We start from the raw sequence: 72,089 nt of genomic DNA on the forward strand, positions 1-72,089 counted from the left end.
CAGCATCCTCATGGTCACGTGATCAAAATTTTGATGTTCAGCAACAGTTACAATTTATATTTGTAAATTGTAGTTATGTTGAAATAAAAAAAAACATTTCAATACTCTTTTTGCGTTGTCTGAAAAATTTTGTTGCTCCGTATAAAATTTTTAATCAAGCCCCCACCCCCACCCAAAGGTGTCCCTCTTTACCAATCTGAAAATCTGGTCACCTTAGGTAAGGGAGGCTAGGCCTCCAAGAGATTCCCCCAGCCCTGAGATAGTTACTGTTCTGTTAACGATGTGAAGATTTATTTAACGGCTTCATTAGGGAGAACGGGGTGAGAGTAGTTAAGCAAGGTAATCTCGCTTAACAACCATTACAACATGCAACTTTAATTCGCAGGCCCCATTCCCTCTCTAAGCAGTTTACAGAGTCAGCGTTTTGACCCCAACAGTTTGGGTCCTCATTTTACCCACCTCGGAAGGATGCAAGGCTGAGTCAACCTTGAGCCTGGTGAGATTCAAACTGCCAAATTGCAAGCAGCTGGCAGTCACCAGAAGTAGTTTGCAGTCCTGCACTCTAACCACTGCACCACCATGGCACATTACAGTTGTATCTCGAGCACTACTTCCATTACCCAGAAAATCATTTGGAGGAAATCCACAACTTCTGCACAGAAAATATACAGAAACGTCTGCTAATCAACAGAAACGGGTACTTAGACTTTATTGAACTAACATATTTTTCTATCTACCTACAAGTCTAATCCTGATATGTATTTGACTAAAAAGCATCAGGCGAGAATTTAAAAAATAAATTCAAGACCTACATTCCTAATGAGAGTTCAGAAATGAAATTCAAGCCTTCTCTAAACTCATCAACGTTTGACTCAAGTGGATTTCCTTGTGGGCAATAAGGGACGATTTATGCCTGAAGCATTGGTCACAGACAGGACATTTCAAAAGTTTCTCTCCTATGTGAGTCGTCTGGTGTCTCGCGAGGTGGAAATTTTTAATGAAACGTTTCCCACAATCACGACACTCAAAGGGTTTCTCTCCTGTGTGAGTCCTCTGGTGTATCACCAGGTTGGAATTTTGACTAAAACATTTCCCACAAACAGGACATTCAAATGGCTTCTCTCCTGAGTGAGTCCTCTGGTGCATCATCAGGCTAAAATTCACACCAAAACATTTCCCACAATCACTACATTCAAAGGGTTTCTCTCCTGAATGAGTCCTCTGGTGTTTCACCAGGTTGCAATTCTGACTAAAACATTTCCCACAAACAAGACATTCAAAGGGTTTCTCTCCTGTGTGAGTCCTCTGGTGTATCAGCAGGCTGCCATGGAAACTGAAACTTTTCCCACAAACAGGACATTCAAATGGTTTCTCTTCTGTATGTGTCGTCTGGTGGTTCACCAGGCTGCCATGGAAACTGAAACTTTTTCCACAAATAGGACATTCAAATGGTTTCTCTCCTGTGTGAGTCCTCTGGTGGTTCACCAGGCTGCCATAGCAACTGAAACTTTTACCACAAATAGGACATTCAAATGGTTTATCTCCTTTGTGAATCCTTTGGTGATTCACTAGATGGGATTTTTGAATGAAACTCTTCCCACAATCTGGGCACTCATGCAGCTTTTCTCCTGTGTGCATCCTTTGGTATATCACCAGGTCATAATTTCAATTGAAACATTTCCCACAATCGGAACATTCAGAGGGTTTGGTGTCTTGTGAGGTGAAACTTTCTGTGGTTTCTTTAGGAAATGGAAAATATTTTGATTTCTGGCTTGATTTGTTTTCCTTTTCAAAGTTGCTTCTTATTCTCAGTTTTCCAGACTGCTCTTATTGGCATCCTCTCTGCCTGTAAGATTCAAGTAAAAGTGTAACTTTAATTATTTATAAAATGGTTGCATTAGATATCAAAAAAGGAAAAAAAGGTTTACATTATAGGTAAAAAGCAAACATGCCACAATGCTAGAATAGCCTCTTATATTACTTATGATTCATTTGACACACTGAAGATTACTGAGATCCAAGTTCACGTAGCCATTCAATCATAATATTCTCTTTCTGACTTGAATCAATCACCAATTCTTGGTGGCAATTATTGGGTAGAATCTCTGCAATTAATATACCAATGACAGCATATGAGGAATAAACAGGGTGAATTAGAAATTCAAATAAATAAGGACAGGTATGATATTGTTGCCATTACGGAAACTTGGTGGGATGAAACCACAAATGGAATATACAGTTACCAGAGATTTAAATTATTTAACAGAAATAGACCAGTGGTGGGATTCAAATTTTTTTACTATTGATTCTGTGGGCGTGGTGTGGCTTGTTGGCAGGGGAAGGATATTGTAAAATTTCCATTCCCTCCTCACTCCATGGTAAGGTTACTGCAAAATCCCCATTCCCTCCTGATCAGCTGGGACCCAAGAGGCAGAGAATAGATGGGGGCGGGGCCAGTCAGACGTGGTAATTACCAGTTCTCTGAACTACTCAAAATTTCTGCTACCGGTTCTCCACAACTGGTCAGAACCTGCTAAATACCACTTTCGAAATAGACCAAATAACAGAGCTAGTGGAGTTGCACTATATACAAGAAATAACTACATTTCTACAGAACTATAGCACAACAATGATAAAAATTATCTTGAATGAATTTGTGTCAAAATTAAAAGGGGGGGTGGCAAATTACATTGCCCTAGGTCTATATCCATGATGGCGAACCTATGGAGCCATATTTGCTGGCCCAGCAGTCCTCAGTTCTGATGCCCATGCGTATGAAAGCCAACTGATTTTCAGCCCTCCGAAGGACATGGGGAGGCCATTTTCACCCTCCCTAGGCTTCAGGAAATCCTCCGGAGCCTGGGGAAGGTGAAAAACAGGCCCAATAGGCGAACCAGAAGTTCATTCCCGAACTTCCTGTTGGGCCGTTGGGCTGTTTTTCACCCTCCCCAGGCTCCGAAGGCTTTCCTGAAGCCGAACACAGAGCGGAAGAATAGAAGCATATTATTCATAAATACTTCGCAAAACTATATGCGCAAGATAGCATGGAGGAAATCAAAATAAAACATTATTTAAACACAGAAGAGATAACACACATCTCAAAAGAACAAAGGGAGGCAATAAACAGGCCAATAACGTTAGCCGAAGTGGAATTAGTCCTGAAAAACCAGAAAAATGATAAAACCCCAGGACCAGGCGGAATATCGGTGGAGTGATACAAATATAACAAAATATTGGAAGAGCTAGGAGTGGAAATGTTTAACGAAGTTTTAGGAAAAGCCAAGATACCTGAATCATGGACAGAAGCAATAATATCGCTAATCCCAAAAGAAGAAACCAACCTACAAAAAATTCAAAATTACAGGCCAATTTCATTACTAAACTCCGATTATCAAATATTTGCAGCAATTATGGCAGGACGAATTAAATAGGTTTTAAATGAACGAATACACACGGACCAAAGCGGATTTTTACCTCACAGACACATTAAAAATAATACGAGAGTCATCCTAGACATAATAGAGTATTACGAGGCGCATCCAGAGAAACAAATGGTACTGGTTTTCCTTGATGCACAAAAAGCATTTGACAATGTAATCTGGAAATTTAGAATAACACTATTGGACAAGATGAAATTTAGAGAAAAAATTATAAAAATGATAGTGTTGCAGCAGATTGAGGCTTTCGCCACAATGCTCAAGAAAAATGGGACGTGAGACCACAAACAGGTTTATTGATGCATCAAGTTCAGCGTGTTCACACACCAAAATCTGAACTGCCTTGGACACCCAGGACACTACTTTTATGCCATGTTCCAGAGAAGTACATAGAAAAAATACAAAAAGAGAAGTTCCTATAATGTCTTAAGCTACTGGCCATTTCACCTCTGTTCTATCTTACCTGGCTTACGCCTGGCTTCCTGTGCCCCTCCTTTACAGCGTCTTGCCACACTGTTCCAGTAAGGTTTGTTGCAACTTAATAAAAATCTATATTAAGTCTATATTGATATTCAAAAGCTAGTTAGAGCCTGGGGGATCATATACCCAGGTGATATGGTCATATTTTGGCCATTTTCTCCCGGCTGCCTGAATAGAAGGATTTTATAACAGTCAGACAGCCAAAGTTCTGATAAATGGAGATCTAACAGAGAAGATTGAAATAAAAAAAGGAGTCAGCCAACAATGCCCCCTCTCTCCTTTGCTATTTATATTAATTCTGGAAATTTTATTAAATGAAATTAAGAAGGACCAGGGAATAAAAGGTTTAAGACTCAAAAATGAAGAATATAAAGCCCAAGCCGATGCCGATGACTTAGTATTTGTTCTAGAGGACCCATTAGAATCCAGCTTGAAATTAATTCAAAAATTAGAAGAATATGTCGAAGTGGCAGGAGTAAAGATCAATAAGGACAAAACAAAAATGATAACCAAGAACATGACAAAAAAGCAAGAAGAGGAACTGAAGTAGCAACCAGAATGCAAATAACTAAAAGTGAATTACTTGGAGATCTGGGTGTCAGCAAAATGTTTCACAATTAAAGATGATAATTTTAATAAATTAGTGATACAAATAAACAAAGATTTAGAAAATTGGAAAAATATTCAGTTATCACTCATGGGATGCATAGTGACAATTAAAATGAATATTTTATCAAGAATCTTATTCCTGTTGCAAGCCACACCTATTAATCCGGGTAAAAAATTTTTCAAGAATTAAACAAAATAACCGCTAGGCTCATTTGGCAGGGACGAAAAGCGAGGATTAAACTAAAGTCAATACAAGACAGCAAGGGGAGGGGAGGCTTAGCATTACCAAATTGGGATTTATACGCATCAGCAGTAACAATAACATTGGTGAAGGATTGGATAGAACTAAAGAATAAAAACATTTTGACCTTAGAAGGCAATGATTTGCAAGCAGGCTGGCATACATTCCTATGGGATGATAAAAATAAAACACACAAATACTTTCAAAATGATTTAATCAGAAGAGTGTTGTTGCAAAAATGGCTCAAAATAAAAAAAAAACCCACTATGTGAAAATCCTGAATTGGCTATCACCGACAGAAAGGACGACTCACCCAAATTTTATAGATTTGAACAAAATGCTAAGCTACAGAGACTTATTTGATAGACAGGGAAATTTAAAAACAATTGACGAATTGGCAGATCAGAACATGAAAGTTGACTGGCTAACTTACCTCCAAATCAAAACTAAATACAATAAAGATACAAAATTATATGACATCGAAACAGAACCACACGAATTGGATAAAATTATTCAAAGCTCAGATAGAAAGATGATGGGGAGAATATATAAATTCCTCCTAAAGTATAAAATGGAAGAGGAAATTGTGAAAGAACAAATGATAAAATGGGCGCAGAACTTTGGCTATAATATTGAATTAGACAAATGGGAAAAACTTTGGGGGACAAACTTAAAAATGACACTATCAGTTGCATACAAGGAAACCAGTACAAAATGTTTTACAGATGGCACCTGGCACCAACAAGGTTAGCTAAAATCTTAACATATACCTCCCCAAAATGTTGGAAATGCGAATCAATACACGGACCTGTGAGGAGGCTAAACTTTTTTGGAAAAGGATCAAAAATTGGCTGGAGGCAATAACAAGGGTTAAAATAGAATGGAAACCTGAAGTTTTTTTTATTAGGAATAATGTCTGCTAAATACAAAAAAGAAATCCAGTATTTAATACTACATATAATAACGGCAGCAAGGATTGCCTTTGCCCAGAAATGGAAAAACCAATTAATTCCAAGCAAAGATGGAATACTAAGAAAGGTTATGGGTTGTGCTGAAATGGACAAACTAACTAAAGAAATCCAGGGAAAAGAAGAATCAGAATTCTACCAGATATGGGATAAATGTTATAAGTGGATGGAGGAAAGAAACAAGAATCAATGAAGGAATATAACAAAACTCAAAAAATAATAGCTATGAGTAAAATAAGAGAGTTAAGAATGGTGAAATCCAAATGAAATACAATAGAAGGGGAAATAATATAAGGTGAGAGGTATCGATTGATAATTGCTATTAGAAAGAACAGGAAGCTGCCTGGCCTGGCTAAACCACCTGGGTAACTACCAACTTTCCCCCCCAGCCTCCATCTTGCTTACCTTCGCTCTTAGGACCAAATCCTGAGCTGCTGGTCACAGAGCACCTGCCTTGCTGTTTGCCTGCTGCTTCTGAAATCACTCGGCTGCAGCCTGCAATCCATCTCATTGGCTAGCAAGTGAATCTGCCTGCAATCCATCTCATTGGCTAGCAAGGGAATCTGCCTGCAATCCATCTCATTGGCTAGCAAGTGAATCTGCCCAGAATCCATCTCATTGGCTAGCAAGTGAATCTGCCTGCAATCCATCTCATTGGCTAGCAAGGGAATCTGCCTGCAATCCATCTCATTGGCTAGCAAGTGAATCTGCCCAGAATCCATCTCATTGGCTAGCAACTGAATCTGCCTGGAATCCATCTCATTGGCTAGCAACTGAATCTGCCTCTCCTGTCTTGTGTCTTATGTAAGTGGTTTTTTTTAACTTTAAAAAAAAGTTTACTTGGGTTTTTTTTAGGAATTTTTTTAAGGAAATAATAGCTATTTAAAATTTATAAAGTTTTACCTGCTTTTATATTTTTAGATTTGTGGAGCTTTCTGAGATTTTGTGAGTTTTTGTAGTGTTTCACACTCACTACACACACAAAATCACAGCAAGCTGTATGTGACATTTTGTGCTTGTGATAGTTGGTTTTGTGAGTTCTCTGTGAGTTTCCTCTTGTTGTTGCAGGGGACATTTTGTGTGCTTTTACATTGTCTGAGAGTTGCACAATGGCATTGTGTTTTTGTTACGTGTGAAAGTTGAGCTCTTTGTGGCTCTGTGAGTTTCCTGCTTGTGGCAGGGGCCATTTTGGGTGCTTTGGCAATTCTGCTTGGGCTGGGGGTTGGACTAGATGACCCACAAGGTACCTTCCAACTCTGTTAATCTGTTAAATCTCCAGTTTCTGTGAGGTACTGCTTTTGCATTGTGTGTGAGTTGCACAATGTTGCATTGTGAGTTGCACAATGCTGTGGGTCAGTTGTGTTCTTTTTGTGTAAAGTGTGAAAGTTGCTTTTAGAGCTCTTTGTGGCTCTGTGAGTTTCCTGCTTTGGGGGGGGGGGCTTTTGTGTGAGGTGCAGCTGCTTCTGCATTGTGTTGCTTTTGTGTTAAAACTAGTGTTTTGTGTTTTTGTGTTTTGTGTGCTTTTGCATTGCTCCCATCACTGGTCCTCAGCTAACAAAGCTCTTTTTCTTCCTTTTGCAGTAGCAGTCTTCACCAGCAAGGATGAAAAGGAAAGAAAAATTTGGTCGGTTTCTTGGCTAAGAAACCAAAACTGTCACAACAACCATCAGATAATACATTTTTGTAAGCCATTATTATCATTAGTGCCTGAAGACAACACTTTTATTGCTCTTATGTAAGTATTCTTACATAATCATACATTATTCTTAAGTATTAAATGCACAAAATAATTGGTATATTTTCTTCTTGTAGGTCATAAGGGCAAAGAACTGATGTGGACTTGGCCACGCCCACCGAGCCACATGACCACCAAGCCACACCCACAAGCCATGATCACCAAGCCACGCCCACAGAACCGGTAGGGAAAATGTTTAGATTTCATCACTGAAGTAAATGGTAAGTGAGATCTCAGAACCACTGAACTGTATCTTTCAGAAATCCTGGAGCACCAGGGAACTGCCAGAGGACTGGAAAAGAGCTGATGTGGTTCCCATCTTCAAAAAAAAAAGGGGGGGGGGAAATGATCCAGGAAACCACAGACCCATCAGCCTGACCTCAATACCAGGGAAGATTCTGGAAAAGATAATCAAGCAACGAATCAGTGAACACCTAGAAGCAAACAAAGTAATAACCAAAAGCCAATATGGGTTTGTCAAAAACAGATCATGCCAGACTAATCTTATTGCATTCTTTGACAAAGTGACAAAATTAGTGGACCAGAGGAATACTGTCAATATATCATATTTTTCGGAATATAAGACACACTTTTCCTCCCCTAAAAGAGGCTGAAAATTTGGGTACGTCTTATACTCTGAATGTAGTTTTTTCAAAGCTTTTTTCCAAATGAGGTGCTAACGAGTGAAACATCTTCCCTTCTTTGCCTGCTTTTCCCCTTACTGCTCTGATCAATTGTGCTTTACAAACTTTTTTTCAGACCTAATGAGGTGCTAATGTTTGAGGGAGCAGCAATGAGAAAAGCAGGCAAAGCATGAAAGATCCCTTCACTCGTTAACGGCTCATTAGAGCTGAAAAAAAGCGTTGAATATTTTTACTACAGCATACACACCCCTTTGGATACCGGTACATCTAAGCGAGACTTGGAAGAGAAGAGACGAAACAAAATGGAGTCTGTGCTTCAAAACCAATTTCTCAAGCAATGGAAAATTTTCTTCTCTGCAATGCAACAAATTCTGTTGCAAATTGTGGATATCAGTGACGAGCGGTGAGGTTTATGGCTGTGAGGCACTGACACAGTAGTGTGTTTCAAATGTTTTTAGACTTGTGGACTCCAACTCCCAGAATTCGACAGCCAGCCATGCTGAATTCCGATTTAAAGCGGCAGCATTTGTTTTTCTCCTTTGCAAAATAAGTTTCCTTCTTTCTTTTTCTTCTCCCTTCCCCTCCTTCCTCCCTCTCTCCCTCCTCCCCCCCTCTCTCAAACACACACACATACACACACACACAGAGTTGGATTGGAGGGAGAGCACCAGCGAGGAGACCCCAGAAGGAGGCAGGAAGCCAGTCAAAGAGCCATACTGGAGCACACATACTTTCCCCCAGCCCCAGAAGGATCCAGCCCAGCTTCACTGATTACAAGTTTGAAAAGGCAATGGGGCTCTGCCTGCAATCAAACTACACTTGGGGAGGGAGAGCACAAGCGAGCCAGGGTCCTTCCCTCCAGCCTTTGCCCAAAGCCCCACACCAGGAGGATGAAGTTTGAATTCCTCCCCCTCCCTCCAACCCACATGTACCTTTTCCAGCTGTTTCAGAGAGGATTTCAACTCTGCTCTTGCCTCGGATCCTCTGAAGAAGCCCCGCCCAAACGAGCGCCCTCTACTATGAGGCAGAAGAACAGCGTGCCTCACCTACATCAGGAATTTTTAGGCTTTTAGCCCTTGCTTAACTCTGCTCAAGTAATCATAAAACGCCTAAAGTCAGACTAGATGAGGCAGACCGTTCTCCTGCCTCATAGTAGAGGCTTTTTTAAACAGTTAAGCAGAGTCATCCACGGTGAGGCAGCAACTAGCTCAGCCTGACCTCAGCTCTTGCCTTTTTCCTTTTACATTTTTTTTCCTTTTCATGATGGAAGTGGTAAGGCTGTGCCTCCCCTGCCTCACCTGACTGCACGTCACTGATGGATATCTTATTTGAATTCTCTCATTTAAGTATGCTCTTCAACATATATATACCAAAACACGATTACTACAAAGGAGACATAAGAGGATTGATCATAGCATCAAAGCAATCAGTCACCAAAAGCGTAACTAAGGGAAGTTACAGCATTCTCCTCTAGGGGTTACAGCTCTTAAGAAAAATTTGGAAACCTGAGAGGTGAGGTATGAGAAGACATCTCCAAGGCAACATACAAATAAATTACAGCCATTAGGTCTAGAAAGGACGATTTCAAGAAGAGACAGTAGCTTAGATCAGTCTGCATTATACATAGGGGTGCTCTTCAACTTTTCTGTGGAGCAGATAAGAATAGAAATAGTATAGCGTAGCAAAGAATAGAATAGAAATAGCATCGATCATGCTGGTTGATGATCTCAGATAGAGTTTAGATAGGAAAGTGTACTCCTTTTTGGTCCAAATAGACTTCCCACTTGCTAAGTGATTGTTGATCAGTGTGGCCTCACATGGAATACATAGCCCAGGGGATAAAAAGTGTGTGCGCTGAAAACCAACAAACGTATGTGCTGAAGCTGACCAGACTAAGGACGCTAGCCAGATGAATACCTGGTAGGCAGAATTTTTTCCTCTATTTTTCTCCCCAAAATTAAGGTGCATCTTATATTTCGGTGCATCTTATACTCAGAAAAATACGGCAATTCACTTGGACTTCAGTAAGCAGCAATAGCAGTTAGACTTATATACCGCTTCATAGGGCTTTCAGCCCTCTCTAAGCGGTTTACAGAGTCAGCATATCGCCCCCACAGTCTGGGTCCTCATTTCACCCACCTCGGAAGGATGGAAGGCTGAGTCAACCTTGAGCCGGTGAGATTAGAACCGCTGAACTGCAGATAACAGTCAGCTGAAGTGGCCTGCAGTACTGCACCCTAACCACTGCGCCACCTCGGCTCAGTAAGGCATTTGATAAAGTAGACCATAACCTACTATTAGATAAAGTAGAAAAATGTGAGCTAGACAGCATCACCACCAGATGGATTCGTAACTGGCTGACCAAACGCACTCAATGTGTAGTGTTCAATGGAACTGCATTTACATGAAGGGACGTATGCAGCGGAGTACCCCAAGGCTCTGTTTTAGGCCCAGTAGTCTTCAACATCTTCATCAATGATCTTGATGAGGGAATACATGGGGAACTCATCAACTTTGCAGACAACATCAAGCTGGCAGAAATAGCCAACACTCCAGAAGACAGGCTTAAGATACAGAAGAATCTTGACAGACTTGAACATTGGGCACTTTCTAACAAAATGGAATTCAATGGTGAAAAAAGTAAGGTTCTACACTTAGGCAAGAAAAACAAAATGTATAGCTGTAGTATATGTGATATTTTGCTCATTAGAAGTAACTGTGAGATGGATCTTGGAGTCCTAGTGGACAACCATTTAAATATGAGGCAGCAGTGTGCAGCAGCTGCCAAAAAATTCAACACAGTTCTAGGCTGCATTAACAGATGGATAGAACCAAGATCACGTGAAGTGGTAATACCACTTTATAATGCCTTGGTAAGGCCACACTTGGAATACTGTATTCAGTTTTGGTCGCCAAAATATAGAAAAGATATGGAGACTCTAGAAAGAGTGCAGAGAAGAGCAACAAAGATGATTAGGGGACTGGAGGACAAAACAAATGGTTGCAGGAACTGGGCATGTCTGATGAAAAGAAAGACTAGGGGAGACATGAAAACAGTGTTCCAATATCTCAGGGGCTGCCACAAAGAAGAGGCTATGCTCTAAAACACCTGAGGATAGAACAGGAAGCAATGGGTGGAAACTAATCAAGGATAGAAGCAACTTAGAACTAAGGAGAAATTTCCTGACAGTTAGAACAATTAATCAGTGGAACAATTTGCCTCCAGAAGTTGTGAATGCTCCAACACTGGAAGTTTTTAAAAATATATTGGATATCCATTTGTCTAAAATAGTATAGGGTTTTCTGCATAAGCAGGAAGTTGGACCAGAAGACCTCTAAGGTCCCTTCAAACTCTGTTATTCTATTCTATTCTAACTTGAAAAAATGCAACATTAATGTTTTATATGTTGATGGCATCAAGAATATTTAGGCAAAAAGAAAGAATATTTGCATTCCCACAATGGATGAATGGCTGCAAAGCCTGGAATTAGCAGAGTTGGCTAAATTGACTGCCTTGATTAAAGAAAAGAACACCATTAATTTTGTTTTTATGTGGAAACTGCTTCTAGACTTTGTGCTTGAGGTGGAAAAAAAATGAAACTAATTTTGGGAGGGAAGCCATTCCCAAAGAATCAACCTTAAACTTCAGAGAGACTTTTAAAATCTTCCCACCAGAAGGAAAATTGCAGCGACCACTTTAACAGCGTGCAGCATTAGTGCGCTTAGATTTGGGAAGGAACCTGCAGCAGCTAACATCCTTCAGCCTAGTTGTTTCTCTGCATCCACATCATGGAGGAAATCAAGCAGCCTTACTTGCTCCCGGACTCTCCTCTGATCTGCTCTCAACTCACCTTCCAGCTGCCGCTTCGATCCTGGGAAGAGCACAGGATCCACTCTGCACACCACCTTCCGCTCATTGAGTGATCCGGAAGAGGAAGTTGCAGGGCTTTTCTTGGCCTCCCATCCTTTCTAGCAATTTATTACTTGATGGTTTTAACCCCTTAAAGCTCAACCACAGATCCCTCTGTACGGAATGTTTTAGTTGCTGCCTCTTTGACCGCCATCTCCCCATAAGAGGCAAAATAACACTTTTATATGTCACATTTATTATACATGCATAATTGTGTATTTATTTATTTAGTCATGTTTATGTAGTATACATTAGAGGTGGTGACCCTTTGAGAGCTGTATGCAATGAAATTTCATTTTAATGTATGCTGATACATTCAAAGTGACAAAGTTATTCTAAGTCCCATCCTTACCTAAGGCTTTTTCTAGATGTTTTCACTGGTTAAATGCTATCAAGTTGTTTTCGACTTCTAGAAACCTACCTTTGCAACTGATGCATGTGAAATAGTGAAATGTGATGCTACTTAGCTTGTGAAGATTAGCTGTGTGCTGAGCCCTAAAGGTTTATGAGGTCTTACAGAATCACATAAATTATTTTTATCATTACTTCAATAAGTGGGAACATGTGTGGGGAATGCCCTGTGCATTAAACACAATGCTGATGCGGCCCTCAATGAAACAGAGTTTGGCACCCCTGAACTAGAGGACGCTGGATAGGATATGAACAGAAACTCACCACGTGGCATTTTATTCCAACAATTTGAAGCTTCTCTGGGACTCAACCAACCTGGCTCTTCTGCACACCAGTCTCTGTTCCCCAAAATGCTCTGCAGCATACAAGTAATCTTTTTCTTGCCACCTTAGTTACATCACATGAGTCCAAGACACTGCAAGTGCCATAAATATGAACCAGCAGCCAATGTAAATCACATGACCATGGGGATGTTGCAATGGTCATAAGTGTAAAAAATGGCCAAAAGTTACTTTTTTCAATGCCAATGTAATTTGAGAAATGTCACTAAATGAACCATAGTAAGTTGAAGATTACCTGTAAACACAGTGGAAAGCTTCTTTTTCAAGGTAGATTATACAGCCCATAAAAGGGCTAAAACTAAAACTAAATACTTTGATGGGCGGCGGCGGATCAGTTAGTGGGGTAGAGCAGTGTTTTTCAACCACTGTGCCGCGGCACACTAGTGTGCCGTGACATAGTGTAAGGTGTGCCGTGGGAAAAACACTTTACATATAGTCAATATAGGCACAGAGTTAAAAATTTTTAACATTTTCTAATGGTGGTGTGCCTCGTGATTTTTTTCATGAAAAAAGTGTGCCTTTGCACAAAAAAGGTTGAAAAACACTGGGGTAGAGATAAACAGGGATGCAGAAGTCACCAGAAAGGGAATCTGGGCAGATAAGAGGCAGATTCAGGTGCTGCATCTCAAAGCAGGCCCACCTGGACTGGGCTCCACATTGGCCAAGCCAACTGATTTATCCTTTCAAAGTGCCTTGGGAAAATAGACCTTGCTCTCCCCTTTTAAAAAGCCCAAAATACAATCATCCATGTACCAAGCTAGAGGTAATGCACATGATAGATAGAAAGAAAGAAGAGAGAGTGAAAGAGAGAGAGAGAGACAGAGAGAGAGAGAGAAGCAAAATCCACTCATCATGAAATCTCCAGAACTGCAAACACTACAAACCTGAAGTTTGGCACATGTTTCTCTAGGTGCTCGCTGAGAAAGGATTTTCAAAATGACCATCCAATCATTAGTATTTCTTAGACAGTATTATATTAACACGCTCTAATGCTAAGGAGTTAGACATTCTACTCCCCCTCCCCACCTGAAAATAACTCTGTTCCTACTGCCAGTTGCCTCACATTCCGTTACCTCAGTTCAAACTGGCAGAGGTTCCATTCCTTCACTCAGGAGCAGTCTGGGACTCCTTACAGTAATAAACATCAGTACCTCACCACAATGTCTACGTTTTCCATCTATGGAAGTGCTTCTGAATTCAAGGCAGCAGGACAGATATTCCCTTATGAGTTTCAATCACTGACCACCACTGAGCCAACGGATTGTGAACTGAATTTCTCCTGCATAGTGTCCCAGCACCAACTCACGTCTTACACTGACCTTCTCGGTTCAGACGAATCTGTTCCTTTTACTGTAATACCAGTTAAAGGGAAAAGAGGGATAAAATGCAGGAAAAGATTTACAGATGTGATTAGGAGAACACAAGTAAGGGAAGCTGCAAAAAAGTATTGTCAAAGTCATCCCGAAGTCAATAGGGAGGCTGCAAAAAAAATAACCCCTACGCTAATCAGGCAGCTACAGCTAAATACAATGAAAAGATATCACAAATCAGATCAATGCCTTGCACTAATAAGTATTTGTCTGGTTTTAAATATGAACCTCAGATTGATTACTCCAGGGAAAAGGTCCTTGATCTCAGACCTTGGTTACCCTGTGCCTAATGCCGTGCCCTGAAGTAGCAGGATGTGACTCCCAGGATGTGCTGCAGTGGCGGTAAAGTCCAGCTCCCTTCCCTTGAGTCCTACCCTGAACCTTCTCACCTGCCAGTATCCAATGGCAGAACATTTTCTTTCTGCTGCCCAGAAGTACAACGGATGTTCCCTAACAGGATATTGCCATTCAAATGGAGGTGGGTGGGGAAAACATGAGGGATAACCTGCATTTTTTAAACCTTTTTCCTGGGCCTAAGCGCCCTGTCGTACTCTCACTTTCTTTGGAATGTAATAAGGAAGGAGGACCATGTGGATTGTTTCAGGTTGTTGAAAGTGGAAGAAGATCCTGGGAAAGGCTCCTTATGTGTTTCTCAGGATGGCTAATGCAAAAACATCTTCACACCTGTGGATTGGCTGAGACGCCTCACTCAGAAGCCTTGCCTAGAAGCCTCATCAATGGCCGCTCACTCAAAAAGGTAAGCTTTGCTGGTTGCGGCCTAGCATGCTCCCCACCAATCCTCAGGCTCACGTAGTTTGCGCAGCCGCCTGGGATCAGTTGCAGCCTAGTGTGCTGCCCCCCACCCCAGGACCCGGGCATGTCTGCCTGGCCAAACTGCCTAGCTATCTACCAACTTTCTCCCCAGCCGCCATCTTGCTTATCTTCGCTCTTCGGACTGAATCCCAAGCCACTGGTGGCAGAACATCTTCCTTGCTGTTCGCCTGCTACTTCTGAAATCCCTTGGCTGCAGCCTGCAATCCATCTCATCGGCTTGCAACTGAATATGCCTGTCTGTCTCCCTTGTGCCTTCAATTCTGTAAGTAAGTGTAAAAAATGCTACTTGAGTTGTTTTTTTGTTTTTTTTAGGAAATAGCCATTTAAAATTTATAGTCTTAGTTGCTTTTCTATTTTTTGATTTGTGCAGCTTTCTGAGATTTTGTGTGTTTCTGTAGTTTTTATTTGAAGTAAAAAGCAGAAGTCAGAAGCTGACGTCACAAAGGTACGACGTGCGATCTCAGAGCTCCGACATGGCAGTCGATGCTTTTGCCACTGGACAGTCCTTTTGGACCTAAACCGTCCTGAAGAGATGGTGACAGGGAAGAGTACGTCTTGCTGATTTCAGGGATATTGCAAAGACCCTGATTGATTCAAGATAATCTCTTGTTGCCAGCGACAAAAGTGCAGCCAAAAGCTGCTGAAGTTGGGACAGCTCCGCAACGGGAGGAAAGCATAAAGAGAATGTGTGTCCATTTGGTGAGGAAATTTTATTTATTTATTTATTTATTTATTTATTTATTTATTTATTATTTATTTATTTATTTATTTATTTATTTATTTAATAAAAGAGACTGCCCCCCAAAAATCAAAGCTAAATTAAACTTGCAAAGAAAAGAAAATAAGCGTCGAAATTAAGCTATTGCCACACACCATCACTGCCTCCATACCTCTCATTTTTGGCCTCTGGTGAGGGTGGGTGGGGCTACATTTGGTGTACAAGACAAACCCAAATTTTCCCTCTCTTTTAGGACTGGGAGTGCATCTTATACTCCCCAAAAAATGGTATTTTCTAAACTGCCTCTAAATTTATAGAATCATAACATCAGGGGGTTGGTTGCATTGAACAGTGGCACTGTAAAGTGACTGTATCATTTCTTGTTGTATTAATACTACTTCTGTTGATGCAGCCTAGGATTGCATTGGCTTTTTTTGGCAGCTGCAGCACAATACTGTTACAAGTGGTACTTGTCAAATTATCATACTCCACAGGGATATATGGCCTGCCCTTTTGGAGTTCTGTGGGAGGCAGCCACCCACAACTTCTTAACATGGTTTACAAAATGTTAAGTCAGCAAAACAGAATAGTTTGTCCCACTTTCACGCGACAGTGACCCAGAAGCAGCCACCATTTTGACACAGAGGCAGGCATGGTAAAATGTCAGTTCATTGCACTAATCCACCACATGGACCAGGGATGAATCCTATGCACAGACCGAAAGGTTGGGGTAGGAGAGGCTAGGCCTCCAAGAGATTCCCCCAGCCCTGAGATAGTTACTGTTCTGCTTAACGATGTGTATATTTATTTAACGGTTTCATTAGGGAGAATGGGGTGAGAGTAGTTAAGCAAGGTAATCTCGCTTAACAACCATTACAACATGCAACCTTAATTCGCAGGCCCGATTCCCTCTCTAAGCAGTTTACAGAGTCAGCGTCTTGCCCCCAACAGTTTAGGTCCTCATTTTACCCACTTCGGAAGGATGCAAGGCTGAGTCAACCTTGAGCCTGGTGAGATTCAAACTGCCAAATTGCAAGTAGCTGGCAATCACCAGAAGTAGTTTGCAGTCCTGCACTCTAACCACTGCACCACCATGGCACATTACAGTTGTATCTTGAGCACTACTTCTAGAGTGGCTGGGGTATTATGGGGCTCAAAATCTGAAGGACACCAAAGTAGAAGAGGGAACTCCATATGTTGGAGTTCCATGATCAATATACAAAAAGCATTACCCAGAAAACCATTTTGAGGAAATCCACAACTTCTGCACAGAAAATATGCAGAAATTTCTGCTGATAAACAGAAATGGGTACTTAAGACTTTATTGAAACATATTTTTCTATCTACCTACAAGTCTAATCCTGATATGTATTTGACTAAAAAGCATCAGGCGAGAATTTAAAAAATACATTCAAGATCTACATTCCTAATGAGAGTTCAGAAATGAAATTCAAGCCTTTTCTAAACTCATCAACTTTTGACTCAAGTGGATTTCCTTGTGGGCAATAAGGGACGATTTATGCCTGAAGCATTGGTCACAGAGAGGACATTTGAAAAGTTTCTCCCCTGTGTGAGTCGTCTGGTGTCTTCATGAGGTGGACATTTTTAATGAAACTTTTCCCACAATCAGGATATTCAAAGGGTTTCTCTCCTGTGTGAGTCCTCTGGTGTTTCACCAGGTTGGAATTCTGACTAAAGCGTTTCCCACAAACAAGACATTCAAACGGTTTCTCTCCCGTGTGAGTCCTCTGGTGTATCAGCAGCTTGCAGTTATGACTGAAACTTTTCCCACAAACAGAACATTCAAATGGTTTCTCTCCTGAGTGAGTCCTCTGGTGTGTTACCAGGTCGGAATTCTGACTGAAACATTTCCCACAAATAGGACATTCAAAAGGTTTCTGTCCTGTGTGAGTCCTCTTGTGTATCACCAAGTTGGAATTCTGACTAAAACCTTTCCCACAAACAGGACATTCAAATGGTTTCTCTCCTGAGTGAGTCCTCTGGTGTTTTACCAGGTCAGAATTCTGAATAAAACATTTCCCACAATCAGAACATTCAAGGGGTTTCTGTCCTGTGTGAGTCCTCTGGTGTTTCACCAGGTTGGAATTCTGACTAAAGCGTTTCCCACAAACAAGACATTCAAAGGGTTTCTCTCCCGTGTGAGTCCTCTGGTGTATCAGCAGGCTGCAGTACTGACTGAAACTTTTTCCACAAATAGGACATTCAAAAGGTTTTTCTCCTGTATGAGTCCTCTGGTGTTTCACCAGGTTGGAATTCTGACTAAAGCGTTTCCCACAAACAAGACATTCAAAGGGTTTCTCTCCCGTGTGAGTCCTCTGGTGTTTCACCAAGAAGGACTTCTGACTAAAAACTTTCCCACAAACAGGACATTCAAATGGTTTTTCTCCTGAGTGAGTCCTCTGGTGTTTTACCAGGTCAGAATTCTGAATAAAACATTTCCCACAATCAGGACATTCAAAGGGTTTCTGTCCTGTGTGAGTCCTCTGGTGTATCACTAGGTGAGAATTGTGACTGAAACCTTTCCCACAATCAGGACACTCAAAGGGTTTCTCTTCAGTGTGATTCCTCTGGTGTGTTACCAGGCTAGAATTGAGACTGAAATATTTCCCACAATCACCACATTGAAAAGGTTTTTCTCCTGTATGAGTTCTCTGGTGCTTCACCAAGTAGGAATTCTGACTGAAACTTTTTGCACAATCAGAACACTCAAAGGGTTTCTCTTCTGTGTGAGTCCTCTGGTGTATCACCAGGTTGGAATTGAGACTAAAACATTTCCCACAATCAAAACATTCGAATGGTTTCTCTCCTGTGTGAGTCCTCTGGTGGTTCACCAGGCTGCCATACCAACTGAAACTTTTCCCACAAATAGGACATTCAAATGGTTTCTCTCCTGTGTGAGTCCTCTGGTGGTTCACCAGGCTGCCATACCGACTGAAACATTTCCCACAAATAGGACATTCAAATGGTTTCTCTCCTGTGTGAGTCCTCTGGTGGTTCACCAGGCTGCCATACCGACTGAAACGTTTCCCACAATCAGAACATTCAAATAACTTCTCTCCTGTGTGAGTCTTCAGATGATTCCCTACATCGGATTTTTGTCTGAAACTTTTACCATAATCTGGACACTCATAAGGTTTCTCTCCTGTGTGAATCCTTTGGTGATTCACTAGATGGGATTTTTGAATGAAACACTTCCCACAATCTGGGCACTCATGCAGTTTCTCTCCCATTTTTTGGTATATCACTAAGTCATAATTTCAATTGAAATATTTCCCACAATCGGGACATTCAGAAGGTTTGGTGTCTTGTGAGGTGAAACTTTCTGTGGTTTCTGTAGGAAATGGAAAATATTTTGATTTCTGGCTTGATTTGTTTTCCTTTTCAAAGTTTCTTCTTATTCTCAGTTTTCCAGACTGCTCTTATTGGCATCCTCTCTGCCTATAAGATTCAAGTAAAAGTGTAACTAATTATTCATAAAATGGTTGCATTAAATATCAAAAAAGGAAAAAAAGTTTTACATTATAGGTAAAAAGCAAACATGCCAGAATACTAGAATAGCCTCTTATATTAGTTATGATTCATTTGACACACTGAAGATTACCGAGATCCAAGTTCACGTAGCCATTCAATCATAAAATTCTCTTTCTGACTTGAATCAATCACCAATTCTTAGTATGGCAATTATTGAGTAGAATCTCTGCAATTAATATACTAATGACAGAGTATGAGGAATAAACAGGGTGAATTAGAAATTCAAATAAATGAGGACAGATATGATTTTGTTGCCATTATGGAAACTTGGGATGAAATCCACAAATGGAACATACAGTTACAGAGATTTAAATTATTTAACAGAAATAGACCAGTGGTGGGATTCAATTTTTTTTACTATTGATTCTGTGGGCGTGGCCTGGCTTGTTGGTAGGGGAAGGATATTGTAAAATTTCCATTCCTTCCCCACTCCTTGGTAAGGTTACTGCAAAATCCCCGTTCCCTCCTGATCAGCTGGGACCCAAGAGGGAGAGAATAGATGGGGGCAGGGCCAGTCAGACGTGGTATTTACCAGTTCTCTGAATTTCTGCTACCGGTTCTCCACAACTAGTCAGAACCTGCTAAAACCCACTTTTGAAATAGACCAAATAAAAGAGGTGGTGGAGTTGCAAGAAATAACTACATTTCTACAGAACTATAGCGCAACAATGATAAAAATTATCTTGAATTAATTTGGGTCAATATTATAGGGGGGGGGATGACATTGCCATAGGTCAATGGCACATTCGTGCGCCAGCCAACTGATTTTCAGTCCTCCGAAGGGCATGGGGAAGCCATTTTCACCCTCCCTAGACTTCAGGAAATCCTCCAGAGCCTGGGGAGGGTGAAAAACAGGCCCAATAGGCGAACCAGAAGTTCATTCCTGAACTTCCGGTTGGGCCGTTGGGCTGTTTTTCACCCTCCCCAGGCTCCGGAGGCTTTCCTGAAGCCTGGGGGGGTGTGTGTGAAAAATGGACCAATGGACCAACCGGAAGTTCAGGAACAAACTTCTGGTTGGCCTATTGGGCCTCTTTTTCGCCCTTCCCAGGTTCCAGAAGATTTCCTGAAGCCTAGGGAGGGTGAAAATGACCTACCCCAGCCCTCCGGCGGGCCAAAAATCAGCTGGCCGGGGGTGCACGTGTATGCACGGGTTTGGAGCACACACACATATGCAAATGGGTGGGCACGTGTGCACGTGCGATAGGCGCACACAAAATTTTGGCACGCCTTTAGAAAAAAGTTAGCTATCACTGGTCTATACTATAGGCCATCCAACCAAACAGAGGAAGTACATCAACTGTCAGGCCTGCAGTTATATTCCTTTTAGGATCTCTGGCCTGCCACACACTATTATTTTACTATGCTGTTTCATTAGTGTAGTAATTGGGAGGAGGAATAGTAAGGAGTGGAATTGTAGAATCTGTTGTTGTCATAATAGAACATTCCTTCCTAGAAGCCCAAGGTCATCCTTTGTCTCTGCACCTCTGCATCTGACCGGAACTAGATGGGTGGAAATGCCAGCGTGGCAGAGGAACATTGGACCATGTGATGGACTTGTGGGTGTGGGGATCATGAACTTTCAACTGGGTGGAAACCCAGGAAGCTTTTAGATTCAGGTTTCCACAGATGTACCAACACGTGTGACTTATTAAATTGGAACTTTGATGAAAGTTATGTCTTTGCTTCCGGCCCACCCACCCACTATATAAGGTCCCTTTGCCACGCGGCCTAGCTACTTAGTTTGCCGACGCCTGCTCGATCAGAACCTTTGCCTAGAACTTCTAAGCCTCACCAACAGCTGCTCATTCAAAAAAATAAGCATTGTCAGTTGAGCCCTAGCGTGACCCTCCGGTCCCCGGGCTCCCTTACCTGGCCTGGCTAAGCCACCTGGGTAACTACCAACTTTCCCCCCAGCCTCTATCTTGCTTACCTTCGCTCTTAGGACCGAATCCGGAACTGCTGGTCACAGAACACCTGCCTTGCTGTTCACCTGCTACGTCTGAAATCCCTCGGCTGCAGCCTGCAATCCATCTCATTGGCTAGCAACTGAATCTGCCTGCAATCCATCTCATCGGCTAGCAACTGAATCTGCCTGCAATCCATCTCACTGGCTAGCAACTGAATATGCCTGCAATCCATCTCATTGGCTAGCAACTGAATCTGCCTGCAATCCATCTCATTGGCTAGCAACTGAATCTGCCTGCAATCCATCTCACTGGCTAGCAACTGAATCTGCCTGCAATCCATCTCATTGGCTAGCAACTGAATCTGCCTGCAATCCATCTCATTGGCTAGCAACTGAATCTGCCTGCAATCCATCTCACTGGCTAGCAACTGAATATGCCTGCAATCCATCTCACTGGCTAGTAACTGAATCTGCCTGCAATCCATCTCACTGGCTAGCAACTGAATCTGCCTGCAATCCATCTCATTGGCTAGCAACTGAATCTGCCTGCAATCCATCTCACTGGCTAGCAACTGAATCTGCCTGCCTGTCTTGTGTCTTAAGTAAGTGTTTTTTTTTACTTTAAAAAAAGTTTACTTGGGTTTTTTTTAGGAACTTTTTTTAAAAGAAATAATAGCCATTTAAAATTTATAAAGTTTTACCTACTTTTATATTTTTAGATTTGTGGAGCTTTCTGAGATTTTATGTCTTTTTGTAGTGTTTCACACACACTATGCAAACACACAAAATCACACCAAGCTGTATGTGACATTTTGTGCTTATGATAGTTGGTTTTGTGAGTTCTCTGTGAGTTTCCTGCTTGTTGTTGCAGGGGACATTTTGTGTGCTTTTACATTGTCTGAGAGTTGCACAATGGCATTGTGTTTTTGTTAAGTGTGAAAGTTGAGCTCTTTTTCTTCCTTTTGCAGTAGCAGTCTTTACCAGCAAGGATGAAAAGGAAACAAAACTTTGGTCGGTTTCTTGGCCTGAAGACAATACTTTTATTGCTCTTATGTAAGTATTCTTACGTAATTATTCATTATTCTTATTAAGTATTAAATGCACAAAATAATTGGTATATTTTCTTCTTGTAGGTCGTAAGAACAAAGAAGTGATGTCGACTTGGCCATGCCCACCCAGCCACATGATCACCAAGCCACACCCATAAGTCATGATCATCAAGCCACACCCACAGAACCGGTAGGGAATTTTTTTCAATTTCATCACTGAAGTAAATGGTAAGTGAGCACCTGTCTACCCTAGATGAGTTCAAATCACCAGGACTGAATGTATTACACCCCAAGATTCTGAAGGAACTGGCAGACGAGATCTCAGAACCACTGAACCGTATCTTTCAGAAATCCTAGAGCACCAGGGAACTGCCAGAGGACTGGAAAAAAGCTCATGTAGTTCCCATCTTCAAAAAAGGAAAAAAAGAATGATCCAGGAAACTACAGACCTATCAGCCTGACCTCAATACCAGGGAAGATTCTGGAAAAGATAATCAAGCAACGAATCAGCGAACACCTAGAAGCAAACAAAGTAATAACCAAAAGCCAACATGGGTTTGTCAGAAACAGATCATGCCAGACTAATCTTATTGCATTCTTTGACAAAGTGACAAAATTAGTGGACCAGAGGAATACTGTCAATATACCATATTTTTTGGAGTATAAGACACACTTTTCCTCCCCTAAAAGAAGCTGAAAATTTGTGTGCGTCTTCTACCCTGAATGTGTTTTTTTCAAAGCTTCTTTCCTAATGAGGTGCTAACGGATGAAGCATCTTCCCTTTTTTTCCTGCTTTTCCCCTTGCTGCTCTGATCAATTGTGCTTTACAAGCTTTTTTTCAGCCCTAAAGAGGCACTAACATTTGAGGGAGCAGCATTGAGAAAAGCAGGCAAAGCTTGGAAGATTCCTTCACTCGTTAGCGCCTCATTTGGGCTGAAAAAAACCTTTGAATATTTTTACTGCAGCATAAACACCCCTTTGGATACCGGTACATCTAAGCGAGGCTTGGAAGAGAAGAGACGAAACAAAATGGAGTCTGTGCTTCAAAACCAATTTCTCAAGCAATGGAAAATTTTCTCCTCTCCAATGCAACAGATTCTTTTGCAAATTGTGGGTATCTTCTTTGAATTTTTTCATTTAAGTGTGGTCTTCAACTTTTCTGTGGAGCAGATAAGAATAGAAATAGTATAACATAGCAAAGAATAGAATAGAAATAGCATTGATCATGCTGGTTGATGATCTCAGAGTTTAGATAGGAAAGTGTACTCCTTTTTGGTCCAAATAGACTTCTCACTTGCCCTCAATAATGATTGTTTATAAAGATAGTAAGTGATGGGAAGAGAAGGAGCCAACGTCACAACAATACATCATGCTGACTCGACAGTCCAAGTCCGCCGATGACACTTTTGCCCCTGGACGGTCCGGTAGGACCTAAACCATCCCGAAGAGACGGTGACTAGGAAGCCAAAACCTTGCTGGTCGCAGGGACACCGCAAAGTCCCTGATCGACCCAAGGGAAGCACTTCCAACCGGCGGCAAACAGGCAGTCCTCAGGATGACAAAGTTGGAGACGGCTCCGGAAGGAAAAGAAGAATGAAAGTGTTCCATCTGGTGAGGTTTTTTTTTTTTTTTTTTTTTTTTACTTTCAGAAGATTGCCCTAATAAACCTTTTTTTAAAAAGATAAATTAGTCCTCTAAGTAAGAATAAAGCGGCGAATTTAATCCTTATTGGACTGCCTTAGAAAGTTTTTTGCTCTTGCTTGTAACGATGTTTTGTGGATTGAAGTGATTGCAATGTTTCCTGTTTCTCCCCTTGAAGTGAATGGACTGGGTTTTTTTCCTCTATTTTTTACTACCTTAATTCTTTTGGCTTAAACTAAAAAAAAATTTATTTTAACAAATTCCTCCTTCTATTGTTATAAAATTATATTAAAGATACTTAAAGAAAAAGTATAAAAAAAGGTTGAATCTGCCACTCGGAAGCCTGAGTCTGAAGTTTTTTTTTCTTGAAACAATGTATTCTTTGTTCATTCCTATTTGACCTCACTGACTTTGTAACGGAAGGGTTTGGAACTTGTTTATAAAACCTGATAAAGACTCAAGGGCACCAACAGTGTTTTGCAGATGCTCTTGGAAAATATTTTGGCAAGAGAAGGAAAAGGAAAGAAAAGGACAAGAACTTTGAAAACCACAAAAGAACTTGTGCTTAAGATTTAAAATAAATATAGATCTATTCTTCAAAAAAAATTGACAGCCTAGAGTGGCAGTGATTATCAGATTCCTCTTTTTCTTTACATTTCTTTTCTTTTGGAAAAATGGATCAATATTCACATGAGGAAAACTTAAAATTTCAAAATATCCTGGTTGGACTTCAAAACATTTTAGAAGGATTTGAGAGATTTGACAAGAAACAGACTATTGGGTATCACAGCAAAAGATGATGGGGTTGGAGCCCAAAAAATTAAACAGAATGAAAATACAGAAAACAAAGACAAGATAATAGATGAACTCATTAATGGAATAAATGTGAGTGAAAGCGGAAAGAAGGGAAGCTGGAAAAGTGACTTTGACAATTTGGAGCTTTATCCCAAATCCCAAGATGCAGGAGAAAAAAAAAGAGCAAAAAGGATGGAGTTAAGAATACAAATCTATCCAGAAATAAGTTTGATAACCAAAGTTTAGCTTATGTTAATAACAATTCAAGGGCAACGAAACTACATGAGAGATCTTCTAAGCTACAAAGTGCGGAGAGAAGTTCAAAACTCTGGAAAGGAGCTGAAAACAGAATTGACACCACAGCTGGCGTGAAAGATAAGACCATTTTGCTACTGGAAAGATACTGGTTGATAATGCTAGTTGATGATAAAAAGTTAGCTAATTTTTGATGATTAATAAGTAGGGATTTTAGTATTTTGTAGACTGCTTTAGATTATCATTGAATGTTTATTCATTAACATATAATTTACTATGATAGTAATAATGAAATGATAGCCTTAATTAAGATAAATAATCGGGCCATAAATTGTAAATTGGGATCTGGTGAAAAGACTTATAAATCTTAATAACAATTTTTTGTTTAGATCTTGTTATGAAGGTATAATTAATTTGGGTCAGAAAAGAGGAGACGTGATACAAATAGCAAACAATTCATTTTTTTTAACTATAATAATAAGGAAATGTTAATGGATACTTTTGGTGATTATTAAGTAGAAATGTTAACATCTCTTAAGATTGTCTTAGATTTTAAATGTTTATTTTGTTAACACGTAATTAACTACAATAATAATAATGAAATGATAACCTTAATTAGTAAAATAAACTGGATATAAATTGTAATCTGGGACTTAGGGAAAAGACCTATAAATCTTATTAATAAAATTTTTTGTTTAGAGCTGGTTATAAAGATATAATCTCTTTTGGGCCCGAGGAGAGGTGAGATAAATAGTAAATAATTTTTAGTTAACTACAATAATAACAAGGAAATGTTAATGGATAATATTTAATGATATATACAGGTGTGTTGTACTAGTAAAAGCAAATTGGACAGAAGCGTTAATTTGTGAGTTGCGGGGGGAGGAGGAGAGGGAATGTTAGATATCCTACTAACTGACTTTCTTTTAGAATATGTTATAAAGATGTAAAGTTATGGCAGACTCATTGAGATTGCGAAAGTATGCCAGTAGGTGGTTGTGTCTCCAAATATAAATGATTTTAGATAAAAACACATTTAAGCAACTGTAATCAAATGAAAATTGTGGTACAGTGATAGTAAAATTCATAAATTCTAAAATGTACAACTCAATTTGAATGAAGTATATGTACTGATTGTGGAAGAAACGCACGAAATGTATCTTTAACCAATTGACACGCTTTCTACAAGATGTAACGATAGATGGTCCTTTTTTTATGTTTGTTTTTGTTTAATAAAAACAATAAAAATTCTTTAAAAAAAAGAAGATAGTAAGTGATTGTTGATCAGTGTGGCCTCACTTGGAATACATAGTCCAGGGGATAAAAAGTGTGTGAGATGAAAACCAACAAATGTATGTGCGGAAGCTGACCAGACTAAGGATGCTAGCCAGATGAATACCTGGTAGGCAGAATTTTTCCCCCTATTTTTCTCCCCCAAAATTAAGGTGCATCTTATGTTTCAGTGCATCTTATACTCAGAAAAATATGGCAATTCACTTGGACTTCAGTAAGGCATTTGATAAAGTAGACCATAACCTACTATTAGATAAAGTAGAAAAATGTGGGCTTATGAGTGTGGGATGCAACCATCCTAAAAGTGCAGTGCTTGGCAACACCTGAATTGGTGCAACTCCCTTTTCCTACCTCTTCCTAACCATGGGACCAATAACACAAATTAACCACAAATTTGTGGACCAGGTGTACATCTGCTTTGACAGTTCAACTCTGAAATCTCATGAAATAAATGGCAAGCAAGAAGTAGGTATACAACTGAATATCCCAGAATTGTCAATTGCTATTTTTTTCCAGTTTAACCTGGTTAATTCATGGAATGGGGCACCAATAGGAAATAATGTGCTTGTTGGCTAGACATGGAAGGGAAAAAAAACAAATCCAGCAAGTACACAGAGAATAAGAAAATTAAAAGGGACCTTGGTGGTCTTCTAGTCCAATTCTCTGCTCAGGTAGGAGACCTTATAGCACTCCGGACAAATAAATGTGCTTAAAACCGCCCAGTGATGGAGCACCCATAATTTTTGGAGGGAAGCCATTCCCAAAGAATCAACCTTAAACTTCAGAGAGACGTTTTAAATCTTCCCACCAGAAGGAAAATTGCAGCGACCACTTTAACAGCGTGCAGCATTATTCCGCTTAAATTTGGGGAGGAAGGAACCTGCAGCAGCTGACATCCTTCAGCCTAGTTGTTTCTCTCCATCCACATTATGGAGGAAATCAAGCAGCCTTACTGGCTCCCGGACTCTTTTCTGACATGCTCTCAACTCACCTTCCAGCTGCCGCTTCGACCCTGGGAAGAGCACAGGATCCACTCTGCACACCACCTTCCGCCCATTGAGTGATCTGGAAGAGGAAGTTGCTGGGCTTTTCTTTGCCTCTCATCCTTTCTAGCAATTTAGTAGTTGATGGTTTTAACCCCTTAAAGCTCAACCATAGATCCCTCTACTGTAGTGAGGATTCTAGATACTGATGCTGCCTCTCTGACCGTCATCTCCCCATAAGAGGCAAAATAACACTTTTATATGACGGTACATGCATAATTTTGTATTTATTTATTTTGTCATGTTTATGTAGTGTATTTTGGAGGTGGTGACCCTTTGAGAGCTGTATGCAATGAAATTTCATTTTAATGTATGCTGATGAGTGTACATTCAAAGTGACAAAGCTATTCTAAGTCCCATCCTTACCTAAGGCGTTTGCAAGATGTTTTCACTGGTTAAATACTATCAAGTCATTTTCAACTTCTAGAAACCTACCTTTGCAACTGATCCATGTGAAACAATGAAATGTGATGCTACTTAGCTTGTGCAGATTAGCTGTGTGCTGAGCCCTAAAGGTTTATGAAGGTCTTACAGAAGTACATAAAAAGAGATGGGAGAGACCAAGTCTCCATTCTAGATAAATGGCTCCTCTTAAAAAAGTTCCAGATGGACCACCCACAACTTCTGGAGGGAAGCCATGGAAGCTGTCAGGTCATCCTTGCTCCTTCTCTGTGTTAAACTGGACATATCATGCAATTATTCATTGTATGGTTTAGCTTCCAGTTCCCTTAACACCATTGTTGCTCTTCTCAGCTCTCTTTCTAGAGTTTCAACATCTGGTTTTTCTCATGGAGATGAACACTGGATGCCTAAACTGGTGTAGTCTAACCAGTACAGTATAATGTAGACAGCACTAATACTTCTTGGAATCTTGATACTATTCCTCTGTTGATGTAGACTAGGACTGCATTGGCTTTTTTGCAGCTGCAGCACACTGGTAGCAGATTCTTAAGAGTGGTTGTCCACTAAAATTCCTAGATCCCTCGCACAGTTACTGCTGTTGAGCCAGAGTCAACGTCAAGATCCTTTTTAAAATGTTAATCTGAATGTTCATATTTTCTTTTCCCTGTATCCTACACCAAAGGAAGTTTTTTAAAATTATTTTTAACACTACTTCAATATGTGGGAACATGTGTGGGGAATGCCCGTGGAATTAAACTTACTGAACAGTTTTGCATTAAAAATGATTGGTCCAGGCACTGATTTATCCTTTCGAAGCACCTTGGGAAAATGGACCTTGCCCTCCCCTTTAAAAAAGCCCTAACTACTCGAATGTGTAGAGATGGACAAAATGACCATGGAATTAAAAGAAAGAGAAGAATCAGATTATTATAAAATATGGAATAGAAGCCAAAATAGGAAATAGAATTATTATCAAACTTAAAGTATTGACCATAATGTAAAGATAATGGAGATATGAACAATTATTATTACAAATGTTAGTACAAGTATTATTACACTGTTACAGATGTTAAAACTGGTAGGAAGGCAATGTAGAATAGAAAACTACAAAAGCTAATAATGTATGCTGCTACTGAAGGTTGTAACACTATATATATTGTTATGTTGTTTTGTTTTTTCTATATTTGTTGTTGTTTTTAAAAGGTCAAATTGCTTAATAAAACTATAAAAAAAAAATCTGACCCGCAGGGCCACCCTGGAAACAGCCCATTTTCGCTGACAGAGATCTCGGGCCACTATTGGCACCCCTGTCATGAGTGACATATAGCTGGCCACCCCCACCCCGCCACCCGAGGTCAAACACAATGTTAATGCGGCCCTCAATGAAACAGAGTTTGACACCTCTGAACTAGAGGAAGCTGGATAGAATATGAACAGAACAGGGGTGGGTTTCTCGCCCCGTTCCAACCGGTTCAGTTGGAACGGGGCCGGCGGCGTCCTCGCGCACGCGTGCAGCGCACGCATGCGTACTAGCGTCTGTGCGATGCTCCAGCTGCTCCTGGAGGATCGCGCAGGCGCTGTATGCGTCCTGCGCATGCGTGGAAGCGCAGAACTCATCAAAATCGGGTAAGGAGCGCGCGCGGGCACGCGGGTGTGTGGGCGCACGGGTGGGCCCTTCGCTGTTCCCAGAAGTTACTTACCTCCGGGTTCGCCGACCAACCGGTTCGCAGGGGCCGCCGTGAACCGGTTGAAACCCACCCCTGGAACAGAAACTCACCACGTGGCATTTTATTCCAACAATTTGAAGCTTCTCTGGGGCTCAACCAACCTGGCTCTTCTGCACACCAGTCTCTGTTCCCAAAAATGCTCTGCCAGCTTTGTTAAGTGAATCACTGCCATTGTTAAATTAGTAACACGATTGTTAAGTGAATTTGGGTTTCCCCACTGACTTTACTTTGCAGAAGGTTGCAAAAAGGAATCACATGAGTCCAAGACACTGCAAGTGCCATAAATATGAACCAGCTGCCAATTTAAATCACATGACCATGGGGATGTTGCAATGGTCATAAGTGTAAAAAAATTGGCCAAGCCCACCTGGATGCCTCTCAGATGCCAGGGTTCACGCCCTGGGAGGGAGCCCCGCCAGCCACGATCCCTCTGAGCTCAGATCTTCTGCCTTCCCTCCAGACCCTGGGAGGCTGATCTTCCCCAGTAGCTACAGGGGAACGGGAAACGGCGGTGCCGGAAAGCAGCAGGCAGCCTCACCCTGGGAGCCGGGCTGCGGGGAAGGAGCGCGGCTCGGAGGGAGGATTTTAAGGGAACCGGAGAGCCATTCGCAGAAGGAGCAACGGAGGAGGAGAAGCGGCGTCACAGCGGTTCCCACGGAGCAGAAAACCTTGCAAAGAAAGGCGGAGACTCGGAAGGGGAAGGGGCGCAACTGGGGAAACCTTCCCTCCCGTAAGGAATCCCTCCTCCCCTTCTCGCACCTGGGGTTTCCCCCCTCCTGTTCCCCTTCGCAGCCTCCTTGCCCACCTGGCACCCCTCCCCGGGAAAATATCCCCGCAGGCCTGGCTTAAGAGACGTCGGGAGACCTGGAAGAGGAGCGGCAGGGAAGCTGGATTCTCACCCCCCTTTCCTGCCTTCTCTCTAGGCGCAAAGAAAAGCTCTCTGCGTTTACCCCTTTGCTAAAGCCGCCAAGGGGAGGGGGCAATACAATACAATAGAATAGCAGAGTTGGAAGGGACCGTGGAGGTCTTCTAGTCCAACCCCCTGCCTAGGCAAGAAACCCTATACCGTTTCAGACAAATGGCTATCCAACATCTTCATAAAGACTTCCAGTGTTGGAGCATTCACAACTTCTGGAGGCAAGCTATTCCACTGATTAATTGTTCTAACTGTCAGGAAATTTCTCCTCAGTTCTAAAGTTGCTTCTCCTTCATTAGTTTCCACCCATTGCTTCTTGTTCTACCCCGGGTGCCTTGGAAAATAGTTTGACTCACTCTTCTTTGTGGCAACCCCTGAGATATTGGAACACTGCTATCATGTCCCCCTAGTCCTTCTTTCTCTTAAACTAGACATACCCAGTTCCTGCAACCGTTCTTCATATGTTTTAGTCTCCAGTCCCCTAATCATCTTTGTTGCTCTTCTCTGCACTCTTTCTAGAGTTTCCATATCTTTTCTACATTGTGGCAACCAAAACTGAATGCAGTATTCCAAGTGTGGCCTTACCAAGGCCTTATAAAGTGGTATTAACACTTCACGTGATCTTGAGCAACTGGGGCAACAGGGGACCATTCCAACCAGGGACTGCCAAGAACCATCCTCCTCCACTGGAGGGCCAAAAGGCCAAATCCAAGGACTGAGATTGGAAAAAAAATAGTTGCATGTGCTAATCTTCACCTCTAAATGCAAATTAGGAACTCATCGCTATTGAAGATGGGCGAGGGAGTCCTGTAGATGTGTTTGGACTACGACACCCACCATCCTTCACCCTGGCATTAGATGTAGCAATTTGCTAAATACAAATGCAACATCTCACCTTATACAGTGTGTCAAGAGGAGTCTGGTGGCATCACTTTTGACTAACAAATTGCATTAAAATGCATAATTCACCCTGACACTGCAAAAGGGCTATTCAATGCACTCCGATTGTTGGCTCCCATGGACTCGCTCTCCTCCCCACCCCCCCAAATATGGAAAATCTACTCATTCGGAGTAGATGATCCATTTCCTGACTTTCTTCTCCTGTTCTAAAATGAAGGGGAGTGAGAGTGATAGGAAGGAAGAAAAACAGATACAAAGTAGGAGATACAGGAATGCTTAGCCATACAGGACTCAAATGCCTATACACAAATCAGTGGTGGGTTTCAAAAAATTTTCGAACCTACTATGTGGGTGTGGCCTCCTTTGTGGGAGTGGTTTGCTGGCGATGTGACCTGGTGGGAGTGGCTTGCCGGCCATGTGTTTTCTCTCTCTCTCTCTCTCTTTTCTTTTGTCTCTCTGTCCCTTTTTCCTTTTTTTCTTTCATCTCTCTCACTTTTTCTTTCTTTTTTTCTTGTTTTCTTTCTTCCTTTCTTTCTCTTTTTCTTTCTCTCTCTGTGTGAGTGTGTGTGTGTGTGTGTGTGTGTGTGTGTGTGTGTGTGTGTGTGAGAGTGATGGGTTTCCAAAATTTTTGGAACCTCTTCTGTAGGTGTGGCCTGCTTTCTGGTGGAACCTCTTCTAACCGGTTCGGTAGATTTGACAAACTGGTTCTACCGAACTGGTGGGAACTGGTAGGAACCCACCTCTGACACAAATGCTCAAAGTTTGTGGGACAAATGGGGTGAATTTGGAAGAACTAATACATAAGGACAAGTATGATATAGTTGCAATTTCCGAAGTTTGGTAGCAGTGGTGGGATTCAAATAATTTAACAACCGGTTCTCCACCCTAATGACCATCTGGGTCGGTGGTCATGTGACTGGGTGGGCATGGCCAGCTCAAGGTCACTCAGGTCGATAGGCCCTTCGACTTAGCTGTTACAATGTAATAAGGGTTAACCGGAGAGGCAGTTTTTGTAAGCAGGTCAATAAAGATTAGGTAGAAACAACACTATAATGTTTCCTTCCTGCCTTCCTTACAGGATTAGCCCTGTAAAGTGGAAGAAAAACACAAAAGGAGATTTCTTCCAACAATTGGTTCTCTGAACTACTTAGAAAGTTACCAACCGGTTCTCCCAAATAGGTGCGAACTGGCTGAATCCCACCACTGCTTGGTAGGATGAAACTCAGGACTTGAATGTATTGATGGAAAGATACAAACTTCAAAAGAAAAGGCCCTAACAAAAGAGTCACACTATTTGTAAGAGATCACTACATTTCTCCAGAAATGTAGTTTAGGAAATTAACACTCACCTCTCTCCTAGAATGAAATATTTTAGGAAATATTAAAAAGGCAGAATATTATATTTCCCTGGATAAGAAATGGGGAAACATGTTTTTGGACAGGAAACAGACTCAATAGCCCCCACCTTTGTTAATGGGCCATTTAAAAAGCCTGGGCCACTCTATTCTACATAACAAAAGTCCCCCCCTCAGCTCCAGGGTGATGAGATTAAGACATGATAGTATTAGCCCTTTATCCAACTCACCACATGGCATCTGGGAACTCAACTTGGAACTCAAAACACAACCTAGAGAGTTGCCCCTGCATGGTCCCGATCAGAATACATTTCTTACACTGGAACAGGAAACAGAGAGGTGGGGCCAAACAGTATAAAAAAACCCAGCAAGCCCCCTTCTTTTCTTTCTCTTTTCTTCTTCACTCAATATCTGGAAGCATGTGATCCCCCCCTTTTCTGTTCAGGATCTCAAACCATGTGGTCCTGTCCACTATTAAACCATCTTTCCAAGCAGCTGCCATGTTTCCAGTGTCTTTTTCCCCACGTGGAGCTGAACCCAGAAGGACATTTCTTCCAACAGCACAAAACTGAGAATGAAAGCCTTCTTCCTAGAGGGGGGATGGGGGCAATTGTCTTTTGAGGGGGTCCCAGCTGGACCCATTTTGCCTTGCTTGCTGGTGCCCCGGTTGCCCCCTCACCACAGCGGCTTCAGTGAAGGGGTTAACCGAAGAGAGCTTTTCCATTGTGCCTAGAGAGGAGGCAGAAAGGGGGGAAAGGGGGCTGGGAGCCCAGTTTCCATGCTCTTCCGCTCCCCTTCCTAGTCTCCAGCCACTTCTGTGATCCACGGCTACGGAGATCCCCTCGCAGGGGAGTGGCGCTAAGTGGGCAAGGACACTGCAAGAAAGGGATCAGGAGGGAGGATCAGGCTAAATGGGGAGAATCCCCAGATGCAGGAAGGGATCACTCCTTGGGGTAAGGAATGATACGGCTTTTCCCCAGCTGCCCTCCTCTCCTTGGGAGTCCTTTACTTGTAAGGTTTTCTGCTCTGTGGAAACTGCTTGCCTTATATAACCATGTAATTTGGAGGGGGAAAAAATAGAAAATTACCAATAAAGGAGAATATTTGTAGCTCAGGTTTGAAATGAGGGGTCCTTGGTGCTCACCAAGCTTGCTGGTTTTCTTGCAGGTGTTTAATTACCCAAACTAGGTAACATCCACAGTGTAGTGAAAAATGGAAAGGGGAGAATACAATGGAATAACTAGAGGAAGCAGGACAGGCTCAATAGAATGTAAACGGCGGCATTTTATTCCAACAACTCAAGTCTTTTTGGAGTTCAAACAAACTGCCTCTTGGGCACACCAGTCTCTCTTCCCCAAAATGCTCTGCAGGCAGTTATTGGCGCTCCCAGGCCTGTCCCTTGACTGGAGAATTTTTTTATCTTTCAATATATGTCACAGAACTCTCTTGATCTTTGTGTAATGATGTTTGTAAACACAGCGGAAAGTTTATTTTTCAGTGTAGATTGTACAACCCGTGAAAGAACTAAAATTAAAATTGAAAACCTCCACAAATAGGGCTGGTCCCTTAAATGGGCAGAGAGAAACAGGGATACAGCAGTTGCCAGAAAGTGAATCTGGGCAGGTAAGAGAGGCAGATTCAGGTGGTGCATCTCAAAGCAAGCCCATCCGGACAGGCCAAGCCCACCTGGACGCCATTCAGATGCCACGAGCTTCCTCCTAACACTGTTCAACCCCTTGGAGGGAGCCCCTCCACGCACGATCCCTCTAAATTCAGATCTCCCTGAGTCATCTCTTCCTCCCCTCCACACACTGGGAGGCTGATTCTCCCCAGCAGCCATATTGGTGCCCAACCTTCCGGAAAACACCAGGAGGCCTCACCCTGGGAGCCGGCCTGCACCAAGATGTTGGGCTGAGAGGAAGGAGAGAGACTTGGAGGAAGGATTTTAGGGGGATTGGAGAGCCATTCGCAGAAGCACCAACCAAGGAGGCCAAGCGACTGGATCCACCATGTTTAATGCAAAGTAAATTTACTATCAAGGGCATTCCCTGTATTCTCCCACATACTAAAAGTTCCTTGTCATAGGATACAGGGAAAAGAAAGTATGAACATTCAGATCAACATTTTGCCCCCATAGGGCTCCAGTTTTAAAAAGGACCTTCACTTCGACCTGGCTCAACAACAGTAATTGTGAGAGGGGTTCCAGGACTCCTAGTGGATGGTTAACCACATAAGGAGCAGCTACTAGTGTGCTGCAGCTACAGAAAAAGCCAATGCAGTCCTAGTCTGAATCAACTGATAGTATCAAGGTCACGTGAAATGTTAATACTGCATTATACTGCGCTGGTAAGACTGCACTGAATATTGCATCCAGCTTTGCTCACTATGATACAGAAAAGATTTTGAGGTTCTATGAAGAGTGCAGAGAAGAGCAACAAAGATGATTAGGGGATTGGAGGGTAAAACGTAAGATTAACACTTGCAGGAACTGGATATGCCTAGTCCAGTGGTGGCTAACCTTTTTTGGCTCCCATGCCAAAAGCGGGGGGAACGCAGGGAGTGTGCGCATTGGCGTGCCACACCCATAATGCTATGCGCACAGGCCAGCATGCATGCATGGGTGACTAGTGCCCCCCTGCTTTTGGCGTGGTTTTTTCACCCTCTCCAAGCTCCATAGGCTTTCTAGGAGCCTGGAGAGGACAAACCCCCCCCCCCCCGAGGCTTCAGGTGCTTCCCTGAAGCCTCCGGAGAGCGAAAACTGGCCCTATGGCCAAACCGGAAGTTCGGGAGTGGTGACTTCCAGTTTGTCTTTAGGGCCATTTTTCACCCTCTGGAGCCTTCAGGGAAGCCTCCTGAAGGGTCCGGAGGGCAAAAAATGGCCCTAGGAGCAAACAGGAAGTCACCACTCCCGAACTTCCGGTTTGGCCATAGGGCCAGTTTTTAATGTTCCAGAGGCTTCCTTGAATGGCGAAAAATGGCTTCAAAAGAAGGCCGAAGTCAGCGGGCCAGTGCGGGCATGCCTGCTGGAGTGGACAGGGTCTTGCATGCCCCAACAAATGGCTCCACATGCCACCTGTGGCACGCGTGCCGTAGGTTCACCATCATGGGTCTAGTCTAACAGAAAGAAAAAATAGCGGTTACAAAATAGCAATATTTGAGGGGCCGATACAGAAAAGAGGGGGTCGACCTATTGTCCAAAGCAAGACAAGAAGTAACAGACTTATCAAAAAGGAGTCTAATCTAATATTAAGGAGAAATGTCCTGTAAGTGGAACCAATTAATCAGTGGAATGGCTTGTCTCCAGAGGTTGTGGGTGCTCCATTTGTTTGGAATGGCCTAAGGTCCACAGGGAGCCAGTGGGACTGGGAAAAAGCCCAAGAGTATTATGTGAGAAAGGCCTGGGGTGGGGGGAGGAAAAGCCTGGTGGGATCCTGTAAGAGAGGAAAAGGCCTGGGGGGAACGAAGAGTTGGGAACCAGAGCAATAGGGGTCTTAGGGGGTGGAGGAGGCCTAGGGATGCCTCTGGGAGAGGGGACCAGCCTGGGCCTGGGCTAAGCCCCCAACACTGAGGCAGTCAGTGTCCTATTTAGCAACTTACACATTCACTTAACGGCTGCATAAGGGAGAGCAGGGGATGGGGTTAGTTAATCAAAGAACGGTCACCATTGCTAAATGCATCCATAAGAGGTAGGCCTCATTATAGTTAAGTCTCGAGGATTACTTGTATGCTGGCTGGTGAATTGTGAGGATCAAAATCTGGTGGATGCCAAGACAGAAGGAAACTCCAAATGTAGGATTTCAATAATCTATATACAAAAAACATCACACAAAGGCCGTTTTGACAAATTACACAAATTCTGTAAAAGAAAACATCCAGTCACCTCTGTTGACCAACACAAAGAGTTAGTTAGCCTTTATCAAACTATTTTTTTTCCATTTTTTTCTCCGCACCTAAAATTATAATCCTGAGAGATGCTGACTAAAACGAATCAAGCCACAATTCAAATTGTCAATTTCTAACTTACACTTCCAATGGGGAATCAGAAATGACATTCAAGCCTTCTCTAAACCTGGCAGTGTTTGCCTCATATGGATTACCTTGTGTGCAATAAAAGATGATTTTCGTCTGAAGTACCGTCCACAGATTGGACATCTGAAAGGTTTTTCCCCTGTGTGTAAAACTACATGACTGATAAGACTAGACCTACTACTGAAATCTTTCCCGCAATCCGGACATTCGTATGGTTTCTCTCCTGTGTGAGTCCTTTGGTGTATCACCAGGCTGGAATTCTGACTGAAATGTTTCCCACAATCAGGACATTCAAAGGGTTTTTCTCCTGTGTGAGTCCTTTGGTGTGTCATCAGGTTGGAATTCTGACTGAAACGTTTGCCACAATCAGGACATTCAAAGGGTTTATCTCCCGTGTGAATCCTCTGGTGTGTCGCCAGGTTGGAATTCTGACTGAAACTTCTGCCACAATCAAGACATTCAAAGGGTTTCTCTCCTGTGTGAGTCCTCTGATGGTTTACCAGGTCAGAATTCTGACTGAAACTTTTCCCACAGTCAGGACATTCAAACGGTTTCTCCCCTGTGTGAGTCCTCTGGTGTTTAACCAAATTGGAATTCCAACTGAAACGTTTCCCACAATCAGAACATTCAAAGGGTTTCTCTCCTGTGTGAGTCCTTTGGTGTATCACAAGGCTTGAATTCTGACTGAAACCTTTCCCACAATCAGGACATTCAAAGGGTTTTTCTCCTGTGTGAGTCCTCTGGTGTATCACCAAGTGGGAATTTGCAATGAAACCTTTTCCACAATCAGGACAGTTATATGATTTCTTTCCTGTGTGCATCCTGTAATATACCATCAGGTTGGAATTCTGACTGAAAGTTTTCCAACAATCAGCACATTCAAAGGGTCTTCTCCTTGTGTGAGTCCTCTGATGTATCATCAGGTTGCCATGCTTGCAAAAAGCGTTTACTGCATTGGGAGTAGTTATAGGGCTTCTCTCCTGTGTGGGTCCTTGGATGAACCACAAGGGAGCCGATCTAACTAAATCTTTACTCACATTCGGATAATTTGAATGGCTTTCCCCCAGAGTGGATCCTCTTATGCATTATCTGTACTTTGCTCTGTGTGCTTTGCCCACAACAGGGACATCTATGGAGCTTTTCCACCACTGAGGTTCTCGAAGGGTTCAAAAATACGTGTGATCTTTTGTTGCATGGAGCTTTGATTCAAGCTACTGTTTTCTTCCTCACTGGGCAAGGCCTGCATTACTGTCTACCTTTTGTGGCTATCCAATTGTCTTTTTCCTCTTCACTCACATCTAGAGATTTCCCTCTTTTTCTGAATGGAAAAATTAATCTCCTTTGACCTTTATATGTAATCTGTGGTTGAGTTCTGCATACTTTATTTTTTCCAGTTTGAAATTAGTTCTTGATTTTCTCTCTTTTGTCTCCCACCAGCTGGGGAAAGAGAAGAATTATGTGCTTTCCTGAAAGCTCAATTTGCTTTCATTTTCAAAGATGCTGGTTATTCTCAGTTGTCCGGAGTACTCTTGTTGGTATCCTCTTCATCTGTAAGATTAAAATAAAAGTGTAACTTTTAAATTGTTTCTTTATAAAATGGCTGCAGAAAATGTGAAAAAGTATACATTACAAGTAAAAGTAAATATGCTTTTTAAATATATATATATATATATATATATATATATATATATATATTTATGATTTACATATAAATATATCGAATACCATCATGGCTTTTCATTCGCCTTAGAAACCAAAGGGAAAGACAAATAACATATATACTACTTACTTACACAGTGCTGGTCTTATACAATTATTTTTGACCAATATATTCATTCTAATACATACATATTTCAGTTCAGATCTACTTAGCCTATTTTTTTTTCGTGTTCCGACTCCCACCTCATATTTCCAGCCACTGTTAAAATCTATTCTGTCATAATATTCTGTTTTTAACTCTAACGTTAGCCTACCCATTTCTCCACATGTTAATATCTTCCTTATTATCTCCATTTCTGAAGGGGTATTTTCACTTTTCCATTGCTATGCATACACCATTCTTGCTGCTGATGGGAAGTATTAAGTATATTGACTCTTTGCTATCACCTTCTATTATAATACTTAATAGAAATAATTCTGGCTTGAATTTTATATGTTGTCCAATCATTTTTTCTAGCCACATCTGAATGTGTAGCCAAAATCTCCTTGCTTTTTTACAGGTCCACCACATGTGATAGTATGTGCCCGGGGATTGATTACATTTCCAACATTTTGGGAATGTGTTACTAAACATTTTAGCCAATCTTATAACTTTCAATTAGGAAAAAAAAAAGAACCAGGTCACCCCCTGAAGAGGAAAATATGTAAACACAACAACGGATAGAGTGGATGGAGGGAGGAGTAGAAGGAAAGATAGGAAGGTGAGGAGAAAGGAGAGGAATAGGAGAGAGGGAAAAGCAGAGGAAGAATTGGAGGGAATGTAAGAGTAGGAGAGAGGGGAGGAAAGGGAAGAAGAGTGGAAGGGTAGAGGGGAGGAAGGGGAAAGAGAGGAGGGAAAGGAGAGGAGGAAGGAAGGAGAGAAGAAAGAGAAGAAAGGGGGGAAGGAAGGAGGGAAGGAAGGAGGGAGGGAAGCAAGGGGGGAAGGAAGGAGGGAAGCAAGGAGAAGGAGAGAAGAAAGGAGGGAAGGAAGGAGGGAAGGAAGGAGAGAAGGAGAGTAGAAAGGAGGGAAGGAAGGAGGGAATGCAGGAGAGAAGGAAAGGGGGAAGGAAGGAGGGAAGGAAGGAGGGAAGGAGAGAAGGAGAGAAGAAAGGAGGGAGGGGGGAAGGAGGGAGGGAAGGAAGGAGGGAGGGAAGCAAGGAGGGAAGGAAGGAGGGAAGGAAGGAGAAGGAGAGAAGAAAGGAGGGAAGGAAGGAGGGAAGGAAGGAGAGAAGGAGAGTAGAAAGGAGGGAAGGAAGGAGGGAGGGGGGAAGGAGGGAGGGAAGGAAGGAGAGAAGGAGAGGAGGGAAGGAAGGAGGGAAGGAAGGAAGGAAGAAGAAGTAGGATTGTTGTAAGATAAGATGGGTTTATGGGATGGTACCCTTATCAATTTATTATCAGTCCTCACTAATAATTTATCTAATATCATCAATTGTCTATAGATACTCCATACTTTCGCATCCTTCACATAACATGATTTTATTTGCAGGGCAGTTATGACCACCACTCCAATTCCACCCGTTGTCCTTTTAATTCTAATCTGGTTTTCAATTCACCTTCTTATTTAATATATTCTTATATATAACAATTTTTCCATATTTATAAGGTTTGGGTGTATTAGTGCTTCTAGAGCGGAGCGCCAGACTAGTATTTTCATATAATTTTGTTGTTTCATTTTATTCCACACTACTAATAATGCATTTGTTATGCAATGCCTTTGAAAGTATTGATGTGAGGTGCTTCTCCCATACCAAAGAAATGCATGCCACCCTATTTGAATATCATGACCCTCCAGTAGTAATAATCTCCTATTCCTTAGAGCTATTTACTCTCTTACCCATGTAAATACAGCAGCTGGATGGTATCATTCCCAGACATGCAGACCAAACCCTCCTTCCTCTTTTGATTCTTGCAATAATTTCAGTTTAATTCTCAGTTTCTTTCCTTGCCATATAAACTTCTACACTGTTTTGTTCAGGTCTTCAAAATACTCTTACTCTAATTTTATGGGCATGTTTTGAAATAAAAGGAGTATCTTCTGCAGGATGCTCATTTTTATTGCAGCTATTCTGCCCATTAAGAAAAGTTGCAGATTCTTCCATATCTCCATGTCCGATTTAATTTGATTTGTTAGCTTTGTGTAGTTGTTTCCTTTAATTGAAATATTGGAGTAGAATCTTAATGTAGAAGATTCTTAAAGAGAATATAAAGATAAAACCAGAAAGTTTTCTTTTAGTGGATAAAGAACTTGAAAGAAAATGAAACTTTGATGTTATATGTGTTGATGGCATCAAGAATGCTATTTGCACAAAAATAGAAGAATATTTTCACTCCCACTATGAATGAATGGCTGCAAAACCTGATGGAGTTAGCAGAGATGGCTAAATTGACTGCTTTGAATAAAGAAAAGAACAGATTTGATTTGAAAATTAATCTTGTTCTTTTGGACTTTGTTCCTGAGATAGAAAAAAAAATGAAAGTTTGATTTTGGATTTTGTTGATTGGGTAAGTTATAGAAGTGGCTAGTTTATATTATCAGATAAATGTAAATAGTTGAGGTTTTATATTATTATTCTACTGCATCAAAAGAGCCAGAAGACAATGCTTTTCTTTTTCCATTCCCCTTTCCCCTACACATTCCTCTCTTCCTCCCATTTTTCATTATTTTTATTTCTTCTTTGCACTTCTGTATCGTATGTTTTGATGAATCAATAAAATATTTGTGTAAAAAACAAATTCTTAGCACTTTAATTATGAAATATATATTGTTGGGGACAGTTAATAGAATTGCAGATAGATGCATAAAGAGAAAAGTACAAATACACACACCTACAAACATGTCTATATGTGGAAAATCCATGGGTTTCCAGCCTGAAACTGTCCCAAAACCCAAAATGGTTACAGTCAAACCTTCGGTGCTTATTTTAGAGATGTGGGGGCTTTAATTGATAAAATGATGCCTAAAGACTCTGCAAGATTTGAAGCACCAGTTTTGCCATGGAAGTCCTCAGTTCCAAGTAAGGGCAGAAAACACTGTCCACAACCACTCTGGTGACATTCCTATGGAAGCAGTCCTCACGTACTGACTCAATTTGGGGCTGGCACCTGTGTCACTAAGCAGCCCGATCAGGAAGCATGATATCACATGACAGTGCCAACTTATATCTGTTCCTTTGCCATTGTTAAGTGAATCACTATGGGGTTTTAAAGGCAATTTCACCTGACTATGGTTGGCAACTTCCTGCTGGCATCCCCACTGATTTTTCTTGACAGGATCTAGCTGGGAAAGTCACAAATGGAGATCCCGAGTGTGGGATGCTAAAACCATAATAAATGCGCACCGGTTGGCAGAACCCAAATTATTGCAACTCATTTTTTTGCCCCTTCATAACCACAGAAATTGCTAACTTGTTCAGGTCACTGAGCAAGTGCTACAATGACCATTAATTTGTGGACCAGATGTATGTGTGCCTTTACAGTGTCATTGTAACTTTGAAGGCTGCGGGAAGAAATAGTAGGTGAGGATTACCTATACAGCTGAACATCCCCCCAAAGGTTCTCAAATACATTTTTTAAAAGTGCTGGTTTAAACATAGTTAAACCTGATTAATACAGGGATGAGGCACCAAAAGGAAATACCATGTTTGTTGGCTAGACATAGAAACAAAAAAGCAAAAATCCTAGAAAGATTTCTAGGGATTCCCGATATTATTGACAAAAAAACAAACAGCCAGTCCATAATAGAATGACAGGTTTGGAAGGGAACTTGGAGATTTTCTAGATCTAGACCAATTCCCTGCTCACTCAGGAGAGCCCATACCATTCCAGTTTCTTCTTAAATGGAACCAATGAAGACAGAAGCATCCCAGAAGCAAGAAGAAATCTCCTGACCGCGACCAGTGGAACGGCTTCCCTTCCCAAGTTGTGGGTGCTCCTCCTAGGAGACTTGGAAGAAGATATTGGAGAGCCATTTGGTCTAAGTTCTCATGCTTGAGCAGGAGGTTGGACTGCATGATCGCCAAGGTCACATCCAACTGCGTTTTTCTTTCTTCCAGTTGCTTCTCTGCTTCTACGCTGCGGAGGAAATCAAGCAGCCTTTCTTGCTCCCAGCCTCTCCCCCAACCTGTCCTCAACTCACCCACCAGCTGCTGCTGCTTCGACTCTTGCAGGAGCCCAGAAGCCACTCTGCTTCTCTTCCTCCCGTCAGCGATCCAGTAGATCCTGCACTTCTCTTCCCTCCCTTCTAGCAATGCAGCACTTGATGGTTTTAACTCCTTAGAGCTCAATCCCAATGTTGCCCATCTGAGCGCCATCTCCCGATAGGAGGAGGTAAAACACGCTCGTCCCATTTCTACCAAATACTTAAGATTAGGAATGTCTAGCAAGGAATTTGGTCCAAAATTTCTAGGTCCATTCCCTATAGTGAAGATAGTTAACCCATTTACAGTTCAGCTCAGTCTACCCAGAAGTCTAGGGAAATTTGGCCCGGAATTTCATTGTAGCTTGTTGAAACCAGTAAATGGGTCTAGCATAAGAGAATCCACCCAAGCTTTCTCTCCTCCTATAGAGATAGAAGGGGAAACACCATTTATAGTGATAGAAGGGGAAACCCAATCTGAGGGGGAAAAGATTGTAGACTCTAGGTTGAATAGGGTCGCTTGCAGTATTTAGTGCAATGGAAGGGTTACCCTTTGTCTGAAGCCACTTGGGTGAAAAGTGGGAACTTAAAAGTGGAGAAGTTAGTAGATCAATTCCACCACAAATTTCCCGATAAGCCAAAGGGTCCCCTAGGGGTGGAAGTAGGTGGTTATTTTTTGTATGTTAACTTTTATGTTGTTCTCTTTTCAGGAAACGTTTTTCTTCTGAGGAGAGGCTGCCTGTCAGGCATGCATTTATATTCCTTTTAGAATTTTGGCCTGCCACACTTTCTCTTATTTCATTATGCTGTTTCTTTAAGTATAGTCGATGGGAGGGGGGAATAGAAGGAGTAGGATTGTGGAATGTGTTATTTTCATTCTTTACTAGAAGCCAAGGTCATCTTTGTTTCCGCACTTTCACACCTGACCAGAAGCCACTGGGTGGAGACACCAGCGTGGAAGAAGATTGGACCATGTGATGGATTGTGGGTGGGGGGACAAGATCATGAACTTTTAACTGGGTGGAATTCTGATGTCATTTCCAGTATTGGAATTCCAGAGCAATGTGCCAACATGTCTGTCTTATTAAATTGGAACCTTAAGGATAGCTCTGCCTTGGATTCTAATTTAATTATTTGGAACGCACCCCCCCCCCCGCCCAGGAATTGAGATGTTCTGGGAGGGTCCGACGCAGGCCCACCTGCTTATGGGACTATGTCTGTCCAATCCGGGGGGAAGGAGTATTAAGTCATCGGAGGGGTGACCACACAGCTACACACGAGCCAAGAGCAATTCCTATTGGCTCTGATGCACCGGCAAGCTGGCAGGAGAATCGCAGGCTCCTGATTGGCTATCTGTCGGACAGCCGGAGGTATAAATAACTGTCAGACAGAGGAAGCCCCGTTCATGCTGTCAGTTTAATTGTTAAAAGTTTAAATAAATAGTTATTGCGAATGAGCCTCCTGTTGTTCCTCAGTAGCTTGAGATAAAGCATTCTCCCTCTCCTGTGTGAAAATGACACAGAAGCAACCGCCATTTTGGCCTAGAGGCAGGTGTGACAAAATGGCAGTTGCTTTTGGCAAGTGCAAGTTGGCAAGTGCATCAAATGGCCCAGGGTTAAATTCCAGGCACACTGAAAAAACCCAGCTACTTCCAGGACATAGCCATGTGGCCCTGGGATGCGTGTCCTGGCCTTCTTCACCAACTTGAGGTTCGGAGACCTTGGAAGAGGAGGCTGTGAGGCCTGGTGGGGTGGAAGTCAGATGTAAGGTCTGCGGGGATGCAGCGGGAGGGGGAAGCCTTTGGGGAACCTGTGGGTGAGGAAAAAGGCCTGTGGGGAACCTGTGAGGCAGGAGAAGGCCGGTGGGACTTTGTGGAGGAAAGAAATGCCTAAATGGACCCTATGGGAGAGATCAAAGCTTCGAGGAATCCTGTGGAGAGGAAAAGGCTTGAGAACCAAAATAGAATAAAATAAAATAAAAAATCATGCAGTACATCTTTATCAAATTTATATTTCCCATTTTCTCTCTCCAATCACAGCTGTATCTCTGTATCAGTATAAACCTTTTTTATGGTCAGAGACCAGCAATACTCATTACTTTTTACAATATGTTAAAAAGTACTGACATTAAAATATAATTAAAAACTATTGACATTAAAAGTGGATAATAACATATATGTTCTCAAATTGTTTCGGTGATAAGTATGGGAGTAAATATAATGGTCCAGAAATTGATAGAGATAATGTCCAAATAATTGATACAAGTTGACAACTATACTTCTATAACAATTTTTTTTTCTTGTGGACATTGTAGCATCACAGAATTTTGCCACTGTATACGTGGTAGCCGGGTTTGTGTCTTGGAGGAGAAAGCCTACATAAAAATTCTTATATTGTGCTTTCAGCTGCTTTAAGTAGTGAGTGTGATCCTCAAAAAGGGCATTTTTACTTTTCCTGTACTCCATATTATATATCCTTTTTAGTTGCATGCAATCTTTATCAAACCATTTTTTTATTCTTTGAAACCGGCCTTTTGGAGTGAGTTCTGTTAATGAGAAGCGAATTCAAATTTAAATTTAAATTTTCAAACTACTCTAAGTAAGATCTTCCAAACTTATTCCTTAGTAGAGATGTGCGTAGCTCTATGGTTTCTGGGACTAATATCCATTTGGTAACTTCATTAGCACTTTTCTCATTCCATTTACCATATTTTTGGAGTATAAGACGCACCAGAGTATAAGACGCACCAAGGTTTTGAAGAGAGAGAAATACAGTAGGGAGGGAGGGAGAGTGAGAGAGTGTAGGAAGTTAAGTAGAGGGATAGAGAGAAAGAAAGAGAGGGGGGGAGGGAGAGAGAAAGAGAGAGAGAGAGAGAGAGAGAGAGAGAAATACAGTAGATACAGTGGGGCAAAAAAGTATTTAGTCAGCCACCAATTGTGCAAGTTCTCCCACTTAAAAAGGTGAGAGAGGCCTGTAGTTGACATCATAGGTAGACCTCAACTATGAGAGACAAAATGGGAAAACAAATCCAGACAATGATTTGTTTTGTGACAGTGATACACATTTAAATTGCAAGGATGTATTACCTAATGTCACAATACCCCCTTTAGCTCTCCCCCAAAACTTCCTTGGGACAGCCAGGATTGAGTTAACCCAATAACCATCTAACTGAATCTCTGCGGGGGCCTAGGTTTCCTGTAAGAAGAAGATGTCAAATTGTGATATATAGTCAAAAAAGAATTGGACAGACCAACCCACTACATTCCAGGTTATAAGGGAAAGTGGGTCATCTTTTGCAGCTCATCAGGAAATTTGATTTATACAAAGAGAAGTTCTGTGGTTGTTGCCATGGATTGAAGTGTCATCACACACAGAATTGGCCTTCTCTAAAAGCAGGGGTGTCCCATCTAAGTCCTGTGTATTCTCCTGAGGAACTTGTTCAGGGTAAGAGGTTTTAGCACCAGCTAACAAAGCTTGCCATTCCGATACCTCTTCTCTGGGTGTAGAGCAAGGAGTTATTATGTCGTACTTCATTCTTTGAGATGGTGGCTCTCAGTTTCTTGGGTTGGTGCTGAAGGTGTCATGGGATATTCACACAGGTATGAAAGCATCTCCATCTCTACTGGGACCTCTAATTGCCCCTTTGGATCTTGGCTTGTATTTTCCATGATCTTGTGTTCATGCCTCATCCTCTGGGGGAGAAGTGAGAGGCTCAATTATTGGGGAGACCAGATCTATAAGCAGCTCTGCTGTGTCCATTGTGACCAATAAGAATTTCTTTAAATTTTCTAACTTGAATAATATATTGTCTTGTTCTTTCCTTGGGAGAGCACCAAAGCATTAATGAGACCAGTTTCTGTGATGTTGATTCACTGCCTTTCTCTCCCTTTCCCAAGGTTGAAAATGAGGATGAGACAGCCACCTTGGGAGCTCTCATGTTAACAATTAACGGAGTAACCCTTTCCTCACCGAATACCCTGATGGGAAAGATTTGAAAGGAGGCTAAATGTGCCTTCATCTTGAACAGCATCTGTGGTATGGTGGGTTGTTTGAAAGACAGGAGAATCCGCTTCCAATTTGGGGCCTCAGGGAGCCACTTGATGGAGATCAGATCCCTGTGACATTGAAGAAGCTGGCTTAGGGAATTTAGTATTGCACTTCTGGTATTCCAACATCCGTAATTAAGTCCGTACATATTAATTCTAAAAGCAATCCATTTTGTTTGTAGTGAGCGATGTGATTGTTGTAATTGGGGTGGGGGAATGCTTTCCTGATTTTTTGCGCAGCTTCTCTATTATTGCATTTCCCTTTCGTTGCCTTGTCTGTGGAGGGACTGTTTTTCTGAGTGGACTGGTACTTTTTATCCGACTCTTTAACTGTTTCTCTGGCTCTTTGCTCTTTTACTCTTCCTTATCCTACGTATGGTAGTTAATCAAGTCTTCTGTAAGAACTTTAGTGAGTGTGCCTGGGGCCCGATATTGTACTTGAAGAAAAACAGCTAAGTCTTTTTTCAATGTCTCAAAATCGTGTTGGATGGCAATTAGTTCTTTGAATATTGAAACCACCGTTTGCACTATGAGAAGGCATTGCTTTGCCTAAACTCCGTTGAATTTTCCCAAGGTAAACTCTCCGTACTCTGAATTATCTGGTTGTTCTTTGCCTTTTTAGCCTTTAACTAAGAATCCATACAGGATGTAATTGGACTAGTTGTTTGTGAGAAGGGCTGGCTTTCAGTTTGTTCCCCCCTCCCGAAGGTCGGGAAAGTTTAGTAACTGCTGTTTTGCCAAGTCTTTTTGCAGGTCCCGTTCTAATCTCTCCAGATTGTTGAGAAGGGTGGGGAAGTTAGTTTTACTTACAGATCTCTTGCCAACAAAATGCTCCTCAATTCTTGTTTGTTTTGCTGTTTTCACTGGAGGGAGAGATCCCGGGCTGGTGCCATGGAGTTTCTTTCTTTTTCCCATGCCTATTTAATCCTCGGCAGCAACAAAAAGTTTTGTCTGTGCTATGGTCTACGCTGTTATCTCCACCAAAAAATGTTAATTAAATAAAAAGAATCCAATGAGAGTACAAAAAATTGATAAAATAAAACTAGGAGGCGCTACTGTAAACATGCTCCGACTGCACTAGCTGCAGCTCTGCCCCCTCCCAGCTGTACCTCTGGGATATTTTTCAATAAAATGAATCAGGACAGAACTTAAATAGTCAATTTTTCACCTTTACTTCCAATGATAGATTAGAAATAAAATTTAAGCCTTCTCTAAACTCATCAATTCTTGCCTAATGTGGATTTCCTTGACTTTCTCTCCTGTGTGTAAGTGAAACTATTTCCACAATCTGGACACTCGTATGGCTTCACTCCTGTATCAGTCCTCTGGTATATCAGTAGATCAGAATTCCGACTGAAATGTTTTCTACAATCTGAATACTCATATCATTTCTCTCATGTGAGCGCACTGGTGTTTCACCAATTTGGAATTCTCACTGAAATGTTTCCCACACTGTAGACATTCATATGGTTTCTCCCCTGAATGTGTCCTCTGATGTTTCACCAAGATGGAATTACGACTGAAACGTTTCCCACAATCAAGACATTCAAAGGGTTTCTCCACTGTGTGAGTCCTCTGATGAATCACCAGGCTTATATTCTGACTGAAATGTTTCCCACAATCAGGACATTCAAAGAATTCAAAGATCTCTAGGAAGAAGGTGGGGCTTAGCAGTGAGAAGACGGAGTTTCAGGCTATTCCTGAAATTCCCCTATTCCGGAGGAATTTGGACGGGTCGTTTTCGATCCTAGCTGTCCCGAAGAGACAGTGAAGGTTTGGGGAGATCCAGTGACCTCAGAGACGTTCACAGGTCTCGGTGGGGCTTGGAATTCAACCCCTTTTGCCAGCTCCTTCTGGATTAGCTGTATGCTAACCGAAACTGCAGGTTGCCCCTAAGAATGGTAGAAGTGATTTCAACTGGTAAGCTGATTTTATTACTCAAAGGGAGACGGTCCGCACTAAAACCTAAGCTAATTGAAACCAAAGAACAGAAGAATCTAGCGGCGAATTGTTTTTTTTTTAATGGATTTATGGCCAGTGGTTACCCTATTTCTTAAATGTTTTAAAGATCTATTTTAATATTTTCTCTGACTCTCTTTAAGTGGGCTGTAAATTAACTTACTATAAATTGGCTTTTTACGATCTGACACTTTTATTGCTTGACTGTGTTGGTCTAAGATCAGATAAGATCACACAGCTCCCAGCGTGTTTTTACTTGCCAAATATTTTAGACTGCGTCACAACATGGCGTTGATACATACTCTGAAAAGTTCGTTTCAAATGTTTTTCTCTGCATTTCAAAAGTTGTTTGACTCATATGAAAGATTTGGAAAAAAAATGGACCATTTGATATTAAAATATGAAGAAAAAAGTGAGAACGTTGAATGTTTGAATGTTCTTGAAATACAAATGAAGAATGTGAGAAATGAAGCCTGTCAACTTGCTGACATGCAGGGCGTCTGGGTTATTTCGGAGGGAGAAAGAGATGCAGCCATACAGAAGATTTATTTTAAAAGACAGAGCGCAGGAGGAATGAGAGGCATTAAAGAATCTACACTTTATGAAACATCATTTGCAGAATTTGTAATTCCACCCTTGAGAATTAAAAACAAATTGAAAAGTTTAACAAGCCTGGGACAACGTTATTATTTCATCAGAAGCATCCTGAGTAAAAAGGTGCGAAGATATCCCTGTTTGGACTTGCTTATAAAAACATTTGGTAAATCTATTCCACGAATGGCAATAGGATTGAGAAGGTTTTGTTATTGGAGAGACATAGGCTGATAGATGGAAGAATACAATTTGAAATTAGCTAAATCTAATTACTCTTATTTGTAATAGATATAGCTGAATAATAGTTGATATTGATAATAATGTATATAATGTGGAGTTGATATGATAAATAATAATTGGATATGAGAAGGGAAGGTTGGAAATATTTTTGGACCATATACAAAGGTTATTAATCACAATAATTGTTACTATTAAAAAATAAAATAAAATATATACAGTTAAATGTTAACTAATATGGGGAAAATGTTACGATATACGATATAATTACACAAAGAAGGGAGAATGATAATAAACTACATTGCATGGAAGATGGAATTTTTGGTATTAAATATTATGGATGTTCAGCTAAAACAGGATATGAGGATTTGATGTTAATAGAGGATTTTACAAACAAGTAAATGAGATGTCAGCATGTGGTTATGGACTAAACCTTTGGCATAGTTAAGGATGAAGGATGTTTAAATAACTGTAGTCAACTAAAAGTGGAGGTATAATGATGTCAATACGGTAAACATATGAGTTAAGATATTTGAATTAATATGAATTATGATATGAATTAATTATAATATGAATTAATGGAAGAGATGCACCAAAACATGTTGTAACCAGCTGTTATACTTTTTTATATATATTATCTGTTACCCCTTTTTTTGTTGTTTTTCTTTTGTTTTTTCTTTTGTTCTTTTTGTCTTTTTTGTTTTTTCTTTTCTTTTCTTCGATTTTTTCTTTCCCCACTGGTGTGGGCATGTATTGTTTAAGAAACAAAAATTATTATTATCATTATCTTTTTAAAAAAATAATAATTATAGTCAAATGAAAATGGATATATGATGATGGTGACATGTATGAATATTTGAGTTAAAATGCTCGAGTTAACATGAACTATGTTTCTTGACTGTGGAAGAGATGCGCAAAAGTCTATTTGTAACCAACTGATACACTTTCTATAGCATGTAAAGAAGGATGTTGTATTTGTTTTAAATTAAAAATTAAAAAAACTTTAATAAAAAACAAAGAATTCAAAGATCTCTTGTGTGAGTCCTCTGGTGTCTCAGAAAGCTGAAACTCAGACTGAAACATTTCCCACAATCAGGACATTCAAAGGGTTTCTCTCCTGTGTGAGTCCTCTGGTGTTCCACCAGCTTAGAATTCCAAGGGAAACCTTTCCCACAATCTGAACATTGAAAAGGTTTCACTCCTATGTGAATCCTTTTGTGTGTCGCCAGGTTGGAACTCCGACTGAAACATTTCCCACAATCAGGACATTCAAAGGGTTTCTCTCCTGTGTGAATAGTCTGATGATTCACCAAGCTGGAATTATGACTGAACCCTATCCCACAAACAGGACATTCAAACGGTTTCTCCTCTGTATGAGTCCTCTGGTGTTTCAGAAGGCTGGAACTCATAGTAAAATATTTCCCACAATCAGGACATTTAAAGGGTTTTTCTCCTGTGTGAGTCCTCTGGTGTTCCACCAGCCTGTAATTCTGACTGAATCGTTTCCCACAATCAGGACATTCAAAGGGTTTCTCTCCTGTGTGAGTCCTCTGGTGTGCCACCAGCTTAGAATTCCGACTGAAACATTTCCCACAATCAGGACATTCAAAGGGTTTCTCTCCTGTGTGAATAGTCTGATGATTCACCAAGCTGGATTTATGACGGAACCCTATCCCACAAACAGGACATTCAAAGGGTTTCTCTCCTGTGTGACTCCTCTGGTGTATCACCAGATGAGAATTTGTAATGAAACATTTACCACAATCAAGACAGTTATATGATTTCTTTTCTGTGTGCATCCTCCAATGTACCACTAGGTTGGAATTCTGACGGAAAGTTTTCAAACTATCAGCACATTCAATTGTTTTCCCGTGTGAATTCTCCGATGTATCATCAAGTTGTCCTGCTTGCAAAAGCATTTACTGCATTGGGAGTAGTTATAGGGCTTGTCTCCTGTGTGGGTCCTTCGATTAACCACAAGGCAGCTGATCTAACTAAATATTTTCCCACATTCAGGTAATTTGTATGGCTTTCCTACAGTGTGGATCCTCTTATGCATAATATGTGATTTGCTATGAATGCTTTTCCCACAACAGGCACATCTATGGAGCTTTTCCACCCTTGAGGTTCTCGAAGGGTTCAAAATACGTGTGATCTTTTGTTGCATGGAGCTTTGATTCAAGCTACTGTTTTCTTCCTCACTGGGCAAGGCCTGCATTACTGTCTACATTTTGGCTCAATTTGCTCTAATTTTCAAAGTTGCTGGTTATTCCTAGTTGTCCGGAGTGCTCTTATTAGTATCCTCTTCATCTGTAAGATTTAAATAAAAGTGTAAGTTTAAAATCATTATAAAATGGTTGCAGAAGATGTGAACAAAGTATATATTACAAGTAAAAAGCCAATGTACCAAAAGGCTGAAATAGCTTCTAATGTTAGTTATGATTCATTTGACACATTGGAGATTATAGTGATACAAGTTCAAATATACAATGAATCATAAAATACACTTTAAATATTATAACTGAAACTAAATTTAAACAATGGACATCTCTAGGTTTATATGGCAAGGGGAAAAACGCAAAATTAAACATAAATTATTGCAAGGTGATAAGGATAGTGGTTTGAGTTGACCAGATTTGAAATTGTACTTTGATGCTTGTTGTTTTCTGGCAAAAAGAGTGAGGGACTCTCCAAAATAAGAGCTTCCTTGAGCTTGACGGGCATGAATAAAGCATTTGATGGCAAAGCTTTTTATGGTATGATAAGGTTAAAGCAACTGTTGATTGTAGTCATCATTCTTTACTCTTTGGTGTCTCCCCAGGAACTTTTTTAAGAAAAGAAAGGGTGGCAAAACCAGACTGGTTGATTTATGGTTAAATAATATTGTTCAATTATCGTGCCCCTATCCACAAATCTACAAGTTGGAATCAGAAGGATGTTTGCCATTGATTTCTATATTTACAATTGAAAGAAAGATTTGAACTAGACAAAAAGAGCAATGGATGGAATTTTGTGAAAAATGAAATGGAAGTGAATGGTTGAACATATTATTACGAAGATTTATAAACTGCTATTGAAATTGAATGTCAGCCCTGGGGCCTTTCTTTTCTTTTGGATCTTTAGGGCTGCCACATTTAGTGCCTGGACAATCGAGAGGGGGATTGTGAGATGGTTGAGAATTATAGCCATAACAGCATCTTTTCTCTGGGGGTCAACGACGTTCAGCCTGCACATGGATAGGCATGATGGGGGGGATGTCTCCACTTGGGTAGGTGGAGTGATTGGATCGTGTGATGGACATGTGGTTGCAGGGGATGGAACTCTGACTTTTTTTGAATGTGGAAAACCAGAAGCTTACAGATTCGGGTTTTCCCAGATGTGCCAATATGACATCTTCAATAGATTGGAACTTTGAGGAATTGCCTGCATTGGAGTCTTCATTGGTTGAAGGTTTTACTTGGAACCCTGACATTGAACTTGCAAAATAAGTAAATAAAGCATTGTACAATTCAGTGGGCAAAGAACTTTGGATGTAATATAATACTTGAACAATGGAAGGATATAACAGAATTACAGATGGAAGGGACTTTGGAGATCTTCTAGTCCAACCCCCTGCTCAAGCACCAAGCTCTATACCAAATATAGAGCTGTGGAAAATCCATCTGTTTTTTACCTGAAAGCTGCCCAAATTCCAAAATGGTTACAGTCAAACCTTTGGTGCTAATTTTAGAGATGTGGGGGCTTTAATTGATAAAATGATGCCTAAAGATTCTGCATGATTTGAAGCACCAGTTTTGCCATGGAAGTCCTCAGTTCCAAGTAAGGGCAGAAAACACTGTCCACAACCACACTGGTGACATTCCTATTGAAGCAGTCCTCACTTATTGATTCCATTTGGGAAAGGCATCTCTGTCACTAAGCAGCCAGATCAGGAAGCATGATATCATAGGACAGTGCCAACTTACATCTGTTCCTCTGCAGTTGTTAAGCGAATCACTGTGGGGTATTAAAGACAATTTCACCTGATTGTGACTGGCAACTTCCTGCTGGCATCACTACTTATTTTGCTTGACAAGGGCCTAGCTGAGAAGGTCACAAATGGGGATCCCAAGTGTGGGATGCTGAAACCATCATAAATGTGCATCAGTTGACAGAACCCAAATTGTTCTTGCACCTTCATAACCACAGGAACTACTGACTTGTTGAGGTCACTGAACAAGCGCTACAATCAGCACTAATTTGTGGAGCAAATGTATATGTGCCATTGCAACAGTGCCACTGAAGGCTCAGGGAACAAATGGTAAGTTAGGACTACCTACAGTTGAACATCCCAAAGGTTCTGAAACCATTTTTTTTAAAAATGCTGTTTTAAACACAATTAATCCAGTTTTATACATGGATGAGGCACCAATAGGCAAATGCCACCCTTGTTGGCTAGACATGGAAACAAAAACAAAAAAGGAAAAATCCCCAGTGATTTCTGGGGATTTCCAATATTATTGCCAAAAATCCAGCAGGTCCATATCAGAATAACAGAGTTGGAAGGCATCTTGGAGATCTTCTAGATTTAGACACTAGACCAGTGATGGCTAACATTTTTTCCATCATGTGACAAAACTCAGGGGAGTTCAAGGGGGTCGTGAGTGGCCATGGCCACACGCATAATTCTATGAGCACAACCCCCGATCTCCCTCTTGCTTTTGCCGTGTGATGCACCCATTATTCACCCTCCCCCCCCAGAGGCTTTCTAGGAACCTGGGGAGGGCGAAAATGGCCTCCACTCCTCCCTGAGGCTTTATTTTCGGTGATTTTTTGCCCTCAGAAGTTTCCCTACCCTCCCACCAGACTGAAGTAAGCTGACAGGACGCCTCATGTGCCCTAACAAAGGGCTCTGCATGCAACCTGTGACACGCGTGGCATAAGTTCACTATCATGGCCCTAGACTAATTCACTGCTAGGTCAGGAGAGCCCATACCATTCTGGATAAATGGCTGTGCAGTTGCTTCTTAGAGGATTCTGAGGAACCTGACAACTCTGTCATGCAAGAGATAATTAGAGGGTCAGCTATACTGGATTTAATACTTATGAACAGGAAGTTTCGTTTGAAGAGAAGACACGAAAGAGCAACAAACATGACCCAGGGCTTGATGTGAAAACACATGAAGAACAGTTGTAGGAATTGGGTAGGTCCAGTCTGGTGAAAAGAAGGATTAGAGGTGACATGTTCCAATACTTGAAGTGCAGCCACAAGGAAGAGAAGATGAACTTCTTTTGCAAAGCCCCAGAAGGCAAGAGAAGAAGCAATGGATGGAAACCAACGAAGGACAGAAGCATCCTAGAAACAAGAAGAAATCTCCTGACAGCGACCAGTGGAACGGCTTCCCTTCCCAAGTTGTGGGTGCTCCTCCCTGGAGGCTTGGAAGGAGATACGGGAGAGCCATTTGCTGAAATGGTTGGACTGCATGATCGCCAAGGTCACATCCAACTGCCTTTGTCTTTCTTCCAGTTGCTTCTCTGCTTCTACGCTGCGGAGGAAATCAAGCAGCCTTTCTTGCTCCCAGCCTCTCCCCCAACCTGCCCTCAACTCACCCACCAGCTGCTGCTGCTTCGACTCTTGCAGGAGCCCAGAAACCACTCGGCTTCTCTTCCTCCCGCCACCGATCCTCTAGATCCTGCACTTCTCTCCCTTCCTATCTAGCAATGCAGTACTTGATGGTTTTAACTCCTTAAAGCTCAACCCCAGATGCCTCCACGGCTTTCTAGGCGCCAATGTTGCCCATTTGACTGCCATCTCCCGATGGGAGGGGGTAAAGCAGGCTCGTCCCGTCTCTGCCTATGAAGGCGTTTGCAAGAGGTTTGCACTGATTACATGCCATCAAGTCATTTTCCACTCCTACCAACCCACCTTTGCAACCGATGCAAGTGAAGTAGTGAAAGGTGACACTTGTGAAGATTATCTACAGGCTGAGCCCTAAACCTTCATGAAGTTCTTACAGCATAAGAGTCGGAAGGGATCAGTTCTCCAAGCAGGGATCCCTGTGCTACTCCGCACAAATGTCTCTCCAGTCTCTTCTTAAAAAGCTCCTCCAATGGAGCAGCCGAGACTTCTGGAGACAAAGCATTTCCACTGATCAATTGTTCTCACTGACAGGAAGTTTCTCCTTAATTCCAAGTTGGATCCCTTTCTGATGTGTCTCCCTCTGACCCTTCTTGTCCTGCTCTCAGGGGCTTTCAAGAATAGACTGCCCCCCCCTTTCTTTTCTGTTTGAGCCCAGCTCAAATATTGTTGCATGTCAAGGATTACCTGTGGTATCTTGATTATTCTGAGGCAGACACCTTGGGCAAATCCCTTGGAGGGTGCTACTTTGTAAGCTGGTCTAGAGATTCCTGATCTTTTTTAGCGTGAATCTCTGTGGAGATTTAAAAAAAAAAATCTGCTCTACATCCTGTTAGAAGGAAAATCCAGGCCTAGTTCTTTTTTGTTTTTAAATTGGAAATTTAAAAAGCTTTTACAAATATTTACCTCCCCTCCCCCACCCTCACCACCCGAACCCATCCCCCCCCCAACTTCCCAGAGCAAATACAGGGTATAAATCTTTAACAATCATATTTTAAAGTAAACTAAAAAAAATTGATTGATGAGCAGAACCAGCCTGTGGTTCCAGGGCAGCTGACCAGCTGGTTAAATGTGTGGATGTATATTTATAGGTTTCTGTGATGCTGCTGGGATTGTGCAATGTAGTGAGCTCTGTCTCTTTTGCTATTCTAATGGTGGTGGTTCAATCCTATTATGTGCAAAAAGGTCATGTCCTGTTCTTAGATGTGCCAAAGGTGCTTTTTCAGAAGGCAAGTGGACTTTCTTCTGTTGAAAGAAATGTCCTTTTGGGTTCAGCTCCAAGTGGGGAAGAAGACACTGGAGACATGGAGGCTGCTTGGAAAGATGGTTTATTGGTGGACAGGGCCACATGGCTTGGGCCCTGAACAGAAAAGGTGATCACATGTTTCAATGTTGGTGAAGAAGAAGAGAAGGGCTGAGGGAGGGGCTTGCTAGGCTTTTTATACCCTGTTTACTCCCACCTCTCTGTTTCCTGTTCCTGTGTAAGAAATGTATTCTGATTGGTTGTCAGACTCCCTTGGGGCCATGCAGGGGCTATTCTCTAGGCTGTGTTTTGAATCCAGGTATGGATGAGTTCTCAGATGCCATGAGGCCAGTTGAGTAAAGTAAATTGAGTAAAATTATCATGCCTTTACTCCCCTCCCCCCTGGGAGAAGTCTTTATTATGTAATGTGGACAAGCCTGGCCCATTAACAGTGGAGATGGGCAGGAAGCTACAGGCAACTATTCTGTCTTTTAAAACATGTTTCTTTCTCCTCACATCCAGAGAAATATTCTGCCTTTTCAATATTTCCTAGGATATTTCATTTTTCTGGGAGAGGGCTGGATGATAACTTCCCACACTTCTTTGTTTTTTCTTTTGAAGATGTCTCCCTTCTCCTCCAAGAAGCTTCTTCAGCTCTGAGAGGATCGTGGGGAATATAATCCTGTCAGAGCTGAAGGGAAACATCTTCAAAACAAAAAAAATAAACAAGAAAGCCCAATTCCCTCCCGTAAAAGCACCTTTGGGACAACCATGGTCTGGATGACTGAGAATCTGTAGAGACTCTTGTTCTTGGGTGGTGGAGAATGTAAATTTTAATCCCATTGCTGGAGATGAAGGTCTTTTACTTGTGAATAGCCTCACCCAGTTTTTCTTAATGAGGTGCCAAATGCCAAAGAGACAGATTACAGGTAGATTAACAATTGTGGAGTATTAGAAACCCACTGTATGTGTGGAGACCTCGCCACTGAAGAATTGAGAAAAGGGTTTTGTGTTACAATTTTTAAAAGTTTATTATTAAACTTGTTCACTGCACATCTGGCAGTTAGAGGCCATTCTGAGTCCCTTGCTTTGCCCCAACAATCGTAGCAGCACTGAAGCTGCCCAATTTTGGGGAATACAAGAGATATGTCAGCATGCTTCTATCACCCAGCAGCCATCAAAGGGAAAAAGCAGGCACTTCCAAGAAAACAAGATCACAGCAGGAGTTGCTAATAAACGTGGAGATCCTGTCATCAAAGCTGCTTCATACTGAGCGACTGAGGGAAAGAGACGTTTGAACTGTTAACGCGAGTATCACATTACTGCCCAAAGAATCCATCCCACTCAGGCCAAAGTGGACGCTATTAAAAATGCCCCTGCACCAACTAATGGCTGAATTACAAGCTTTTTTAGGCCTCCTAAATTTTTATGCCATATTCTCACCACATAAGGTTTCCGTTGCGGACCCTTTGCACAGGCGACTTGACAGTTCGGCAGCCTGGGAATGGGACAGCCACAAAGTGCATGCGTTCACGGCTGTCATGTCTCTGCTTATGTCATCTGCTGTGCTTATACAGTACAGCGAGAGGTTGCCACTCATTTTACCGTACGATGCTTCCCCTTATGGGATATTATTAGGTATAATAGCTGGGGACCGCCAAACACTGACTATCATGTCCCCATGCATGTTGCGTTGGAAAGTCTTCTTGCCTGCATATTCTTACCGATTATAATACTGTCCTGATAAGAACATGGGGCATGTGGAGGCTTTCAGCCGCTGTCCCTTGCCGTCCTTAGATCCTGATCCAGCCCCAACTTCATCAGTCCTCTTGATAGAGGACCTGGAGTTACCGTTGACAGTCAGATATTGCCTATCATACTAGGCTAGACCCAGTACTATCCAGAGTCCTTGATTGGGTCCGCAGGTGGTGGCCATCTGTAGGAATACCTGAGGAATTCCTGCCTTATAACCGTCAATAGCTCGAGCTCTCAGAAATGAGAGATTGCTTATTATGGGGAAGTAGGGTGATTGTTCCACCTTTACTACGCCATAAGGTAATGGAATACCTCCATGAGGGCCACCCGGGCGTATTACGGATGAAGGCCATGGCCCGCAGCTACGTCCGGTGGTCCAAAATGGATCTGCTATTGCAGAGTGGGTTGACAGCTGTCAACCATGTCAGCTGTCAAGGCCCGCACCACCAGCCTCACCTCCATGGGAATGGGAGTTGCCGCATAGACCATGGTCCCGCATCCACGTGGACTTTGCGGGCCCAGTCCATGGGTTAAATATTCTAGTTGTCGTAGATGCGTTTTCACACTGGGTGGAAATAATACCAATGCAGAACTTCCTGGGGGCGTGGCCTGTTGCCGAGGAGGGCTCCACCGAGCTCCTCAGAGATCTGGTCTGTATATCTAAATAAGATCATAGATAGCACCCCTTTTTGGCTAAGAAAGGGGCAGGGAGTAGCTCCGTAGACTAGGGTCTATTCGTAAGCCACAGCCTTTTTCTTTTTTTTGGCTGTGGAAAGAGATTAGATCCAGCCGGAGCGGAGCTTTTATCTCCAGCCAGTTCTTCTCAGCTGCCTTTTTTTTTTTGGCAGCCCCAGACAGGCTAGCCCCCCCCAGGACAAAACAAAGTTTTTTCAAGCTAGAATTGATACGGGCGGGTCCCACCCCTGTGAGATTTATGCTTTCATTACTATCTTAAATACCAGCACCATTCGTCTTAGAGACTTCTTTGTCTAAATAGACCTCAAAATGGCGATTTCTCTCCGTGGATGATTGATACTGGATGTACTTAGCCGGTTTTATCTTCCTGTAGACCGCTCCTTAACAAAATAAACTCTTCTTCTTTGGAAATAGAGGGGAGCGAAGCGCTGCTTACTTGTTTATTTATTATGGCACCCAGGTCAAAGAAGCGTCTTGCTACAAATGTGTCTAAAGAATTTAAAGAATTTTTACTGGAAACACAGTCTTTGTCTCCTATGCCCTCTACTGGAGAATTTTTAACACAGGAATATCTCTTTAAAATGTTTAATGCCTTTAAGCAAGAAATTAAGGAATTTGTATTGGAACTATATGATGATTTAAAATCTAAAGTTAATCAAATGAAGGCGAATATGTTTGCAGCCGTGTCTGCCCTGTCAGATTACTCTGCTGAAATAGAGAACAAATTGGAAAGTCTGGAGAAGGCTAATTTTAATTTGACTACCAATATTCAAATTTTACAACAAAAAATTAGAGATAACGAAGAACAGCTTATGATGATGAATTTTAATAGGAAGGCATTTGCAATAAGAGTCAGAGGATTCCGTGAAAAGGAGCAAGAGAATTTGAAACAGACCTTTGCTGAAGCCTTCAGCCATGCGCTGGGAAGCCCGGGACTTAACTTTGATTGGCAGATTCGGAAAATCTATCGCCAGAACTCATTGATAGCGGAACAGCGACAGCTCCCGAGGGACATAATTATACATTTCTCTACAAAAGAATCTAGAAATGCGATTGTGCAAAAGTTTCATAATAACAGTTTCTGAGTTGACGGCCAGGACCTGATTGTTTTCAAAGATATTCCTTTTCAGATGCTGAAAGCAAGAAGGGACTACACCTTTTTAACTAAGGAGCTTAGGAGTCAACAGATTCGATACAGATGGGAGGCCCCTGCCGGTATCACGGTTACATTTGAGAATCAAAGATTTCGTCTTAACTCTGTTTCGGAGGCTCAAGATTTCTATTGTAGGATTCTGAAGGCGGGACTTCCTGACGCGCTTGGAAGAGAGGAGAGACAAGCGGAAGGAGAAGGCAAGCGGCTGGCCATGTGGCTGCAAGATGGAGGGGGTAGCCCCTCCTCCCTCGGAGAAGCAGAAAAACGGAGATCGAGAATTTAGACATTTCAAAATGCTTGCTAAAGTTGAGGACTGAATGGGGGTTTGAGACCTCTCTCCGGTAGAAAAAGCGGACTAATTTTTATCAGAAGGGAAAGCTGGGTGAAACTACTTTGAGCTAGATTCTAAATTAACGTTAGCATAAATTTGATAGTGGTAAACATCAGACAAGCAAGGGATGAGGGTAAAATGTACGTTGTTTAAAGCTTATTAGAACAGAAAGCCGGTTGGGATTATCTTAAGATAAGTGTAAAAAGAATGCGGAATGATTTTTGTTGTTTAAACTTTGTTAGAAGGGACTACTTTAAAATAGAAGGTTAACTGACTTTTGCTGAAAGTATTATTTGAATATGTGGAATGATCCATGCTATTTAACTTTTATTTGAAGGGAAAGTTGGTTGAAATCGCTCTGAGTTACATTTTAAACAAATGCTAGTATAAATTTGATAGTGGTAAATATCAGACAAGTAAGGGATGAGGGTAAAATGCATGTGGAATGAACTATGTTATTTGTGGTAAACATCAGACAAGCAAGGGATGAGGGTAAAATTTACGTTGTTTAAAGCTTATTAGAACAGAAAGCCGGTTGGGATTATCTTAAGATAAGTGTAAAAAGAATGCGGAATGATTTATGTTGTTTAAACTTTGTTAGAAGGGACTACTTTAAAATAGAAGGTTAACTGACTCTTGCTGAAAGTATTATTTGAATATGTGGAATGATCCATGCTATTTAACTTTTATTTGAAGGGAAAGTTGGTTGAAATCACTCTGAGTTACATTTTAAACAAATGCTAGTATAAATTTGATAGTGGTAAATATCAGACAAGTAAGGGATGAGGGTAAAATGCATGTGGAATGAACTACGTTATTTAAATTCTATTAGAAGAGGAAGTCGGTTGGAATTATCTTAAGATAGAAATTGATTCCTGTGTAAAGTAATATTTGATCTACGCTGCTTAATTTTACTAAGAAGGGGAAGTTTGGCTAGATTATTTTGAATTATTGTTTGAAAAGGGGGTAAAGAAAGATTATTTACGCTGTTTAAATTTTACTAGAAGGGAAAGTTTGATTACTTGTCTGTAAAGTTATATTTGAATATATGGCATGAACCACGTTGCTTAAATTTTATCGGAAGGGATCATGAGGTTTAGGAAGAGGAACGGGAGAATCTACAGAAGGTTGGGGTAAATAGCAAAGAAGTAAGAGACGAGAATAAAATATAGATAGAATGATTTATACTATTTAAGCATAGATAAAGATGGGGGGCTGAGATCAACACAAAGAGTGGTTTCTTTTTTTTCTTCTTTTTCTTTTTTTTTCTTTTCTCTTTTCTTTTCTCCCTTTTTTTTTCTTTCTCTGTTTTTTTTTTCTTTTGATATATTACTTTTATTTTTTAATCCATATGTATACAAGATATTTTAGACAGAAGGTAGTGCCAGGTGTGGGCCCTGGGAAGTCGGGAGGATTAGGGATGGGGATTTGTGGGGGGTGGGGTGGGGGGGTGTTAACATAGTCTTAATAAGAACAAGAATGTATTTATATACGGTGGTTCTTTTTTTTTTAAATTTATTTCTTTTTTTCCTTGGTTCATTTTACTTTTATCAGATCAAACAACACTCGAATAAAGGCATACACCAAGGAGGGAGGTAGAGGGAAAGAAGAGGGAGGAGTAAGGAAGGAGTAAGGGGAATGTAAGGAGGGTGTCCGGGGAGTAAGGGGAGAAGGAAGGTTTGAGGGGAAAGGGAAGTAGGAGGGGAGTGTTAGAGGGAGAAAGGAAAGTTGGAGGGGGTAGATGGGGTGTATGGAGGATGGAAGGGTTAGGTGGGGTTGTGAATGATGAGTTGTGTTTCCTTTTTATTTGTTCGTTTTATTCCCTTTTTCTTTTTTTTCTTTTCTTATAGTAAATACCCTGTATATAAATGATTGCAAATGGAATGTGAAAATTGAATAAAATATATTAAAAAAAAAAAAAAGAAAAGAAATAATACCAATGCAGTCAACTACGTGAGAAACAACTATCAGAGTATTGGACCAATTGTTTGCTACCAAGGCCCCCAGCTGACATCGTGTGTTCCAGGACTTCATGGCCAAATGAGGCATTAGACACATACTTGTGGCTCCTAATCATCCTGCCACCAAAGGCAGGATCGAACGGGCAGTGAGGTCGGCTAAGGAGGCATTGCACAGAATGGGTCCTACGAACTGAATAGAAAAAATCACAATGTTATCAATTTAACATTTCACTCCCTGTCCAGACTCAGGCAAAAGTCCGGCCGAATTGCTAATGGGTCGGCAACTACGTACGGTGCTGGACCGTTTGCACCCTATATATGAAACAAACTCACCGCAACCAGAATCAGGTCAACATAGAAGTTTCAGGCCTAGGGATGCAGTGTTTGCCTGAAACTGCCTGGGAGATCCCAGGTGGGTGTCTGGGGTTATTACCTAAGTAACCAGGCCCTTTCTCCTGTGTGCTGCTTGGGGAATCCAAGCATGGGTTAACTTTGTCCATTAGCCTAGAGACTGAGTTATGTAAATTGCTGACCATGCCTCCTCTGACCGGATGGGCTCAGTTTCTTAACTCAGTCCAGCCGTAAGAGACGTATATCAATTCTTCTCCTGACTAATGAGACAAATTTATACTTTATCTTGGATTTTTTCGTTTGACTGCATTTCTTGGATTGGAGGAAGCTTGTGTATGGACAGGGAAGAGGCGGCAGTTTGCTGCCTACCCAGTTCCCTCGTGCCTCATTAACTCACTCAGGTATTTGAATTGCCCTTGCTAATTGCTAGCTAATGGGTGCTAATTGCAGGCTATTGAAGCCTCACAGGACGTTGGCAACTGACTTTTGTTGTGTTTTGGACTTGGGATCGGGTCACTGGGGTATGCCGGCTTCCATCGTCCCTAACCGCCAAACAGCTGTTTTATCGGAGCCAGCAAACGCCTGCCGTTCGCAGCAAGGCTCCTGCTGTATACGAGTGGGTCAGCTCACCGTGCGCGGCGTGGCTTTTTCCCCACCACTACCCTGTGGGCTGTTCTGAGGGAGCGATTTGCAGCGCTGGCTGTTTTATGGTTGGGAAAGCCAAGGAAGCACTTTTTCGTTCCCCCCTGATTTGAAATTTGGCGCCGGAGTTGCGCCCACCATTTTGGGGCCGTTTGGAGCGCAGGCGCCAAGGGGGTTGGGCGTTGCCTTCCCCGCGCTTTAAAAGGAGATCGCTGACTCATCGGCCCTCCCTTTCTAATTCGCTTCGGCTTTGTTTACTCTGGGAAAGTTCCTGGCATTGCAGCTGACCGCGAGGTCCTTTGTTTTGCAAGTGAACGCTGTGCTTTGAGCCCTTTGAGTCTTTTTGCATCTAATCATTGCAATGGCTGATCATTCTTCTCTGGGAGGTACAGTTGAGCCCTCTGTTGATAACCAGGGTACTGCCCAGGCGGGGGTTAGTTCGAGGCCTGGCAGGGCCGCATCTAGAACAACCAGCCAGAGGCCCAGGGAGGCCTCCCTGATAAAAGCCATAAAAAGAAAGATAAGTCTAAATCAACTTCCAAAGCTTCGGGGGAGGCAGGGTTTCACCCCCCGCGCCTTTACCTCAGCATATTTCGCCTGTTCCCCAGTCAGCAGGGCATCAGACCTGGTCCCCGGATCGATCCCTCCCCGCTATTTCTGAAACTGGACTGGGGGGGTGGGGCTCCAACCCCCCTCTGTATTGTCTTCTGTATTGCCTGAGGCCCAGGCTGCTTCGGCCTTCTTGTTGCCTCGTGCTGGGCCTTCAGCTACATTTACTCTAACTGCTGCAGGTTTAAGGCCTATGGAAGGCTATGATCAGGGCCTATCCCCTGATATTTACCAGATGATCTCTGCAGCCATTTCCAGGGGGGTGGATGCCGAGTTGCTTCGAAGGCACCAGGCCCCGGTGATTGCTAGTTCACATAGTGGCCCTCCTATCCCACCTCCTCAGGTAGATCTGCCTAATCTGCAAGCAGGGCCTTCTTCTGCTTTTCCTCCCCCCTCTACTTATAGTGAGGATCGGCCTTGGTGGAGGAAGGGGAGCTGATTGATAGGGAGTTCTCTGATGATGAAGGTCTGATCTTTGATCAGCCTAATTCCTCTAGCCTATTTAGGCCTACTCTTTTCAAATCTTTGTTGTTTAAAGCTAAGGCCACTACCCACATGGGAGAGGCTGCTTCCAAGGACAGTTCAGCTGTAGGCCTCGACACTACTGAGCGCCTCTTTGCAGAACCAGTCTCCGTGCAAGAAGTGATTCCTTCCCCAAAACTGTTCATGGATCTCATTCAGAAGCAGTGGGATCAACCGACTGCGGTTACCCCGCCCAGCCACAGGGATAGGAAGTTGTACACTTCTACCCCTGACCTAGAAAACATTTTACAATTCCCAACAGTAGACCTGCCAGTAGCAGCCCTGGCATCTCCTGCCCTGATTCCATCTGAAATCTCTGAGGGTTTACAGGCAGAGGACTGTAAAGTTGAGACAGTAATTCGGAAAACTCATCAGGCTGTGGCCTGGGCCTTGCGTGCTGCTACTGCAACATCGTTCTTTAATAGAACTTCTGTTCTCTGGCTTAAACAGTTGCAAGAGAGGCTATCCCCTGATGTAGTACGTCTTCACTAAGACGTTACTAAAATCATGGCTGCCTTGGAGTTTTCGGCGGATGCCACACTTAATGCTGCCAAGTTCGCTTCTCGCGCTGTGGTGTCCAATGTGATGTCTCGTTGCCTCTTGTGGCTTCGCCATTGGCAGGCCGACATTAAGTCTAAATGGCGCCTGGCATCCACACCCTTCAAGGGCGGGGCTTTGTTTGGATCCGTTCTTGATCCCATACTTATAGAGACCAGGGTCAAGCGCAAGGTGCTTCCCTCTTCAGGGGGGCGCAATACCAGGAGGCAGCATCCATATAACAGACGCCAGTCCTTTCGGGGAGGCTATTCTGGTTACTCAGCAGCCCCATTTGTTTCCAGTTACAACAGGGGGTTTCACCAGTCCCAGGACCATGGCCAGAACTGTGGGGAGGCCAGGGATAGGGGGCGCCAACAGCACCAGACGCAATCCCACAACAGGAGATCCTTTCGTGGCTCAGGGAACCGGTCCTTTCGGAGGTACCAGTGACTCACAGGGGGATGAATCAGTGGGCAGGCATCTGCTGGTCTTCGCTCATCAGTGGGCGGAAACCACCTCCGACGCCTGGGCCCTTCAGGTGGTGAGGCTAGGCCTCTATCCATCCCCCCAAGACAGTTCATCAGGTGTCCCGTACCCAGGTGCTCAGTAAAGCGGCGTCTCATGGAAGCCGAAATACATTATCTCATCGAAATCAGTGCAATAGAACAAGTTCCCGCAGGGGAGGAAGGTCTAGGGTTTTACTCCATCCTCTTTCTGGTACCCAAAGGCTCAGGAGGGTGGTGAGCCATTCTAGATCTAAAAAGACTCAATTGGTACATCAAATATCAGCAGTTCAAGATGCAGTCATTAAAGAGCATTCTAGCCTCCATCCGCCAGGGCGACATGATGACATCAAGGAGGCGTACCTCCATGTGCCCATTCATCCAGCTCATCGACGGTTCCTCCGCTTCCAATTTGCGGGCTGTCATTTCCAGTAGATCGGGTGGCGCAAGGGCGTTGGTCGGACTGGGAGTTATCCAACAGCATCAATTGGCTAGAGCTGCGGGCCATCAGACTGGCCCTGCGAGAATTTCAGGACATTGTGACTCACAAACACGTACTGACCCTGACAGACAATGTGGCCTCCAAGGCGCATATCAACCGCCATGGGGGCATGCATTCCAGAGCCCTCATGATGGAGGCGGAGAAATTGCATCATTGGGCAGAGTCCAGATTGTTGTACCTTCGGGCGGAACACATTTTGGGCGTAGACAACGTCCAGGCGGATTGGCTGTGCAGAGCCACAGTGGATCATGTGGAGTGGCAGTTACATCCCGACCTCTTCCAGCAGATCTGCCTCCGGTTCGGCTGTCCGATGGTGGACCTGTTCGCGCAACCTCACAATGCGCAGCTGCCCCGTTTCTTCTCCAGGTATGTGACTCCCGGATCGGAGGGAGTGGATGCCTTGCGCAGTCCATGGCCGGCTGGCCTCCTTTACGCCTTCCCGCCTCTTCCAGTGATCCCGGCAGTCATCCAGAAGATTCTCTTGGAGCGAGCGGAAGTCCTCCTGGTGGCTCCAATGTGGTCTCAGCGAACCTGGTATGCGGACCTGGTACACCTGTCGATCTCTCGCCCGTGGTGGATACCGGACGATCAGATCCAGCTCCATCAGGGGGCCCTCATTCATCCGAACCCCCAGTTGCTGCAATTAGCCGTGTGGCACATGAGCGGACGATTCTGACGAACCTTCAGTATTCCAACGAAGTCATCACCACGATTCAGGCGGCCTGTCGGCCTTCCACCACTCGAATTTATGAGGCTACCTGGCAGGCCTTCTGCAGGTGGTGCCGCTGGACGGGGGCAGACCCCCTCCAGGATTCGGTGCCCCGAGTGTTGGATTTTCTGCAATCTGGTCTTAATAAAGGTTTGGCACCATAAAGTTTATTCCTCAGTTATTTTTACTAGGTATATGTACTGATTTTACAGTGGTAGAGACCAATTTGATTCTGCACCTGATAACTGCAGCAAGACTGTTGGTGGCGCAATATTGGAAGAAGGAAGACTTGCCTACAATCCAAGAATGGACATTGAAAGTAACAAACTTAGCTGAAATGGCTAAAATATCGGCATATCTCAAAGATCATTCAAATGAGAGATATAAACGAGACTGGAAAAAATGGATTGACTATATACAAAATAAATACGGGACTAAGAAATTCCAGTTAGCCTATGCTTAAGATCAGAAATGATTTAAACTGTTAAAAGTCAGTCCAGTAAGAAGAAGCTAAGTTCAATCTAGAATGTCATTAATTTCTTTATTTCTTTTTTCTCAATAGATTTTAGACTGTGTTAGTTAAAAATCCATACCGTGTACGGGTTCTGGGAAGTCGGGGGGGGGGAAGGAGGAGGGGGGATGGGGGGGTGGAGGGAGGGAGGGGTATACACAACAACAAAAAAAATTGTACTTCAATGTCTTAATGATTGACAAATGATGACATATTTGTGTTTTTTTTTTTAAATAAAAAATAAAAAAAAACACAAAAACAAAAAAGAGGGAGAGGAAAGGAAGAGAGCAAGAGGAAGTAGAGAAGAGAGAGAGGGCAGAGGGAAGAAAGGAGGTAGGGAGGAGGAGAGAGGGAGAGGAGAAGAGTGGAAGATGAAATAGACTATAACATGGTGTATGGAAAGCAGAAGAGCAAATAAAAATTGACAAAAAATATTTGTTAAGATGTAAAGGGATAATTTGGATTATATTATAAGTATGTTAAAAAAAAAACTTTCGGCAAAAGATAAAAAAAAAAAAAGAGCCCAGAATGTGTTCTATGTGTAATATTTACATGGTGCCTGGTTCAGAGGTGGTATTCAACAGGTTCTGACCAGTTCTGGAGAACTGGTAGTGGAAATTTTGAATAGTTTGGAGAACTGGTAAATACCACCTCTGACTGTCCCTGCCCCCATCTATTCTCTGCCCCCCCCCCCAGTCCCAGCTGATCGGGAGGAAATGGGGATTTTGCAGTAACCTTCCCCTGGAGTGGGTGGGAATAGAGATTTTACAGTATCCTTCCTCTGCCACACCCACCAAGCCATGCCCTGCCCACCAAGCCACGCCCACAGATCCTGTAGTAAAAAAAAATGGCTGGCTGTGTAGGGCTTTCTAATTGTTGATTGGGGTAATAACTGGAACCTGCAACATTATCTGGGGACACGTATATTTGCTATCATTCAGGACAAATAGTTTCATCCTCTGCTCAGTGTTTGCTCTGTTTTTGCTCTGTGTTTGGGTGTCTGTGTGTTGGTGTGTGCATGTGTGAAAAAGAAAATAAAGACAATTGTTTTGCAAAAAATAAATAAATAAATAAAGGTTTGGCACCCAATACGCTTCGCAGGCAGGTCACGGCCCTTGCCACAGTGATTGGGGGAGGTCAGGGGTGTTCCTTGTCACAGCATTCTAAAGTCAAGGCCTTCCGGAAAGGGGCGGCCAACATCCGACCTCCAACCGTGCACCGTTACCCTACTTGGGATCTGTCGTTGGTGCTCAGGGCTTATGGACTCTCCTTTCGAACCTATTACTTCCATCAGTCTTCCTCTGTTCACTCTTAAGACAGTGTTCTTGGTGGTGATCACATCGGCCAGGCAGGTTTCCGAGTTGGCGGCTCTGTCTGTTCGGGCGGATCTCTGCATATTCAACCCAAGCAGGGTCGTTCTGCGCTTGGAACCAGCCTTTCTACCAAAAATCAACACGCTGTTCCAGATAGAGCAACTGCGACGCTGAGTCCTACAAAGCCAACTATAAGAGTTATCCCCATGACCCGTTCAAACACAACCTGGACAGCCTGGGAATGCCGCCTGCTGGCAGGACCTAAAACTGTCCATAGAAAACCCATCATTACGACCCAATTTCTTCTTGTCGGCAAACTTACCTGCTAGTTCCGGTAGACCTCGGATAGTGGAGTCTCCAATTGCAGACGGTGGCCCTGGGCCAACACAGGAGGAACCCGAACGGCAACATACTCCTCAGTCCCCCGCCCAGGAATTGACATGTTCTAGGCAGGTCCAACGCAGGCCCGCCTTCTTACAGAACTGTGTCCGTCCAATCCGGAGGGAAGGAGTTTTAAGTCCTCAGAGAGGTGACCGCAAAGCTACATACGAGCCAAGATCAATTCCTATTAGCTCTGATGCACCGGCAAGCTGGCAGGAGAATCGCAGGCTCCTGATTGGCTATCTGTCTGACAGCCGGACCTATAAATAGCTGTCAGACAGAGGAAGCCCCGTTCATGCTGTTAGTTTAATTGTTAATGTTTAAATAAATAGTTATTGCGAATGAGCTTCCTGTCGTTCCACAGTAGCTTGAGATAAAGTATTCTCCCTCTCCTGTGTGAAAATGACACAGAAGCAACCGCCATTTTGGCCTAGAGGCAAGTGTGACAAAATGGCAGTTGCTTACGCAAGTCCATCACATGGCCCAGGGTTAAATCCCAGGCACACTGAAAAAAATGGCTGCTTCCAGGACATAGCCATGTGGCCCTGGGATCCATGTCCTGGCCTTCTTCACCAACTTGAGGTTCGGAGACCTTGGAAGAGGAGGCTGTGAGGCCTGGTGGGGTGGAAGTCAGGCCTAAGGTCTGCAGGGATGCAGCGGGAGGGGGAAGCCTTTGGGGAACCTGTGGGTGGGGTAAAGGCCTGTGGGGAACCTGTGAGGGAGGAGAAGGCCGGTGGGGACCTTGTGGAGGAAAGCAATGCCTATATGGACCCTGTGGGAGAGATCAAAGCTTCGAGGGATCCTGTGGAGAAGAAAAGGCTTGAGAACAAAAATAATAATAATAATCATAAAGTACATCTTTATCAAACTTATATTTTCCATTTTCTCTGTACAATCAAAGCTGTACCTCTGTACAATTATAAGTTTTTTTTATGGTCCAGCAATACGCATTACCTTTTACAATATGTTAAAAAGTACTGACATTAAAATATAATTAAAAACTATTGATGTTAACAGTGGGTAATAACATACATGCTCTCAAATTGTTTCGGTCACTCCCTGGTTTACTTGCGTGAAAAGCTGATAAGTATGGGAGTAAATATAATGGTCCAGAAATTGATAGAGATATGTCCAAATAATTGGTACGACAACTATACTTCTATAACCAATTTTTTTTCTTGTGAACATTGCAGCATCACAGAATTTTTCCACTGCATACATGGTGGCCGGGTTTGTCCTGGGGGAGAAAGCCAACATAAAAATTCTTATATTGTGCTTTCAGCTGCTTTAAGTAGTGAGTGTGATCCCCAAAAGGGGCATTTTTACTTTTCCTGTACTCCATATTATATATCCTTTTTAGTTGCATGCAATCTTTATCAAACCATTTTTTCATTTTTTACATTGTAGACATTCATATGGTTTCTCCCCTGAGTGTGTGAGTCCTCTGGTGTTTCACCAAGTTGGAATTATGACTGAAACGTTTCCCACAATCAGGACATTCAAAGGGTTTCTCTCCTGTGTGAGTCCTCTGGTGGTCCACCAAGTTGGAATTACGACTGAAATGTTTCCCACAATCAAGACATTCAAAGGGTTTCTCTCCTGTGTGAGTCCTCTGGTGGTCCACCAGGCTTGAATTATGTCTGAAACTTTCCCCACAAACAGGACATTCAAAGGGTTTCTCTCCTGTGTGAATCCTGTAGTGTTTCATCAAGATGGAATTATGACTGAAACATTTCCCACAATCGGGACATTCAAAGGGTTTCTCCCCTGTGTGAGTCCTCTGATGAATCACCAGGCTTGAATTCCGACTGAAACGTTTCCCACAATCAGGACATTCAAAGGGTTTCTCCCCTGTGTGAGTCCTCTGATGAATCACCAGGCTTATATTCTGACTGAAACGTTTCCCACAATCAGGACATTCAAAGGGTTTCTCTCCTGTGTGAGTCCTTTGGTGGTTCAACAGCCGATAATTCTCACTGAAACGTTTCCCACAATCAGGACATTCAAAGAATTTATCTCTTGTGTGAGTCCTCTGGTGTCTCAGAAGGCTGGAACTCAGACTGAAACATTTCCTACAATCAGGACATTCAAAGGGTTTCTCTCCTGTGTGAGTCCTCTGGTGTGCCACCAGCCTAGAATTCCGAGTGAAATATTTCCCACAATCTGAACATTCAAAGGGTTTCTCTCCTGTGTGAGTACTCTGGTGTGCCACCAGCCTAGAATTCCGAGTGAAACATTTCCCACAATATGAACAATCAAAGAGTTTCTCTCCTGGGTGTGTCCTCTGGTGTGCCACCAGCCTAGAATTCCGAGTGAAACATTTACCACAAACAGGACATTCAAAGCGTTTCTCTCCTGTGTGAGTCCTCTGGTGTATCACCAGCTGAGAATTTGTAATGAAATTTTTACCACAATCAAGACAGTTATCTGATTTCTTTCCTGTGTGCATCCTCCAATGTACCACCAGGTTGGAATACTGATGGAAAGTTTTCAAACAATCAGCACATTCAATTGTTTTCCCGTGTGAATTCTCCGATGTATCATCAGGTTGTCATGCTTGCAAAAGCATTTACTGCATTGGGAGTAGTTATAGGGCTTCTCTCCTGTGTCGGTCCTTCGATTAACCGCAAGGCAGCTGATCTAACTAAATATTTTCCCACATAATTTGTATGGCTTTCCTCCAGTGTGGATCCTCTTATGCATAATATGTGACTTCCTATGTATGCTTTTCCCACAACAGGCACATCTATGGAGCTTTTGTTGCATGGAGCTTTAATTCAAGTTACTGTTTTCTTCCTCACTGGGCAAGGCCTGCATTACTGTGTACTTTTTGGCTCAATTTGGTTTAATTTTCAAAGTTGCTGGATATTCCTAGTTGTCCGGAGTGCTCTTATTAGTATCCTCTTCATCTGTAAGATTTAAATAAAAGTGTAAGTTTAAAATCATTATAAAATAGTTGCAGAAGATGTGAAAAAAGTATACATTACAAGTAAAAAGCCAATGTACCAAAAGGCTGAAATAGCTTCTAATGTTAATTATGATTCATTTAACACATTGGAGATTATAGTGATACAAGTTCAAATATACATTGAATCATAAAATACACTTTAAATATTATAACTGAAACTCAATTTAAACAATGGCTGATGGACATCTCTAGGTTTATATGGCAAGGGGAAAAACCAAAAATTAAACATAAATTATTGCAAGGTGATAAGGATAGTGTCTTTGAGTTGACCAGATTTGTACTTTGAATTGTACTTTGATGCTTGTTGTTTTGTGGCAAAAAGAGTGAGGGACTCTCCAAAATAAGAGCTTCCTTGAGATTGACAGGCATGAATAAAGCATTTGATGGCAAAGCTTTTTATGGTATGATAAGGTTAAAGCAACTGTTGATTGTAGTCATCATTCTTTACTCTTTGGTGTCTCCCCAGGAACTTTTTTAAGAAAAGAAAGGGTGGCAAAACCAGATTGGTTGACTTATGGTTAAATAATATTGTTCAATTATCGTGCCCCTATCCGCA

General features: G+C 42.2%; 3 protein-coding genes and 1 long non-coding RNA gene across 4 annotated transcripts; all 4 read right to left on the reverse strand.

Moving 5' to 3' along the window:
- Positions 1-678: 678 nt before the first annotated feature.
- LOC106543493 (uncharacterized) lies at positions 679-42,458 on the reverse strand. The gene is given in 5 exon segments (XM_087708064.1): positions 679-1,824; positions 17,155-17,286; positions 17,288-18,967; positions 36,588-38,109; positions 42,395-42,458. Coding segments are annotated over 4 exon segments (3,690 nt in total). The 5' UTR covers positions 37,482-38,109; positions 42,395-42,458; the 3' UTR covers positions 679-840.
- On the reverse strand, positions 6,469-12,107 carry LOC148047487 (uncharacterized). Its single transcript, XR_015696145.1, has 3 exons — positions 11,966-12,107; positions 9,413-9,497; positions 6,469-7,868 (listed from the first exon to the last, which is right to left on the reverse strand). It is a non-coding gene; the product is annotated as an uncharacterized LOC148047487 (long non-coding RNA).
- Positions 42,459-49,947: 7,489 nt separating the features above from the next.
- On the reverse strand, positions 49,948-54,899 carry LOC148047488 (uncharacterized). The gene is made up of 2 exons (XM_087711564.1): positions 54,819-54,899; positions 49,948-51,539 (listed from the first exon to the last, which is right to left on the reverse strand). Exon 2 carries the CDS (start codon positions 51,146-51,148, stop codon positions 50,252-50,254), a length of 897 nt encoding a protein of 298 aa, XP_087567690.1. The 5' UTR covers positions 51,149-51,539; positions 54,819-54,899; the 3' UTR covers positions 49,948-50,251.
- Positions 54,900-69,430: 14,531 nt separating this feature from the next.
- On the reverse strand, positions 69,431-71,469 carry LOC148047489 (uncharacterized). Its single transcript, XM_087711552.1, has one exon. It carries the CDS (start codon positions 71,012-71,014, stop codon positions 69,977-69,979), a length of 1,038 nt encoding a protein of 345 aa, XP_087567678.1. The 5' UTR covers positions 71,015-71,469; the 3' UTR covers positions 69,431-69,976.
- Positions 71,470-72,089: the final 620 nt, after the last annotated feature.

Source organism: Thamnophis sirtalis, unplaced genomic scaffold (genome assembly GCF_051295495.1).
Source record: "Thamnophis sirtalis isolate CommonGarterSnake01/CBP01778 unplaced genomic scaffold, rThaSir2_p1.2 scaffold_3, whole genome shotgun sequence".
NCBI classification, from domain to species: domain Eukaryota; kingdom Metazoa; phylum Chordata; class Lepidosauria; order Squamata; family Natricidae; genus Thamnophis; species Thamnophis sirtalis.

Coding starts and splice junctions, on each gene's coding strand:
- LOC148047488 (XM_087711564.1), bottom strand. CDS start 51,148: ATGCTTTTGCAAGCAGGACAACTTGATGATACATCGGAGAATTCACAC.
- LOC148047489 (XM_087711552.1), bottom strand. CDS start 71,014: ATGCACACAGGAAAGAAATCAGATAACTGTCTTGATTGTGGTAAAAAT.